This window comes from Phasianus colchicus, chromosome Z (genome assembly GCF_987193195.1).
Source record: "Phasianus colchicus chromosome Z, bPhaCol1.hap1.1, whole genome shotgun sequence".
In the NCBI taxonomy this organism is placed as follows: domain Eukaryota; kingdom Metazoa; phylum Chordata; class Aves; order Galliformes; family Phasianidae; genus Phasianus; species Phasianus colchicus.
Window position 1 is genome coordinate 68,563,597 of NC_143476.1, and position 66,856 is coordinate 68,630,452.

At 39.7% G+C, this 66,856-nt stretch overlaps 1 protein-coding gene and 1 non-coding gene across 3 annotated transcripts; one reads left to right on the plus strand and one right to left on the minus strand.

Annotated features, from left to right (window-relative positions):
- Positions 1-34,779: 34,779 nt before the first annotated feature.
- Positions 34,780-55,255, plus strand: AGGF1 (angiogenic factor with G-patch and FHA domains 1). 2 transcript variants are annotated; one of them, XM_090131352.1, is made up of 14 exons: positions 34,780-34,965; positions 35,441-35,534; positions 35,996-36,201; positions 36,849-36,995; positions 37,571-37,759; positions 41,363-41,432; positions 47,431-47,542; positions 48,714-48,765; positions 50,945-51,046; positions 51,383-51,548; positions 51,797-51,879; positions 52,111-52,238; positions 53,623-53,722; positions 54,325-55,255. In XM_090131352.1, exons 1-14 carry the CDS (start codon positions 34,795-34,797, stop codon positions 54,523-54,525), a joined length of 1,821 nt encoding a protein of 606 aa, XP_089987478.1. In that variant the 5' UTR covers positions 34,780-34,794; the 3' UTR covers positions 54,526-55,255. The 2 variants fall into 2 exon arrangements, with proteins under 2 accessions (XP_089987478.1, XP_031465993.1); XM_031610133.2 differs by lacking the exon at positions 41,363-41,432 and adding an exon at positions 45,561-45,915.
- Positions 55,256-56,327: 1,072 nt separating this feature from the next.
- On the minus strand, positions 56,328-56,456 carry LOC116239906 (small nucleolar RNA SNORA47). Its single transcript, XR_004169178.2, has one exon. It is a non-coding gene; the product is annotated as a small nucleolar RNA SNORA47 (small nucleolar RNA).
- Positions 56,457-66,856: the final 10,400 nt, after the last annotated feature.

The following is a 66,856-nucleotide window of genomic DNA, read 5'->3' on the forward strand; positions in this document are numbered from 1 at the left end:
GAGCTCGTTTAACATTCTGGTTAAACTTCTTAAGTCTTGTACAGTTTTCTGGAAATGATTTTGAGCATATGTAGCTGTAAAACCATGGAGTATTAAAGTGAAATTATGGGCAGAGCTTTGGTTTGACGATTTTCCATACCCATTCAGGTGCAGTAGGTGCCAGCTGTTCACTTACCTGCACCTTCCCTGTCACAACGTTTTTAGTAAGGTGTCCAGCAGACCCATGGAGGCAAGTTATTTTTCCAGTCCTTTGGTGATCTCTAAGAGGAGTATAAGCCTGGTGATCTCTAGGAAGCACAGTGGAGGACCAGGGCTTTGAGCTTGGAATCATTAAGATGGATTTGCATGCTTTTTGGAGGTGCTACCTGGCAAACACTGGGGTCAACAGTTCCTTCCTTGATGTTCAATAACAATAAACACTGATTGATCCAGTTGCATGCCCGAAACCTTCAGAGCTCATCTGTGGCTCTTTGTCATTTGTTCACCAAAAATCAAGTGTCTTAAGTATTCAGCAGCTGTGTAGTTATTTCCCTTGCCCCAACAGATGTGGGCCAAAACCTCAGGATGCTTTAAGCTTTCCCTTGGTAGGGTTTTGTGAACTCAGTTCTGGATATTAGCTGACTTAATAAAAGAGGTTATTAACCATCTTAGTAACAGATGGATATGCCTGGCAGCATGGTCTTGGGTGAGTGTGTCAACACTGCAGGACTGTGCTAATGGAAGAGATTATGTGGCTATTTTACTTTTTTATCCCAAAATCCGACAAAACCTTTTGAAATTTCCAGCAGCTCGGAAACGTTTAGAGAGAAAAGCACTCCTCAGGGAGGGCAGAAAGGGGATCCAGGACCCCAGCAGCACTGAAGCCATACTGCTGCTGGCTACTCCAAGGAAAGGAGTAGCCTTGTTTCTGCCCTGGGACAAGGGCTCTGGGCCACCATGTCATGGCTCCAGCCCCATCTGATCCTCCACAGGTATCCTGAGCCCCCGCTGTGGTGCTAACTGAGGGGAAGGAGAGCAAGGGCTTTAAAGTATTGCTCCTTGGTTTCTGAAAAATACTCAGTGAGGAGGAGATGAAAACACAATGACAGATTTCAGCTCAGTCAGTTCAGGACTTGATCACTGATGGAATAAACTCACAATCTCTTGCTTAGTTCTGCTGAATTGTGGAATTTTCTATCTTTCAGCTTTGTTTGATTTTTTTTCCCCAATTGTAACACAATTTACCTCCAAAACAGAAAATCTTGATAGTAAAAACACTTAATACTTAGAGATTGAAAATTTTTCTTCCCAAGGTGTAGAGCAGTTGTTTCTATTACTAAGAAAACTTACCATTTTAGATAGATAGAGGAGAATGAAAACCAACACTTTGTGGTTGACAATGCAATCTATTGCTATTACTTTGTATGTACTACTCAAGCATGTGGTGCTGCTGAAACAAGCTGTAACTTCACCTGTTCCTTTCAATCCATATAAGTCTGAACACCACCTATCATATCACTCCACTATGTTGTATGTCTTGAATAAAAGATAGACCCCACCTTGCTAGTCGACCTTTGGTCTGTGTTCTAAGCTCTACTTCATGTACAAAATCAGTACTCACTTCAACCTGTGCCCTTGTATTTATGGAAGCCTCTGTCATTTCAGCAGCTGCAGAACTTCAGTCTTCAGAAATCAACTTATAGATGTCAGCTGTCACAAATCCTCCCAGGCTTAGTTCTGGAGAAGTAGGATGCAAGGATCTCTCTTGCATCTCTTCAACAACAAAAAAGGGGGGGGGGGGAGAGGAAGGAGTAAATAAAGAAAAAATAAAATCAATAAAAATAAAAAAAATAAAGAAAAAGCTGCAAGAAAAGGGGAAGAAAAAGAAGAAAAAGATGCTTGAAATTCACAGGATTTAAAAAAAAAAAAAACAGAAAAGGCAGTGTAAGATGCATATGTTTAAATGAATATATGTTGAAAAGGTAAAAAATAAAACATTGGTTAACAAGGTTATAGTCTGTAGGCTTACAAGAGCTGGAATGCCTCCTAATAATAAAATAAAATAAAATAAAATAAAATAAAATAAAATAAAATAAAATAAAATAAAATAAAATAAAATAAAATAAAATAACATAAATCAAGCTCCTAACAATACAAATTGAACAAAAGTCTTTGAAGGGGCATTGTATGCAAATATTGGCTTTGAGAAGTATTTCTATCTGTAGGAATTGGGTATTCTGACATCTCACACTGTAGGCAAAATAATAAAAACTTGCAATTAACATCAAAACATATAAAATTGTTGGGAGATGTAACTGAAACACTTTTCACCATGTTTTTAATTTGACATCACTACTGATGTCCCCCTCGAAGTGGTAGCTTAATATTGCACTATGTAGGAGAGCCTTGCCAGATTTGCATGGAAAATGGCTGAACTTGAGCTGACAGGTTGACAGTGACTGAAAAATTCTTCAGCACCACAGGACCTGCAGAGAAACCTAACCTTTATTATTTATGTTGTAATCGTTATTATTTTGTTATTGTCGGAGAAAGGGAAAAAAATCAACAGTTACTATTGGAATCGCAACCGTAAAAAAAATGATATAAAGGAAATGATTCAACTCTCACATTTCTGTAGCAACATGAAATCCATGGTGGCAACTCAGAAAGAATTGTCCAGATAGTGGCTAAATTTCCCACCTTAAATAAGATTTAATGATTAAAAGTCTTGTATTTAAAGACCACACAATATACCTTCAGCTTCAATGAAATAAATCAGTAACAATTGCAGAGGTGTAAAGAATTGAAGTAATCCTTTTGCTGTTAAAATTACCCAGAAGAAAAGATGGAAATGCCCTGGAGATAGCAGGAAGGCAACCAGAGCACCTGCCCTTACAGCAGTGTGGTCTTACCTTTGTAAGGATCAGTCAGCCAAAACAACTTTTGTTGCAAGGTTTCTGGCAATAGAAAGGGAAACATTATCATGGGACCTGCCAGCAGCAGATAACAGCTTGATATAACTTATTCAAGTATTTTTGGTCTTTAACAGAAAGAAAACTCTTCAGGAACAAAGGTAATTCTTAACAGGTTAAGGTTCAGTATATTTTAAAAATTTATTTAGAATTGCTTCTTTTGGAGGTAAAAGCACCACAGAATTACAGAATTGTAATTTAAGAAGACTGAAAATAGCAAAACTTGTCAATTATTTCCTACCTTATGAGGTGACCTTGTTCGTTTTTTTGCCAACGAGACAGTGAAAAAAACTTAGAAATTCTTTTGCACAAATGTGCAACTCCCTGTAATAATATATTATAACTCTTGTGAGTTAGAATTGTTCTGCTGAACTAATGTTGCTTTTATCTTTTATGGCTGACAGTGAAAATAAATGCTCAAAGACAAGTGCTGTCTTTCTGAATGGCACTTTTTTTTAATGAATTTTAAAATGTCTTCTAACTATGTGCCCTTCTAACATGAGACTGTGTCCTGCCCTCAGCAGAGAGCTGATCCTATGAAGTTTAGATTTGTAAAAAGGAGGTAGAATAGCAAACAATGTAGATTTGCAGAACACATTAGATGCTTGATCATATAACAATCTTCCTACTAAATATCTAATCCTGAAAATTTTAAATACATCTCTACGGCCATCACTCTGCACTGGCTTCATATGCTAACCAGATTGTATGCTACTTAAAGGGTTCATATGATTTTGTGCATATAGGGTGTAGAAGGCTCTGAACTCCAATGTTATGCACTGGAATGTATGTGGCAGCAGTTATGCAACAGCAACCAAATTCATTTTTAAGAAATTTCACTTTTTTCCATGAAATGCATACTTCTTAGGACCTCAAAGCTTTACTTGCTCAGTTCTAAACACAAGCTAAATTATACTTCAAGGAAGTGATTCATTATAGTCATTTTTATTCAGTGCCTCATTACTTTGGGTATCTGAGTAACTTTCTTGTTGATAAATTGACAGAGTTTTCAATTTCTTTCCTCACATTGCTTCTTATCTTTAAAGATCAGCAACAACTAATCATAGCAACTATGGATTCTGTATGCACATCACTTCCTATTAAAGGAAATGCAGTATATTACACGTGAGTCACTACAAAATGAAATTTTCATTATCTGTTCTTTTGAATAAAATTGATATTCATGGTACCGTGCTGCTGTGAATTACCATCAAACCATCAATTACAGTGTTGACTAATAGTTTTTTTTTTAACTTTTCCCCTCAACATGAAAGCAAGCAGTTTTATAACCAGAATTAGCCTTTCCTCTATACTTAGCGCCCCATAGGAGGACTCACACAGCACTTTGAAAGATCCAAGCATGTCCTTAATATCAAGTGCTCAGTGCCCATTTCATGCAGGACATGTTGTCCACAGATGTCCCACCATGGACAGTCCCACCCTGGTGCAGGCATTGGAGGTTTTCCAGAGGCAGCATGGTGCTCTGCAGCATCACCTGGAGCTGGGACACCAGAGCTGAAGGAGTAAGTGCTTCTGGCCTTCAAGCTCACAGGCAAGAGCTCAGATTTCCAGCTCTCCTTCTTCCATGCTCTCATATCCCCAGCTTTTCTTTGCCTGAGAGACCACAGTGCATCACAGACCTGAACACTGCAGCCTCCGACTCTGAATCTGAGCAAACTGTTATCATCAAAGTCAATCTCAGCTCCTGTCCCATGGCAGATGCCATGTCCTGCTGGAGGGAAGCAGGCACTTGGGAAGGGCTCTCCTTTGCTTGTGAGAACAGCAGAAACTGTTCCTGTCATCCTGTCATCCAGTCTGGTCACCGAGGCACAGTGACCATTGTACATAGCTATAGGAAGGCACTGGCATATATTTAAGTAAAATATTATGTAAAGCTCAGTCATTAAAACTATCTGAAGTAGTAGTAAAGGGTATGATTGAGTATTTATCACACAATAAAGATTACAGAATCATCACAACAGCAGGTGATGAAAGATCATAATAATTTGTCTTAAGAACAATTATTCCATCTTTGGAAAACTCAGCTTTAATTACCTGACAGATGCTTCCAAATATCTCCAGCACGGTAGAGCTGACTGAGCTCAGACAGAAGACTTGGTGATGATGACTCTTTCTGACATCTCGTTTAGATGTCAAAGTTTTGATTACGCTGATGGGGAACTTGCTGAGATCCCTGGTGGATCCCACCTTGCTGACTCTGTTCCCAGTATACTTTTCCTGATAGGGAGTAATCACACAAGGTACCCAGCCCAAGAGAAGCTGGGGAACTGCAGCTTCACATTCTGCAGCTGCTACCAGCATGAGGTGTTGTAGCACTGCAAGCCAAATCAGGTGCCTCTGACATCAAAAGTACTTACATGTGGGTTTTGCAGATCTGAAAAAGCTTTAGGGTATGGAGCTGAGGATGCAGGGAAACAATCAAAACCTAACATTACTGAGAGGCTTTCATATGCTTTTGAAATAGGAGGTCTATATTTACAAGGAAAATTGCACTCCACAAAATTGAGTTTTGTGGCTCAAGAATTACATACAGCAGATACTACAAAAAGCAGATATTCTTCTTGTGGCCTTTGTGAGGATATTACAAGATGTGATAAAATGAGCAACATTTTAAGAAACTCCTGGCTTCAATCTCCCTCTACTCAAGGTGTTATAGTAAGCTGAAATTTAAACTGGACATCTCTTAGAGGAAGTCTGAACACAGCCCTGAATTTCTGGCTTCTCTTGGAAATATTTTGGCTTGGATATATATCTCTTCTGCTAAGCAGAGGGGACTGTAAACATGTTTTCAAGCTTTGCTATAATTTGATTGGATTTAAATTAAATCTTCCTTCAGTCCCACTGCTTATGACAATAAATTGGAAGACAAAAGGAAGTGTCGCAGACAAAAAGCCAACCAAATGGGATCTCTGACTGTTTAATCAGTCAGGCTCCAGCCTTACCTTGGGGAAAGTGTAGGCAGTTCCTTAATGAACAAAAGATCCTGAGTCTTCATGCTGAAGGAAGCTCCCGGACTGAGCTGAAGCTTTGAGAAGAAGCAACATTATTGGCATTACAGGTTAAAACAGGCTCCTGTTAAAGTACAGAAGATTTCTTTAAATAAATTAATACAGAGTCACTTTAAGTGAAAATTAGAAAAGACCAGTGTAGGAGTTTAGAGACTAGAAGGGAGGAAATTCTCAAAACAAAAGGCAGTGAAGGATTCAATCTGGGAAGATTCACAGAGCTATCCCCCATGCAATGCAGTCCATTCTTAATGCAGCTGACGCACATATTTAGCATCTCGTTAAATCAAAACATGTAGCTATCTTTGGAGAGAGAGGTTTTTTTGCTGATCCATTTGTCACGATAGTGCCATCAGCCCTACCTGCCCCACTATAGTATTTTTTCTGTTAGAAATAAATTCATCACCAAACATAGGAATTGCTGTATGTTTACTGTCATAATTTTGTTGGTTTAAAACAGATAATGGGAGTTAAAAAAAAAAAAAAAGTGATCACTCTTAGACCATCTGAGCCGTCAATCTCTACATTCAGACAAATGTGCAATTTTCTGGTGAGCTGGGGATGCAGTGGAAATGTCGTTTGGCTCAATCAGTCTAATCTGAAGAACGGGAGAGACTGAATCACTGGGGATTTATCCCATTGTTTTTTGCTTGTTCTTGTCCTAAACCTGCTTAATTCAGGAACGTGATCCATCAGTTTGTTCCCATCTCTCTGCTTGCTTGGAGAATTCTCCTACTTCTTTGGAGGAAAAAGGTGGAGCAGAAGAGGAAAGTTCTGGCAAGTGATTATTTCCATACTTTACAGAGGACACATCAAAGTCAAGTAGACTTCATTGCCTGAATTGTATCAAATGCACAAGGAAAATCAGTGGGCTTGTACATCATCACCCAGGGGTATAATTATAATACTGTACAGATGCATGAGACCCCACTGTCAAAATGCCCCACTCATTTCAATCTACTTAACTCTCAGTAAAAAGATCATTTAAATGGATAGTACACATGCTCCAGTTTCTTGTACAGTTGATTAATTGCTAAGCATAATTAGTTATTGATTACAAGTGGATTAACTACTACATCCTATACAACTTATTGTTACTATTAATTAATGCTGTTTTCTGAATAGGGATATTGTTTCACTGGAGGTTTCTAATACAGAGAGATGTACTATAGTATGCAATAATCTTGCAAAACTCACAAGTGTGGTAAAACTGAAAGCAAGGTAACTTCAACAAAAAAATGAAAGAAGACACCATATCTGAATTAGCATGTATTTGTAACAAAAGCAACAGAAACAAGCAGTCTGGTCAGGCACACAGTGTAAGCTGTGTAGAGATTGCTTATGGGTTTTTAAACTTTAGCAGAACATCAGCAGGGGAGGCTGGTGGGAAGGCTCATAGTGAAGCAGAGAAAGATGGAACCATGACCATGGAGAAATTCTGGTTCTTCAGAAATTGAAATGAGGTTGGGTGTAAATGTCAGCACCTTACTGGGAGCCTTGTAGGAGCACCCATGGATGACAGCTCTACGCACACTGTGGTCTTCAGCCTCACAGGCTTGTCCTTGCTGGAGAGAACCTCAGCAGAACTTCTGGGTGCTAGCTTCAAAGCTGCACAAGATTGTTCCTGTACAGACATGCAGTAATGGTGAGCAGCAGCTTACTCAATCTCAATGTAAATGGAGACAGTCTGCCAGCGACACTGAAGAAGGCATCCTTGACTTCTAGTGCAATCACAGTCACTTCAGTGGCATCTTAACATTCACATTCTAATGTAGGACAGATGCAGACAGGGATGCCATCACAACACACCACATAAGCTGCAGCTTCCATAGTGGGAAGTAGTTTCCTCTCTGTAGTGGCTACTGGAATGATGCTGGGACATGTGTACGTGTTCATGTGATGTTCAGGAGAAGCAGTGGATATGCAAACACAGGGACCCAGGAAGTGTGCATTGAGACAAGACCTTCTCCAGTTCAAACACACTGAATGATCTCCATGACTGGAGCCATCTGTAGTGTCAGGATGTGCTTGCTGTTCAGTGAAGAGAAGCAGTGCCCAGGAACTGTGGATCAGACTTCCCTGGAGCTAACACTCAAAATGGATCAGCTGCCAAAAACTTGCCTGTATGGCTAACCAGATGACCCAGGATCATCACCTGGTTTGCATGTGCTCTGGAGATATTGCTTTGCAAAATCATAGAGATGTTCCAAATCCAGAAGTCATTAAACAACTTGTGCACAGTCTTAACAAATGTTAAGGATTTTTTGTCACTTCAGGTTCACAGTTACTTTCACAGCTTTAAAGAAAATGATGCTGAATTGAGATTTTTGAAATATACAGTCTGGTGCAAACCCTCTAAATGAGTATGAAATATCTGAAAGTGTAAGAAATGCTACACAGCCTGTGAGGGAAGTATTATCTTTAGGAATGGAGGGTTAATACTGTTTTGTGGGAAGAGAAACTTAAAGAAAGGGCATTGCGCATACATGGAACAAGAGAACTTACGTAAATTCAAAGCGATGTTCTATTTTTGCTGCTGTTAATTAAATGTTATCTTGCATGCTTCATGCTTACAAATCACTTCAGCTATTGTCAGATCTCAAGTAGCTTCCCTTCATTTCTTCTTCTTCACAGAAATCAATTCGAAAGTCTCGTTCAGTGATTTGCTTTTAATTGGAAAGCACTCCCAAATGCAAGCCTGAACAATGTGGTCACTGATGTGCTTTGATACTGATTATTTGTCAAGCCAGTATTTAAAAGGAAACATCTGACTGGAATCTGTAGCGTGGTTTATTTTCATCCTTTTGCTTTTTCCCCCAGGTTTGGGTGAGCCTCAGGAGAGGTATGAAGGAAGGCGAGCACTGGGACTCTGCTGGGAAGCTGCAGAGACTTCAGACTATTCAAGGTGATGAGCTGGGAACCTACAGAAACAAGCCAGTTACTGAGGCTGGCGGGTAGGTTTTTCATCTCATCATCACCCCCTCATGATGCTGGGGATGGAGGGAGGGAGATCTTAATAGCTGTTTGTTTCATTCTCCTCTAAAAATAACAGAAGTCAGCAAGTGGGTAGGTTTTGACTTTCAATAAACATGTGGTTCCTCTGCTGAGCAGTCAGAAGATGCTTGTGACTGAGGCTAGAGCCATACTGCTCCCTGCTGAATTCCCTCCCTCTCTGCCTCCTTTTCCTCCTGCCTTCTCCATCTTTTGCTGGACTCTCTTCCCTGTGCTGCTCTCCTGGCTGACTTATAACATCAGTCCTCTGTGGAGCCAGAGAGATGTTCCAGTTCAAGAAGAAACTCACCTGGCAGTGTGGGATGGAGGCAGGTTCAGACACCAACAAAGGGCGAGGAAACATGGAGCAGTTGGAGGCATTCGTGGTTTGTCAGAAGAACTAGTTAGTGATCTGCTAGTGCCTCATAATCATGCCATTAACTTTGCTTTCAGATGATGACCTATGAGACAGATGGTGACAAATGGGATATATTAAAGGAGAGGGCTTCCCTTTGCAAGTCACAGGTTTATGCTATATGTTAGACATCATTTTATTTTCTTTGGTGCTAGTATCTAGGAGAAAAGATTCAATGTCCCTCTCATCATCTGTTTATGTGGTTTTCCCAGAAAAGTGAAGAAACAAAGTTCTTGAGCTGTAAGCTGCAGATTCCTTGAGAATGGCTCCACCAACAAATGGCATGTTAACTTTGTCCTCATATTGCATACCTTTAACAAGAGCTATCAAGCAGTACTAAATTGGTCTCTTATTTAGTTAATGTTTTCTCCTAGCTTAATACCATTCTTGAATAGGTTATCTGCTCTGTGTTTTTAAAATGAATGCATAGCAATTATTGTTGATTTTTGGTTATTTGTTTTTGGTTTTTTGCAGGACTGTCATGAAGTATCTTTAACCCAAATAGTACATTACCCAAGGAAAAAAATCATTAAACAGATAGCTTGGTCAGTTTATATTAGAAAGGCAAGTCATGACTTCTCTAAATTGCCTTTTGTGTGTCCCTGCCTTCCCCATAAGCTCCAGCATGTGAAGGCTTCATGGATCACATAGGTCCTTTGTGCCTGTAGTGACCACTGTCAAGGAGCAGAAAGCTCCTTAGGACGTGCTCTGCACCCAGTGAGACCTCGCTCTGACTCAGCTGCTATTACTCACTCCTCTGTTAAGGGATTAATCCCACCTCTGGTTTACCACAGAGTTTTCCCACTGCTACTTACATAAACCACTTTTTATCCCACTGGTATTTGTATTTTCCACATTGTTTGCTAAATAATGGAAAGCAAATTAGTCCTTAACAGTGACTCTGGCAAAGGTCCAAACTCTCCCACCCTTCTTCCTTCAAGGCTGACTTAAGAGAATGAGCTAAGGGATATAAAGTGAGATCATCTTCTAGCTATAATGGCATTAGTTTTTTCAGTCCATTTATTTTTCCTGACACTTGGAATCAGTACTTAAAGGTATATGTAAGAACTGAAGTCCACTGGTATGTGACTATTTTTAAACAAAGAACAAAAATATTTCAGAAAGATATCACAGAACTAATCCTAGCCAAAACCTGAGCTCATAGTCATCAAATAAGGTAATTGCAAGATGGGAAAATCTATAGGCCGGAACTGTATGCTGAAATACAGTTATTCCTTGGTGAACAAAACACAGAGTCTCCGTTTTTTCTCTCATTATGATACTCACTTGCAGGCACAAGCCAGGAGAGCATGTGAGTGGAATGGCACGGATTTATTATCCTGGATGCTGATTAGGATTCACTGAGAATATTTATCCTACTGAAATAAGAAGTGCAGGGACCCAACCAGGAAACAAAGCCACCTGCCACCCACACAGGGCAAGTGCTGCTTGGCTCAGCTTCAGACCAGATCCCTTCAGTACTAAACTTGGGTATGCTTCAGAGAGTGTTTCTTTTTCAGGGTCCCATCCCTCCAGGCAGTGTGAACCAGCCTACAATGAGACTAACTTACTCTGCTAAAACATCATCTTTCAGCAGGAGCTATATAGTCACAGGATCCTTCAGTACTGCCTTTGTGAGCTTAAAAAGGCCAGAGTAACATGTTCAGTACTAAAGCAAAAAGTGAACATGTGTGACGGCCCTCATCCAGGAGAGGCCAGTGAGAGGTGATGTCTCCACGCTCCCACGTCCATCTCTGCTGTCCCCTTTCTACCAGCCTTGCTGAGGATGATGCTGAGATGAGGTAAATGTGGTAAAGGTGCACCAGTATACTCTGGAGAAGTGACTGGGTAACAGGGACTGAAGACCTCAGAACCCTGCTCCAACATAAGGGCTCCCAGACCAAGGTGGCCTTGGTGAACAAAACACAGAGTCTCCGTTTTTCACAGAAACATAGAATATTAATGTTAGAGAAGACATCCAAGGTCATAAAGTCCAGCCATCAACCTAATCTAAAGAAGGCTTTGGGTAATAAAAAAGTAGTTTTCAGCTCTATTAGTGTGTTTTAGAGTTGAGAAAGAGGGCTTGTGCTCTAGAAAGGATGGTTTGGACCTTGATATGAGGTTTTGAACATTTCACAGTGGGGCTTTGGACTTTGCAGCTCAGGATCCTAAATTGATGCTTTTATCTCTCAAAAAAGGCATTTGATCTCTAAAGGAGACTTAGGGCCCTAAATATCAGGCTTTGGCTCTTGGCAAGCTTGGGGCACTAGAACGGATGTGCGGAGCACTAAAATGAGGCTTTGGGCCCTCACAAATGGGGGACTGGCTATTAATAAATATGTTGGGCCCAAAAATTAAGCCTCAGCCCCTTGAATGAGACTTTCTGCACTAAAAAGGAGGCTTTGTCTTATTAGAGAAGTTCATGAACCCCCAAGAGGAGGCTTTGTGCCCTAAAAATAACATTTGAGACAATAAAATAAGACTCCAGGCCTGAAAACTTAGGTGATGAAATGGTGGCTTTGGATTCCAAGTGAAGGTCCGAATCCTACAAATAAGAATTTGGTGCTTAATGACAAAGCTGTAGCCTGTAAAATCATATAATCATAGAATATCCCAAGTTGAAAGGGACCTCATAAGATCATTGAGTCCAACTTCTGGTTCCCTGTAGCACCAAACAAAAATTAGACCCTACATCTAAGAGCAGTTGTCCAAACACAACCTGAGAAGCCTGTTCCAGTGCCCGATCACCCTCCCAGTGAAATCTCTCTTCTCAGTATCCAACCTGACTCTCTCCTGCCACCACCCCATGCTGTACCCTTGGGTTCCACCCTGCATCAGAGAGAGTAGATCACTGCCTCCCTCCCTGCTCCCTGGCATGAGGAGGCCATAGACTGATGAGGTCTCTCCTCAGAATCCCCTTTCCCAGGCTAAACAAACCAAGGTCTTCAACTCCTCCTCATATGTCTTCCCCTCTAGACTTCCACCATTTTGTAGCTCTCCTTTGGACACCCTTTAAGAGTTTTATGACTTTTTTGTTCTGTGGCATACAGAAGTACAGTGCTCAAAGTGAGGCTGCACAGCACAGAGCAGAGTAGAATAATCCCTTTCTTTGCTCAATTGGCAATGCCATATTTCATGCACCCCAGAACATGATTGGTCTTCTTGGCTGCCTGGACACACTGCTGACTAATGTTCAAGTTGCTGTTAACCAGGACCCCAAAATCTCTTTCAACAGGGCTGCTTGCGGTGTCTCATCCCATATTCTGTATGCATAGCTAGGGTTTCCCTTTACAGATGCAGAATCTGGCACTTGTTCGTGTTAAACTTCATGGAGTTGGGATTGCCTAGCTCTCTAATTTGTATGGATCTCTCTGTAAGGCCTCTCCACCCTCAATGGAGTCAACAGCTCCTCCCAATTTGCTCAGAACGCCTTCTAGTTCTGCATCAAAATAATCTATGAGAACATTAAAGAGAACTGGCCCTAAGATGGAGCTGAGGAAACCCAACTAGTGATTGGCCACCAGACTGATGCAACCTCACTTACTAATAACCCCTTGGGTCTGACCAATCAGCCAGTTGCTCACCCACCCAACATTTGTTCTTTCCCATCTTCATGTTGTCCAGAAGGATACTGCAAGAAACTTGCTGAAATTCAAAAATTGCTGAAATCCAAAAGATACCCTTTGTCAACTAATTGGGTGACTTTGTCACAAAAGGAAATTAAGCAAGTTAAACAAGACCTTCTCATGAGGCTGTGATCAGTGACCATATTGTCATTCAAGTGATTTTCAGTAACTCACAGCATAACTTTCTCCATAATTTTACCAGGCACTGAAGTGAGACTGACAGGCCTGTAATAACCAGGGTCTTTCTTCTTATCCTTCCTGCTTCCTCTGTGCAACCAGTGATGTCAACTCCCTCCAGTTGCAATGCAGACACAGTTGCTCTGGCAGCACAGAATATGCCCTGCAGTGAGGCAGCCCCAGATGTGTGATGGCCTTCAGTCTGGCAGCAGTGCACAAGTTCTCCAAGCTGATGTTGTTGACAAGGGAACGGGCCACAACAGAAGTGGGCTGGCCAGGGATGAGTGGCAGCAGTTGGTGGTATTAGGGCAGGGACAGCCCCATCCTCACTTCTGGTGTAATCACCAACTGGGATGGGCTGGAAGAGCTGGCATCATATCTTCTACCACAAGCCAGCCATGTGCCCCAAGGAGCTGGCTGTGCTGGTCACCACTGTCCCCTTGTCCCCCATCACCAACAGTGAGAAGATGTCCGAGCTGCTCTTTAAGGCTTTTAAGTGTGCCAGCCATACTTGAATGCCTCATTTCATGCTGCTCCTATGGCTGCACCACTGGTATGGGTCTGGGCTCTGGTGTTTGCATGATATATGTGACTTTGCACTATCTCATTCCTCCTTCCATCTGAATATGCCCAGGGAATGCCTCACACTCTACCTCAGCCAGATGCTGGTAGCCTGTGGGGTCCAGCCTCCACCAGAGATGCTCCAGCGCCTGAAGGACACATTCTGCTGCTACCACCTGTCCAGTGCCCACCCCAAGCCTGTGACACTCCTCCTGCAGAGTGAGCACTCCCACTGCCTTGTGGCCCTCTTCACCCTCTAGGTTCTGGGGGGTGTTGGTCCTGGGCCTACTGGAGACGGCACTTCCTGCACCTCATTGGGACCACTCCAACAACCCCCTTCTGCTCCCAGTCAGGAGCACCATGTAGCTGTGAGACACTGCTCAGCACACGGCACAGGGCCTGGGCAGGGGATCCCCTGCTGCAGCCCCCAGCCACCATGTTGCTGCCTGGCTGGGAGGTTCCATTGTCTGCTCCCTCAATGCCTTCCAGGATTCTTGTCTCCCACAGCATGTCTGCATCAAGAACAGGCCTGACACTGTGCAATGCTACTGCTTCTGGCCCCATTAAAGAGCAGCAGGGGATGACATGCAAACCTTTGTCTTTATCACATTTCTGTGTGGTGGTGTTGTTTGTTTGTTTTTTAAATTCTGTGCCTGCCCTAGTCTGTATCTTTTAACAGATACCTTGGAGCCTATGACCCATCAGTCCATAAAATGAGTGGGCTTAAAAGCTTCATGTATGTCTGTGAGATTATAGAAAGTCTAATAGAATTATGTGCTTTACACCTGCATTTTACTTGCAGTGAAGATGAGAGTAAGAAATGATTGTCACCAACAGCATGGCTGCATTTTCTGTCTCTGCTGTTTTTCACTGTTCCACTCCCTGCATGCTTTTCTTGTCTCAGACTTCATAGTCAAAAGGACTATTGCACTGGCAGCAACCCCAAGACTTCCTCCAGAAACACCCAGCATCACCCATGCTGCCACTCCAGGGAGCAGCCAGCAAAGGACCATTCCTTGGTAAACCTATTGACAGCTGAAGTACAAATGCTGTTGCAATAAGAAAAGTCCTGACATTTCAGATGCCTTTTATAGAAAGAGATGATGGGATTAAAAAGTGTTCTGTGTATTTTATAAGAAATCTTTTTAGTAGCAATTTCTTTCAAACTGATGAGCTGTAGAAGTCTCTACTAAAATCTCTAAATCTTCTCTTTCAAACAAGTTGATGGTGTCATATTAACTTATCTTATTGAGATACATGATGACATCTTGTCCAGCACGTGGTGAAGACAAAACGTCAGACATGAGAGCATGGATGGCTTATAGTTTTGCCATCATTTTGAGTGCCAAGATTACTAACCACATTATGGTCAGAGCTATGATCAAAGTTTTGTTTTGTTTTTTAACTAGCTGCAAATATGTTTTTTACTGAAAAAGTAAGAAGACCTCCAGTTTTACCCAAACTAATTATTTGCTTGTGATCATGGAAATAGTTTTCGTTTGTTTTACAGAACTGGTGTGAATGAGATCCAAGCCCACACAATCAGCAGCATAAATGATAAAGAACATTTAAATCTTCTGTTTCTAACCACCTTTCAGTGAATTTCTTAAGAAATATGGGTAAAAGGCACACCTGTGACATTTTGAACTTTAAAGAAAACAAACACATTTTGTGTTTGAGAGAAAGGAGAGGGCTGATAGTGACTGTATCTGAACTGTTATTTCAAAAGGCTGTAAGATATTTGTTGTTCAATTAACTCTAATTTTTTCAACTTAAGATATTTCACTTCTAAATTGCCTGTGCATGACATTTCAGTGCTAATTTATTGTAATACTTCCATCTGAGGAGAACCTAAAAGGCCACCACAGTTCAGATCTGCATTAAAAAATCTCCATATATATTTTAGTATTAGCACTATTGCAATTAAAATCACTTGGTCACTGATCAAGCACCAGAAATCACCAGTATATTAATTCTGGAGTGGACATAGAACAGGATACATATCAACCACACCCTTGGAAAAGGAAATGTTGGTGCTGATGGGAAATAAGCAACTTTAATCCTTCTTCTGACCAACACCCCATCTTCCTGCACTAGCTGTTAGCAAGATGCACTTAGTAGAGGAGAGCAGACAGCTTTTCTGTTTCCTTTAGAGAACCTCCTGAGCAAAACAGCTTTGAGGACCTCCTGCCACTTCAACTTGAAACATATCTTAATATTAGATTATCTTAATATTAACTTTAATTTCGAAAATAGTGAGCTTACTGAGCATAGAGTAAGGCTTAAGGAATCAGGTAAGACACTTGTACATGGATGCTGAGGGCAGTGCCTGCCCCTGCATTCTTCCATATGGCTATGAACGTAAAGACAGATCCTCCCCAAGAGTGCTCATTGGGAATGTATGCATATTCCGGGGCTTTCTGATAATTGGTTTGTCCACAAATCTGAACTCATGCCTTGCTGCATCACAGCAGTAGTGCTTAGAGCAGACTGCCTTGACATCCTCCTTTCTACTGACAGAGGGCACAACAGGTTCATCATCCCTGGTATATACTATAGAATTTCCTGGCTATACTAGAGATATCTCCCAGGCACTTCCTCCTCCCTTTCATCTTTTCGAAGACACAGGTTTCCATGGACTGCACTGTAGATCAGAACAGAAAATTTGGGCAGGATAAAAACAACCATTTTTTTCTTTGTCAGAAAAGACTGGATAGACCCAAAAAAGTGGGTGCACAATGACATGGGAATACAGTCTTGTGTGGAAGGTGGAAAATCTCTTTGTTGGTATTGCAGCACACTGTCACTGGAATCTATGACTGAACAATAAAGTCCTTCCAAAATTCAAATTGATGGCTTCACTGTAGCTATGGCAAAGTCTTCCAGTCCCACCTGATGTCCTTGCATTCTCTGACGTCTAAAGAACTGACATGAATTAAAATCCTGAAAATTTAACATGAGCTCACTTCTCCTGTGTCCTTTCCAGAATGCATTCAAATGCTCACAGCAGACTAATTATTCATGAGTTATTGATGCTGCATTTGTATATCTGAAGTGCTGGGACAAAAAAAAAGAAAAAAAAGGGAAAAAAAAGACCATATATTACACCAATATTTTTAGATAATCAGGCATTCTCAGTCATCAAGGCATACTTGAAATTGGTCTGCTTGGCTTTAGTTCTCAAAACAGTCAAACACAAATGCATGCAGGGAGTATACACAGCAGTGTACTTTACCCCAAGAGAAATAATTGGAAGTGCATTGGATATTTGTGGCCTTCCCTTGAAATCAGCATTCAGAAAGTAAATGTAAACTCCAAATAGACATTATCCTCCTCATAAACACTTTCTGAATCCTTTTATTACCATGTGACACAATAAGAAAAGAAAGAAATATCCTTGCTTCTATGAAAAAAAACCCACACAAACAAAACACCTGAGAAAAAGTCTTGGAAAGTATGATTTTGTCAGGTACTTAGTTATGGCTATAGCTTCACGTAATAGGATGTAACATGTAACTTCTACAGCTGCAGATGTAATTTACTTACCCTTTGCCTTGTGAACTCTAGGGGTTTATCAACTGATGCCTTAAAGGTTGAAATAAATGTCAGATGAAGGATCAGTTAGAAGGAATAGAATTTGATCAGTCAGATTATAGAGAAAAAGGCACAGAACGTAGTAACAAAGGCCTTCACACCCCTTTATTCCAGAAGCTACTGAACTTGTCTTCTACAGAGCAAACTGGAGAACTGCTGCATACTCGCATCTAGTTTGAAACTGAGCCTGTTTTCTTCAGCCTTAGACAAAATCTTACAAAGTAATTTATGATTCCCACATAGAAAAGCATTTAGAAAAATATAATGTATTTCTTGTCATGTAGCTGTGACTTTAATATAAATGTCTCCAAAGAAATGTATTTTTAAACAGCATAATTACATTTTATCACAGTATCTACTTCTCAATTCATTTCATGTATTTGCTGCAGTGCTGCCTCCTCTGCTGGCCCAGGTGATAACTTTGTGATGGCATTGGTGAAGCAGATAAGAGGAGGAAAAGGATTCTCTAAAATTTACAGGTTTTGAAAATGATTAGTTACATTTCTGTTATCATACATATTGTGTACGGGTTTCTTTTGGAAACAATTATCTTAGTCACCAGAATGAGATTTCAGCTTGAATCCTGTGTGATTTACCTTTCTTTTTTACTCACTATATTGAATAACCTAGATTGCTTTCACTTTGAGTTGCGAATAAAATGCTGGTAGAAGCTGGACTTTGTGTAACCTTTTCTATTATGACTCTTAATTCTCCCAGGTACCCAGAAAAATGCATTTTTTGCTTCTCACCAACAAACAAAAACCAACATCAACCTCTTCTTAACATCAATTAGGGAAAAAATTTAGCATTCTGTTCTCATTGTTAAATCAAATGCATCATGCCTCCCCACACCAGCTTGCAACTGCTGTGTGCAAACCATCTGCATAAGTAAGAATGGCAAAGGCAGCTCAGTGCTGTGGTGGTCCAAAACAGCCATGCAGGACCTGTAGGCATTCAGAGGGATGGCTCTATTTAAAGATATTCTTCATGAAAACAAAGAGAGAAAAGAGTGGCTTAATAAAGTTCCTGTGCAAAGGACAACCACATCAATTCTGAATGTTTGTGGTCTGCTGAAGGGTAAATGTTTTATAGAAGGTATCTGTATTTCCTTGCATTAGGTCATTCTATGTGTATTTTGGTCTCGTCCAGATGTTTGATTATGAACAGAGAACTGAGCTTTTCCTCTAAAAAAAAAAAAAAAAGATATACAACTTTGAAAGCTCCCTGACATCTGGTGGAGGGTAATGAGAATCTTGAGACTCATGAGAATCTTGAAATACTTTCTCACATAGGTCTGAGTCATGCCTTTAGTCCAAGAGGAGACTATTCTTGGTATACAGAAGCTGGAAAACAGGCAAAATAAACAATCTGATTGCCTTCTCTTAACACTGGCAGCTTTAAGCACTAGCACTGACCTTTGTACTTGGCCTGCTTTGAGGTAGGAGAGGAGCATGTCACAGAATCACAGAATCACAGAATGGCCAGGGTTGGAAAGGACCTCAAGGATCATGAATCTCCAACCCCCCTGCCACATGCAGGGCCACCAACCTTCCCATCTAATGCTAGACCAGGCTGCCCAGGGCCCCATCCAATCTGGCCTTGAACACTTCCAGGGACGGGGCATCCACAGCCTCTCTGGGCAGCCTGTTCCAGTACCTCACCACTCTCTCTGTAAAGAATTTCCCCCTGACGTCCAACCTAGATCTCCCCTCCCTCAGCTTAAAACCACTTCCCCTCGTCCTGCAGTTATCTACCCTTTCAAAGAGTTGATTCCCCTCCCCTCTGTAGGCTCCGTTTAGGTATTGAAATGCTTCTTTTCTCCAGGTTGAACAAGCCCAGCTCCTTCAGCCTGTCCTCACAGGGGAGGTGCTCCAGTCCCCTGATCATCTTTGTGGCCCTCCTCTGGACCCTCTCCAACAGCTCCCTGTCTTTCTTGTACTGGGGGCTCCAGACTTGGACGCAGTATTCCAGATGGGGCCTCACAAGAGCAGAGTAGAGGGGAACAATCACCTCCCTGTCCCTGCTGGCCACCCCTCTTTTGATGGAGCCCAGGATCCCATTTGTCTTCCGAGCCGCAAGGGCACACTGCTGGCTCATATTAAGCTTTTCATCTATTAAGACCCCCAGGTCCTTCTCCACAGGGCTGCTCTCAAGGATCTCTCCTTCCAGTCTGTAGGGATGCTTGGGATTCCTCCGGCCCAAGTGCAAAACTCTGCACTTTGCCGTGTTGAACCTCACCAGGTTCACCCGGGCCCACCTTTCTAGCCTCTCGAGGTCCCTCTGAATGGCATCCCTTCCTTCAACCGTGTTGACCGCACCGCTCAGCTTGGTGTCGTCAGCAAACTTGCTGAGGGTGCACTCGAGTCCATCATCGATGTCATTGATAAAGATGGTAAAGAGTACCGGTCCATGAGCCTCTGTGCAAAGCACCCGTATCTTAAAAGAATGGAGATACATCTCTGAAGGGCTTATAACTATAAAATCGTCTACTCAAGATTTTCTCAAGAAAGATTAATGATGTGGCAGCCTTGTAATCAGTGGCCAAACTGCACTGTGGTATCCACAACAGATGACTCTGATCACATACAAAATAAACTGGAAGGCTCCATCTGAGGACATAAAATACATGTGAAAGAGCTGTCAAGCCAATTGCTCCAGACCTGCTGTTATTGTGCAGCTTGGAAATTTAATTATTCTTTATTATATATATATATATATTCCTTCTGAGGCATTGATACTAAAGCAACAGTTACATGCTAAGAAATTCACTACATTATTCTAAACACTTTCTTAATGCAGAAATTGAAAGCTATGGTGCAAGATCCTAACTAAATCTGAAGAAAAGTGGTGAGGCAAGCATCAAACCTAAGGGTGAAATGAGCAAACCTAATTAGGTATGAATGAGTACAGAGACATTTTGAACTATGTTATTCAGTATTTTAAATTCAACAAGTCCAAGCAACCTTATGACAATGTACTGTTAAGTGTAACATCTGTAGAGGACCCTCGAATTGGAAAGGAGAGAAGGAGGCAAGGGCAAGAACCAAACTAGTGCTGAGCTGAACAAAACTCTGCTCTTGCAGAAATCAATGGAAGGAAGTGGATAAAATTCTGCATAACCTGGCCTGGCTTCATACCAGCCCTACTCTAAGCATGAGGTTGCGCTAGGAATCTCTAGAAGACCCTTCCAACTTGAATTGTCCAAGACCCTGGGGTCACACACAGAACAGGCAGATATTACTTTGAAAGGTAAAAACCACCAGATTTTTCTGAAATAATTCCCCACACTCTGTAAGCAGTACATTTATACTTGTATTTTCTATATTCATCGTAGTGTGCAGCTACACTCCTCATAACAGTGACAATTCCAGTGATGGCTACCTCAACAGACAGCATCTTGCTTATGTTGGAGCTGGAGACAGATTTGCATTCAAATACCATATAGCCTATCAGTACCTGTCACGGTTTGACAGAAAGAGGCTTTACCACATCATAAGATTTTAGGCATCTGACTCCTTTTTAAGGATTATTTTAAGAAAGGAAGACACCTACATTTGGAACCCTCTTTGTATAATATCTTAATTTAACTTTCAATTAAAGTAGGCAACTGGGAATTTAACTAGAGTCATTATAAGCTCTAGCAGTGACCTACCTGTCATCCACAGCCTCAAATTCACTTGTGATTGGTAGAAAAACTTCCCTGCTGATTTTTGGTACAAATAGACACAGCACAAACCACAGTTTTCTTTGGTCTTCCTCAGAGAAGGCCATTCCCAGCTCTGCAGCTGGTGCTGGCCTGAGGCCAATAAAACGTCTGAATGGATGGATTTAGGGACAGAGTCATAAAATGACTAATCAAAACCACAGCACTTAGCTCTCTCAATAGTCACATGCTGGGCTGACATTTTCAGGCAGGTCAACTGTGGATGGCCCAGTTGCTCCATGGCATTCAAATCAAATCTTACAATGTGGTCCTATTAGGGCCAATCATTAATACCCAATTTTGCCAGTGCTAAAACACTTAGATGAGACGCCAGGTGACTCTGCAAGCTCTTGAGACAACAACCAGTAATGAATGTGTGACCTGCTGAGTAATGAGGCCATTTCTAGGTAAAGATTAATGTTTACTCCAGAGCAATCTTATGGTTCACTTCACCTGAAAAACTTTCTCAGAAAACTGCAGATGCTGCTTTACTAGATTCCAAGGGATAACATCATATAAGGAATTTTCCAAGACTCTCAATTTAAAAATGCTTTCTTCAAAGGATTTCACAAGGGAGTCACAAGGGAAGGAGCTTTGTAAACATTTTCTCGATCAGATTTTTCCAGGATGTCTATGAAGCATTTTATACATAAACTAATAGAAGTCATCTCAGCCACAGGAAAGTGTACATGCTATTAACATGTTCCATTACCATGATGACTGAAAAGATGAGTTAGGAACTGATCACATCTGCATGGAACACTGAACGTTAATGACTTACTGTTTCTCATAGCCAAGCTGGGTTTCCAGTTGCCCTGCATTTGTGTTTTGAAAACAAAACCAAACAAACTGGAGCAGGAATTTTAAACAGTGAAGATAAGTCTTCTCAGTAAGACCTGTAACAAATAGAACTGTTTTCACTGGGTGTATTAGGTATGCAGTGTCTGGTCATTTCCTATCTGCATAGCACATATCTGTCAGACAGAGGCGTTTCATCTCAGCATCAGTGAGCTCTTTCACAGACAGTCTGTATCAGGGTTTTACCAGTCTTAGAGTCATAGAATCACAGAATCCTATGATCACCCTATCCAACCATCATCCCATCACCACCGTGGCCACTGATTTTCTCCTTTGTATCATGCCTGTGCAGCAATGGAAGGTGATGGTAGAGCCTTCTACTAGGATAGAGCACGCTTGCAAAGGTATTTGACAACACACAGTTCAGAAAGCTATACCGAAAAAAAGTGGTTCACCCTCTACAAAGTCTAGTGGAGATTCAAAAAGGGCAAATCTCCAAATAGAGATGCTGCTCTCTGTAGTGGTTGATAACCCTTAAATGAGGGTGAGGATGGGTGGATCCAGGCTTCATCTTTTCTGATCACTCAGATGCATTGCTTGCATCTGAGCTCCCTGGGTTAGCCATACCTTCTCACCTGGTGTTCAACCATTGTTTCAGGCTGTGACATAGCAATTCATGTGCAATGCCTCAGCTTCCTTTTTTCTTTTTCAATTAGTGACTCCCATATTTTCAAGCTATAATTGAAAACAGAAGCGCAAGTATCAAACAACACTCCCGTTTTGATCCCTTTCAAACAGCTGGAGTCCCACTGAGCCTCACAACTCACACCTCAGAGGCTGGAGATCAATTATATGGTCTGAACAACTCAGATCATCTTGGAAAATCATAATGTCTACAGCATATGCTTGTAGTGTAATCTGTCAGCCCGTCAGTGGATAGAAGGCTCTTCCTAAACAGCCCGATATTATCTTATTTTCATCTCAAACATATCTTACGAACTATTATGTACTTACAACTGAAGCACCTTCATTATTACTTCAATGAAGCTTCCGTTATTTACAGAATAACTTTGACTGTCAGTCATTCGTGACCATTACTGCTTTTGCATATAAATTCTGTACATAACTTGCTGAATAAGATTCATACTTTAAACTTTATACTTAATCTTTTGTTTTGAAGATAGTATGAAAAATTTTTCAAAGATTGCTTAAACTGGTAGGTAAAGGCAGAAGATAGACACACAGGCTGTCAAAACATTTTCAGCATTTTAGCAAAGGCTTTCTCATCTGATTAGAGGAGCAACCAAAATGGGATGTTGCCTGTGAGTAATGGGTGTTCTGTAAGATTTGCCTCTGAAGCTTTATCTGCGCTGTGCAATGAGTCCTGCATTAGCAGATTTTATACTGGTTCCAAGCAAGCAGGTTTCTTTTCAAAGTGCTAGTATTGGTGACAGACACTAGCTTGGCTCTTAAAAGTGGCTCATCCTTTTAATGTGATACCTTTCCAAGTTAAGTTATGTTTCTGTGTATGGTCCAGGTCCAAGCAACAGTAATAGCTAGCTGTCTTAAATCTGTCACTATGGGATATGGATTTCAGCTTAATCTTTTTCATCTCTGGATGAAGATCTGAAACAGGTATGTGTGCAAGACTATGTTAATTATTTAAAGCCAGTAAATCACTGTTCATTTCTGTAATGCTTTGGAGTTAAAAATTCTAGCCTCCAAGACAAAAAAAAATTCTAGGGAAAAACAGTTATTCAGTTAAAAGCTGGTGTTGATCAAAGATGAAGCAGGGAGACAGCTACATCCATTCTGTACTCAGATTTTAACAACAGTCAACTTTACAGCAATTGTCCTGCAAGATCTAGCACCATGCTGATAAGATCTCGTGCTTTAAGAAGCAACCTATTCTCTGGGAGAGAGAGCTACAAGGTAGTGCCAAGACTGAGGGCCACGGCTATTCAGAAGGTATTCATTACTGCAGCTGCAGCCCAAGCCTACTGTGCCAGCTGCCCACTGCCACAGGGACAGTCTTTCTCTGCAGGAATTTCCTGGGCAGAGGTACTTGAGGAAGATTTCAGTCTTACAGAGGAGATTTGTGTACTTTGTTATATTGTCTGTGACCAAACCATGAAGCAGCTGACTGCCTATACTAATAAGCATTCCTGCTTTGCTTGCCAGAGTAGCCCCAGGACTACTCTGGCAATCCCCCTTCTCTTCCCCTAAAGAACATTTCTTGCTTTCCATCTGGCTCACTCCTTTTCCCATCAGTTAGCCTCTGACCCAGGTTTCACTCACAAGATCTAGACCTGACGGGCAGATTTCTGAGTGTGACTTTCCAAGAGACAAGTGTTTGGCCCCAGATATCAGCCGTGATGGGTTCAGAGAGGGTCCTTTCCCTCAGTCATCGCTGCCCACAGCAATGGAGAAGACCTTAAAGATCATCAAGTCTAACTGTAAGCTAACCATACTACCCTAACTCTAACAACCCACCACTAAATCATGTCCCTAAGCATCACATCCAAAAGGATTTTAAACACATTCAGGGATGGTGACTCAACCAGTGCTATTCCAGTGCTTAACAACCCTTTCTGTAAAGAAGTGTTTCCTGACAACCAACCTAAACCTCCCTTTGTCCTGTCACCTGTCACCAGTGAGAAGAGACCAACTCCGCCCCTCCTACAATCACCTTTCAGATATTGAAAGAGAGCAATAAGGTCTCTTCTCAGCCTCCTTTTCTCCAGACTAAACAGCCCCAGTTCCTTCAGTTGCTCCTCATGGGACATATTCTCCCAGCCCTTCACAAGCCTTGTTGCCCTTCTTTGGACCTGCTCCAGCACCTCAATCATAGAATCACAGAATTGTAGGGGCTGGAAGGGACCTCCAGAGATCATCAAGTCCAAACCCCCTGCAAAGCAGGCTCCCTACAGGAGGCTACACAGGTAGACATCCAGGCAGGTCTTGAATATCTTCAGAGAAGGAGAATCCACAACATCCCTGGGCAGCCGAACACAGTACCCGAGGTGAGGCCTCACCAGTGCCGAGTACAGGGACAGGATGACTTCCCTAGTCCAGTCCCGCTCACCACACCATTTCTGATACAAGCCAGGATGCCATCGACCTTCCTGATCACATGAGCACACTGCTGACTTATATTCAGCCGTCTGTCCATCAGTACACCAAGGTCCCTTTCCATCAGAAAGTTTTCCAGCCACTCCTCCCTAAGTCTGTAGGGTTGCCTGGGGAGTGTTGTTGTGACCAAAATGCAGGACCTGACCCTTGACTCTATTGAAACTCATACAGTTAACCTTGATCCAGTCTATTCAGGTCCCTCTGTAGTGCCCTTCTCCCCTGAGGCAGATCAACACTCCCTCCCAACTTGGTGTCATCTGCAAACTTACTGAGGGTGCACTCATTCCCCTTATCAAGATCATTAATAAAGATGTTAAATAGAAGCGGCCCCTGTACCAAGGCCTGGGGGACACCACTCGTGACCGGCCACCAACTGGATTTAATTCCACTGACCACAACTCTTTGGGCCCAGCCATCCAGCCAGTGTTTCACCCAGTGGAGCATATGCCTGTCCAAACCGTGGGCAGCCAGCTTCTCCCTGAGGATGTAGGGGGGGACAGTATCAAAGGCTTTACTAAAGTCCAGGTAGACCACATCAGCAGTCTTACCTTCCTCCACTAAGTGGGTCGCCTTGTCATAGAATGAAATCAAGTTTGTCAAGCAAAGTCCACCAGCAGCTCCTCCATAAAGGCCTGGAGGGCACCAGAAGGACTGAAGAGAGATAAAGTATTAGCATAAATAGAAAAAGCTTCACCACCCAGAACTACAGAAGGATCTCAGGGCCTTGATTATGAAGAAGAAAAAGTACATTCTGTGATTTTTCCAAATGTCTCTGGAGGTTCATTAAAAAAGGGCACATGAATCAAAGTCTCAGAACTTTGACACCAGCAGGCTGTTTAGAAGCCATCTGACATCTGAGAGTTTTAATGGCTTGAAAATATATTCCCTTCTCAGAACATCATAGCTGTGGAAATAAGTTCCTAATTCTTACCCAGCTGCATATCCAAAGTTGCCCAAGAAACAATTTTAGGTATTTTAATATCTTTGTCCCTGATGGCTACTGTGGAAAAAGACAAACTTTTATTATTATTATGTACTGAAAAATCAAGCTAGCATAGACAGAGTTTTTCTCCTCACAGATGAAAAGCTGCTAGTGTACTCCCTAGAGAACAGGCAACTATTTTGTATTGACAATATAGTAACAGAATTATCCCCTAATCTCTCTCATTAGGTAAGTAAAATTTCGTTTTCCCCAGGATTATGATGCTGAGACTAGTTAATAACTAAGAAATCATTTAAACAGTGAGTGGCATTATACTTTATGCTACAGCATTCCTGACATGGGTAGCTGGGTTATTAACACATTTACAGACCTGAATAGAAACTTTCAGAAGTGCTTGTGCTCCATCTGCAGTGAAAAAGAGGGCTGCTGAAAGATTCATCCTAGGCAGCTCAAACAGCAGGGATTGGGGCAATCAAGAAAAAGTTAGGAAAAAAAGCTGGTAGCATTATATATAATTTAGGTCTTGAATCAGTTTAGGTATTTTTTCAAAGTTGTTATATCCCTGCTGATTCAGCAGCTCTACCAGCTACTGAACATACCAGTTACACTGACAATCTTGATTTTCTTTCGGTCTCACTTCTAGCTGGTCCATAAGCAAACACACATTCAAAAACTGGGCTTGCATATTAGCACTGTGGGATTGGAAGTAGTCAAAAATGCCTTTCAATGTGGTTGATAACAAGCAGCAGCTCTAGTGTTTTTTAATTTGATAGAGGACTTGACAAAAATTTTGTGGTAGAATTGTGTACATGCACAGATAAAGTACATTGGATAAAGTAGAAAACAATCATTATGGATTATTTATTCAAGATTTTAAGAAAACAGGAATATCTGGTATTTCTGTGTTGGACACAGTGAGAAAATGGCAATGGTCATTCAGGTAACCTTTTAACATTCTCTTACGTATTCCTTTTCATCCCCAGTCTGAGTCACTACATATGCCTGCCTAGGACTCTAGGGGCTAGTAAAACTTCCACAATGAGCTATTGCACTGTATACATTTGCAGGAGAAGTGTAACTGGTTTAAGTTTACATGTAGGAAATGCATTACCTTTTGTAATAAATCTGTACAAAGTTTGCACTTGCGGTGCTTTTCTAACAGACAGCAAGAGGAGAGTGCCTCCTTTGAGGAAAGGGGAAAAACTCTCCCTGGATACTAACAAACTTGCAATGTTTATTTCAGTAGTTTATCAATATTTGTCAACAGTTTATCAATATCAATATCAAGCTAGCTGAGTAAGGTGGTGGAAAAGAAAGCTACCACAAGTTTTACAACACAGAACAATTCCTCCAAAACCATGGTTTCGCTTCCCTCTGCTACATCTCTTTTCCCTTTCAGCAGCATCTTCAGAGGTAAGCCAAACCACATCTGTTCACCTGACAAATATCTTTTTCTAAGTTTATACTGAAAAGTCGCATTTCAGAAGGAAAATTCCAAATAAACTACAATTTTAAGATTTTCTTCCAAAGCACACCAACCCCCAGAAGAGAAACCGCAGGAGAATCATAGGGGCGTAACTAGAAACAAGACAGCATGTTGAACATTGCTTATTTGACACAACTTTTGTTCACTTCCAAAGAGATAAAGGCTGCTCTGGATGTGAGGAATGAATCAGACTCAAGAGGCTGCTGAAAACAATGAAGAGCTAAAAACCTGCAATCCCAAATGTTACTTTACCCCAGAATAGAAAAAGACAGTAATTTTTGCAAGAAAAAAAAAAAAAAAAAAAAAGTACATATTAGATAAAAATCAGCTGTATTGCATATGTTTCAGCCCAGAAAAATGTTGAAATTAAAAATTTGGCTTTGTATTGAAACTGCTGACAGCTTAGCAATTGATTTTCATTTGGAACTCATTTTATTCTCTAATAACTGATAGTAAAAACAGAAAAATCACTGTTCTGTACTTTAACTGGATTAAATCCAGCTTGGCTCTTGTACGGACGGATAATAAATCTGCTGAGACTATTTTAATACAAGAGAATTCAGTGGAAGACCAAGTCCTTCATAGAGCATACTTATTTAAAGATTTTGCACCTAATTTGCTTTTAATTAAAATCTCAGCTTAATGCATTGCAATATGAAAACTTACATACAACATTCCATGGTTACAAATGTCTACAGCATTTTTGATCATTCCTCCTAACCAAGTAACTGATAATAAGCCTACAGAATTTCTCATGGAATATGAGTCAGTCAAACAAAGATGTCAGTTTAATAAAACTTGTGAAGTGGAGTTTTCTGTTGCTTCTGCAAAGCAATTCCTAGGTGCATTTTTTGTTGTTTGTTTTGCCACAGTGACCCAGATAAGAAGGACTGCATTTACAAGAAAAAATATATATATTTGAAGAGACCCTTTTAACTGTCACCAGCTTGTTTACAACTCCATTAAAAGTTTGAACTTGCACACTCTCCAATATTTCTGTGTCTCTTGACTTTTATTTCAACAAGAACTGAAAAACTATGCAACATGTAACATGACATTATGGCAAGGAAATGGGAAGACACAAATAATACTTAAGTGCTGCAGATTAGCTAGGTGTAACACTAGCACACTGCACACTCTTATGATGTGATCTGTGCCTCAGATAGGTGGGCACACTTGTCCACCCAAGCACTGCAAGATAACTCAGCCATAGGTGGGATTCTGGCTTATGAGGCACCCTTCTCTGTGTTGGCCCATGTGACTACTTCTCTTGCCATAACAGTGACAATCATCTTGACTTCTGAGGCATGTTACAGGCAAAGAAGGGTCTTGTACAACGTGTACAGGATTGTGGAGGCTAGAGTAAGAAGCAGGAGGAGCATCATGCATGCATTTAGTTGCATGGTCTTAACCAGAGTGTTGTTATCAATGGCTCCGTGACCAGATGGAGACTGGTCACAAGTGATGTCCCCTAGAGGTTCATCTTAAGACCAGTGCTCTTCAACACCTTTATCAATAACACAGTACCCTCAACAAGTTTGCTGATGACACCAAGCTGGGTGGTACAGTTGACACAATAGAAGCAAGGGATGCCATCCTATCAACGGTTTATGGGCTGGTTCGACCTGGTTCCGTGACTAGAAGGGTAGAGGGATTTTGCAAAATCTGCACCTCCGAAAAAGGGAAACAGAGGACCCCAAAATAATTAAAAACAGCAGCAACAATCTGAGGAGAAACAAATTTACTAAATATGGTATCGGAATGCAAGATAACACACTGTAGTACAATATAATTAGAATTAAAGCTAATAAATTAAATATAGTGAAAGAGAGTGTCTGAAAGGTGGATATGCCACACCATAATACTGAGGTGAGATGCGCAGTCCAGTTGAGCAGCAGAGAGGAGGGCCTGATGAAGAAGGAGAGTGGTCAGATGACCTACTAAGACCTTATATCTGTTCCCCCTGAGCAGAAATGATAACAACACAGTGAACAGTCTTCTGAGGAATGTAGTTTTTCTGGGACAGGTATCCGGAACTGGAGTGTGCATTAACACTTTAACTCTCTTTCTTGTAAATGGGAGTGACGTGACCCTTCCTCCAGTCATCCAGGACCTCACCTGACAGCCACAACTTTTCAAATCTGATGGAGAGCGATTTGGCAACCACCTGAGCCAGCTCCTTCAGAACCCTTGGATGCATGCTATCTGGCTCCATAGACTTGTATACCTTCAATCTTGTGAGGTGGTCTCAGACCTGCTCTGTCCTCACAGCAGGGGGAGATTTACCATCCTCGTCCCCACCCAGAGGTTTAGGAATGCAGGGCTCAGGGACATGAAAAGTACTGGAATCCTCGCCACCAGTGAAGACCAAGGCAAAGAACTCATTCAGTACCTCAGCCTTCCCTTCATCCGTTGAAGCCAGTTCTCCTTTTACATTTACCAAAGGAGGTACACTCGCTTTGGCCTGTCTCTTCTGGCCAATGTACCTGTAGAAAATCTTCCTGTTGTTTTTCACGTCCCTCACCAAGTGCAGTTCCACCTGCGCCTTGGCTTTCCTGATCCCACATATGCAAGTCCGGACGGCATCCCTGTATTCTTCCCAGGTAAATCACTTTGCTCAACTCATTAGATAACTTTGCAGAGGATGGGGAGCACGAGGCCAGCCTCCACAACTCATTCTAGTCAGCTTTACTGTCCTGTTTTTACAGCTCTATGTTGTTAACTTGGCTGTGTGAGAAGAAAAAGAAAATTAGGTTAGAAATCTATCATTCTGCACAGACAGGCAGTTCTCATGTCTGCTTTTACAAGCAGAAGAAAGGAAGAAAGGAATGGAGAAAGAAAGGAAAGGAGAAAGAAAGGAAGGAAGAAAAAGAAAAGGAAAAGGAAAAGGAAAAGGAAAAGGAAAAGGAAAAGGAAAAGGAAAAGGAAAAGGAAAAGGAAAAGGAAAAGGAAAAGGAAAAGGAAAAGGAAAAGGAAAAGGAAAAGGAAAAGGAAAAGGAAAAGGAAAAGGAAAAGGAAAAAGAATCCTTAAATGCCATCTAGTGGAAAAAACCATTTTCACATATTTGTTTTTTGGAGAAAAGGAGAATTGTGCCAAAGCATGGATAGACCTATTTGGATTTTTTTGAGTTTCTGTCACATTCTTAACCTTGAATGTAGTGAACTTCAAAGCACTGTGACTAAAGGAAACGTTAGTCTTAAACTCTTCAATGTCTCACTTGCAAGTGAACAGGATACCAAGTTGCAAATGAGGAGCCTGTCCTTGCAGTAGGACAACAGTTGCAGTAGATCTCTATATGAACCAAGAAGCCCCCGAATGCTAGGCACAGAGCCAGCTACATAACACCAAGAGAAGAAAATTAAAAACAAAACAAAAAACAAACAAACAAAAACACCCACTAATATGCAAAAGAAGCTTTAATGCCAAGATATACATAGTATGTCAAAAATAATTCAAAAGTGATGCAACAAGACCATAGCAAGCAGTACCAAGCAAAATACCAAAATATAGTTTGCTGATTATATTTAAAATCTCTGTGCTGGCTCAAAACAAGCTATCAACATAAACTCAGTCTACACACTGTGAATTAGAAACAAAATTACTGATCTCTCAGTCAGTTAGGCCTCTTGCAGGGCATAGCACCTTGCAGCCTTTTGCACATAATTTCTGGTCCTGCTTTTCAAAAGCCCTGTGCCCAAATGTTCTCCATGTCCATCAGAAGGGGATTCACTGACCAGCTGCCTCCTGTTCAGAGACACTGCTCTGAGATCACACTTCTGCAGAAATACTCCTTGTGTCTCTGGGAGGATGCCATTGGGGCCCCTTGTTAGCCTAAGGCTAGGTCAAAGCTGGCTCAGTGACCTGCCCCTCTAGTACGATGCAGGCATACCGCTCCCCTGAATTTTCTACTCCACCTCACAGTAGAGGAACCTTTATTTCACTTCCAGGCAATTTGTCTCCTCCAAACCAGTGCCATGGGAGGGAGACAATGTTATCTACATGTGCATCCAGTGCAATTATACTCACAGGAATAGGAGAGCGGTGAAAGGAAAAACAAGACAGTCTCTGAATTCATTGCTGAAAAGAACTACAACTTGATCAGTTGCAATTGGTTTCCTCTTTATTTTCCCTGTGACTGAGTTCTCTTCAAGACACGTGCATGGACACTGGTGTTGTTACTCGAATTGGTTGTCAGGGTGCTGAAGTCGGCACACACTATTGCTGAATTAAATGTGATATGCTGATGGTAAGATCAGTAAGTTCCAAAGTGACTTCTGAGGAAAATTCACAGTTCAAGGCACACCATCACCACCTACACATCTCTTTGGAGCATACTCATCTCGTTGCAAGGCAGGAAGAAGTCGTAGCCAAGCTCTGTGAAAAAATATAGATTATGATGTGAACAGGTGACTAGCTGTTTGATCAATAATACAGCTAGTCACATTTTCACATCATAATCTATATTTTATATATATAATGTATGTATTCTATACAGATGTTGTATAGAATACAGAGAAGTTATGCTGGTAAGATCATCATGATGGAAAAGATAATCAGAGATAAATGGAAAGTGCTCACTGGTGTTGTAGGCTCACAAGAAGCTCCACAAGGAGCAATCACCAGAGAGAGATCCTTCCTCAGAGGCAGTCAGCCCTTAAATGGGGTCTAGGAGAGGTGGAGCCAGGCTCCACCCCTTCCAGTCACACTGGTGAATTGCCTTCACCTGTGCTCCTGTGGCTGATTCAGTGCTCGTTTCAGGTGATCGATCAGAAGTTCAGGCCGTGATTTAACAGTTCCCATACACTAGCCTGAGACAAAGGACTCCTGTTATCTTAGGAACACAAGTAAGCTGCTTCTAGTGATGTGTGGAAATCAAACCCTATAACCACAGAGTAGTTATAAAGCAGGTATAAACAGGAGGCAGCTTAATCAGCGTGGCACACATGCCAGATGCAGGGCAGATATTCCCACCTAGCCTATATACTGGGAGGTTGGGCAAGAAAGGCACACACGTAAAGAGCAAGCTGCTTACATATGCATTAGATGTCCAAGAAAAGGATGGGTTATTACAATGAATCCCCAAAATGATTGACATCCCCCTTTGCCCCAAGTCTGAGCTCTCTTACATGTGCATATCTCTTGGTGGTCTTTCCAATGAAGATTATTGTGTTATTTTCTTGAGTTTGAGTTAGGATGGAGGACACTTGGCTGGCTCTGGTTGGTCATATCATCAGCCACAACTGCATTCACCAATCCACTGCTTCTCGTTAATTTGTGGTTTTACTGTCCAAGCCTGCTACCTTGCATTCCAGAAATAGGATAGCTAATTATGTTATTTGAAAAAAAACAGGAGACCCACTGTCTGCACAAATTGTCTAAGTCTATAGAAAAGCATCTGTAATCAGCAGCAGAACCTGGCTTAGCAAAGTCAAATCTGCAGCTGCCAATTCAACATCTCATGAAGGCACATAACTTTTAACCTAATTTACTTTCCTTAATTCACTAGCTTCTGCGTGTAGTTAGAAAAAACTTTTTTTTTTAAGAAACTATAACTGTAACAAAGAATCCTTGCTCTCTTTTATTGACCTTGCTTATGCTTATAGAAGATGCTTTATTCTCTCCTTCTGCTATATATATAGCCACAGTACTAAGGGTCAAAATCACACACACTGAAGCCTTTAACATCTCTAACCTGGACCTTATTCAAAGTTCTGCAAGTGAAAGGTTGTCTTCTTCTCTGGCCTGACTCTGGAAGTATGAACATTCAGCTTAGTCAGCTTTGTGATGTAGTGGTCATGGTTGATGATTAGTCTGTGTTCCAGGAAATCCAGAATCATTTCATTTTTTATCCCAGAAGAAAGTGTACATCATTTTACCTGCTGAGGACTGCATCTTGAACTTTTTTGTTGATGGGGAATTCACATGTGCTGCTGCTTTGACTCTGGTTCATAGTGAGGATACCACACCTCATCACCAGTAATGATGTGGTCCAGAAAACTGTCACCTTCAACCTCATATTGGTTCAATAGGTCCTAACAAACTTGTGTACAGTGTTCTTTCTGTTGCTGTGTGAGCATTCATGGGATCCATGGGCTGCAAACTCTGTGATACACCAACATAGAACTATTATTTCCAACATACTGAAGCCAATATTCATCTCCATGCACTGTTGATAATCCGATGATTTGTACGATTTGTGTGGATGTGCTAATTGTGATGCTCTTCATTTCATGGTGTGATACCTGTGCATGGCCATCCAAAATGTGGCTTGTCTTTCAAGTTGCTGTTGTCACTGCAGCTACAAAACACCCACTGTCTCATTGGGCTAACATCCACTGTTGGGCTCCATTAGATGCTCAGCAAGTGCCAATGATTGTCCTTGGGTCCAGGAATTCAGTTACATACCTTTGCTTCATGCACACTTCTGTGTGTGACACCATTTTGTCAGATTGTCCCACAGCTGCCATCTGTCACACAGCAACCAAATGCAACAGAATATTGGTGGGAAGGTTCAACCTCTACTGTCATACCACCAACATCTGACTATTGTATTAGAATAGTATGTAACATTATATATATTATATATAAACTGCAATTTGCAGATTTCAGGCAGTAGCTTTGAATGCTATTCATGTAGGTACCATTGCATACCTTCAGCCACAGCATTTTCTCAGAAGGATATGAAGTTTACTACATTTAGACTTGAGAAATCTCAGAAGAAAAAAAAAAAAAAGGTGCTAGAGTTGCTATAATGACCTTTGCCCCATCAGGTGTTATAGATGTCACCCTGGGGTACCCTCAGAGCAACAGACCCAACAGCGGACTGATGCAAGGCAGGCAAGACCCTGGGAAGACCCTGGACCCAGGGAAGCCGTTTAAGCCCGTTTATGGATTTTGAGCACATACAGTCTCGACACTGCAGTCTCGGAGGCCGACATCCCGGCTCTTTCCGGCGTTCTCCGGACGCCCCTCGACAACCCGCCGCCTCAGTTTCCCCTTTGGGAGCCGCCGCCGCGAGCAATCCGACCGCTCAGCGCCCTCTGACGGAGTGCAAGGACCCCAGCGCGTCGCCTAGCAACCGCAAGCCGACGCCGGGCGCACGCGCATCCCGCACCGACGCGAGCCTGTGAGGTCACTTCCTGCTTCCCACTTTACTTCCGGGTTGTGCCGCGTTCCCGCCCAGCGGTCTGATTCTCGCGCTTCGCGGGGAAACTTTTCCCGCGGCGCCGCTGTCGGGCGAGGTTCCCGAGTGGCGCGCGACCCCGCCGTTGGTGCTCTCGCGCCCGGCCGGGCGCCATGGCCGGGGCCGGCGGTCGGGGCCGCGGCCGCCGCTTTGTGCCGTGCGCCGGGTGGCGGCGGCCGGCGGGCGGGCGCTGAGGAGCGGGCGGGCATGGCCTCCCCGCCTCACGGCGAGGTGCGGGCCCTGCGGGACCAGGTGGCGGCCCTGGAGGCGGACCTGGCCGCCTGCCGCGGGCAGCTGGAGCGGGCGCAGCGCCGGCTGCGGCGCACCGAGCGCCTCTACCGCGAGGCGCGGGACGGCGGCGAGGCGCTGCGGCGGCAGGTAGGGCCCGGGGCTCTCCTCTGCAGCGTGGGCGGGGGGAGGGTGGTAGAGGCCTCTGAGCCGCGAAGGTGGTTCCGCGGTCTGAGGGGGAAGCGGCGTTAGCGGGAAGAGAGGAGCTTCGTGACGGCGGTGAGGGGAAAGCGGAGCGAAGGTCCCGCTGGTGCTTCTGGAAGTTTGATGAAAGTCACGCTCGTTCAGCACAGCGCGGGGTCTTTGCTTGAAATTCAGCCTGCAGTTCGGTTCCTTAGAAATAAGCCGAGTTGAGTGCTTTCTTCCAGGAGCGTCACTTTCTTGAGCAGAAGCGTTTTTCGTGTTGGCAGCCATCCACGCAGAAAGCTATCTCCTGCTAAGCAGAGACTGACCGGAGTGGCTGGAAGGCAACTATATTTTGACTGAGTTATAGACAATCAGATGGGATGAGTTTTTTTTCCTGGCGTGTATCTTTGTGCTCTGTAGTGTCCTGTTTTTCTTTCAGGTTGAAGAGCTCACTAAGGAAATCCATAGTAGGAAGGAGAAAGACACATCTAGCGTAGAAGTTCAGACCGAGGACTATGCGTGGTCACAAGCAGGTAGGTGGGGTACTGGGTGTCAGTCTAGAGCACTGTTGTGAACTGACATCTTGGTTTTTTTGCTTTGCTTTTGTCTCTTTTGTATACAACACGTTTCAAGTCCCTGTCAGTAGCTGCATTAAGCTTAGTAACCCAGTGTCAGCTTTTAGACTGTTTCCTGTTTATTCAAATGGTATTTCTTAGAACAGGATAAAGTGTAGCATGCGCTGCATGTGAATTTGTGCCACATTACTCTGATATGTAGTAATCTCCAGCATTATACTAGTGTTTGTTGTTGTACCGATTCTTAAAGTATGTTAAAACAAGACACGTTCAGTAAAAGTAGAATAACACGTGCAGGCAGGACTTAGTAATGGATTTTTGTTAGAGTACTTCTGTGCTTAAATTTTCAGTTAATCTGGAACTGTTTTGTGTGAAGTATTGCTTTGCTGATTTGTATCTTCATCTTCTTTTCCCTGCAGATTATTACTACTATGAAAATTATTATGATCACACTGATGCTCAGGACTACACATCTGAGCTACCAGTGCAGCACAATCATAGGACTGAAGGCACTGAACATGATTTCACAGAGGAGTCGCAGATGGATGCTAATATTCCTCTAAGGGTGAATAGCACTGAAGTAGCTGAAAGTGGAGAAGAGGAAAATTTGATCCGAAATTCACAGGTTATAAAACTAAGGGGGTTTTATGAATTTTGAAGTCAGAAATCTATTAATATTTAATTTCATTTAAAAGTTGTTCTTTCAGTCTTTATGTCAGTTTGTGGAATGATCTCTTCTGTGGTGATGATGTAATAATGATAGCAGACTTTCTTATGCTTTGAGTTTTGTGTGGTCAGTGTATTATTAGTCCTAGATTTGCTTGAAAAAGTGTTGACACTCTAAAACAGATGTCCAGTATGGGTTGGAAACACTAAAAATCTGGCATTTTTTAACAGCAGGAAGCATTTAATATAGCCATGGTGAATTTCACCTGGGGTCCCCTTATTTTTTTCTTCCGTAAGAGGAAATAGGCAACATATAGCGAGAAGAAAGTTGGTAGGATATTTTTTCTTTCATGCTTCCCTGAGCCACGTTTGAAGAGAATCAGAGAAAACAGAACATATGGGATGAAAATTTGGTTCCATTATAATCAATAGGAATTTAGCAGTAAATGACAGATTTTTTTTTTTTACTTTCTTGTCTAGTAGTCCTTTAAGCAATCAAGTCAATAGTGTGCTAATTTTTTGTTTAAAATACCACACTGTGAAGTACTGAAGAGCCAAGGAGGTTTTTTTAAGGAGAAAATTCAGTTTGTTACTTTCTGGTTTTAGGAAGCAGAAGATACATCCGTACCAGAGGGTTCTTTGGCAGAGAGCTTGAGAGCTGCTGCAGAAGCTGCTGTTTCACAGACCGGATTTATATATGATGAAAATACGGGGTTGTATTATGACCACAGCACTGGATTCTACTATAATTCAGTAAGTATAGTTTTCAGAATGTGTGGCATTTTTTCTCAATTGCAAATGTTTTTTGCAGAAGTTGGTATAAGAAGAGAGCTAAGATCCAAGCTGGCTTTAATTAATCAAAGTTCTGTGATGTTTATGTTTTTCAACACGTTTTTCATAGGAGAATTGTTCAGAGCTCTCGTTTTGTCCTGTGAGGTGTATGTGTATATACAAGCATATGTAGATGCAAGTATAAAAAGTAACAAATTATACTGGAAAAACTCTGCTGAAAACAGGTTCTGTTTGCACCATTACATGCAACTCATTTTAAAAACAAATGTAATAGTAAACAAAACTAGTCGTTTTAAGTTTTATTCTACTCTTTGTTACTTTTTATTTAAAGCTCAAACTGCAACAGTATCAATGTTATCAGGTGTGGATGTGGTCATGTTATCACATAACCAGAAAGAAAAACACTTCAGTTCTCCAGTAGGTTTGAGTATTTTTGGGGGAGGGGGTGGAAATGACACAAAAGGTGTGTGTGGCACTTTCTTAGTGCCCTCAAAGAAATGCTAATGCTATTCTTTTTTTTTTATATATATATAAAGGAAAATCAACTGTACTATGATCCAGCAACTGGGATTTATTACTATTGTGATGTGGAAAGCGGGCGATACCAGTTTCATTCGCGAGTGGATCTGCAGTCTTATCAGACTTCTGGCTCTCAGCATGCCAAGGACAAGAAAGGGAAAAAGAAGAGAAAAGAACCAGAGTGGTCTACTGCAAATGAGTATAAGGTAACTTCAGAACTTCCAGGGGAAAAAAAATGCAAAACTTGTATTATTTTGGTTTTTTTCATTATGAGACTTAGTGGTCCTGGCATTTGGTGTTTAGCAGATAAATGCTTGTTTTCTGAAAGAGTCAGATGTTTTTGAACCGTGTAAGACAAGTTGCTTAGATGTAGCTAGTGTTAAAATTTTCTCATTGAACTGTTAAAAGACAGAACTTTTAAACTTGGATTCCCTCACTTTTCAGCGTTACTTCATTGAAACACAGCTGCGTAGATCTTTAAAGTTTAGTGTCAGTGAAGCTCTTTAGCAAACACTCTGAGGTGAAGTTAGGCTATTGTGTGGACTGTTTTTGCATCAAATTCAGTGTACCTTCTTAGTGTCTTAATTTTTGGTCTTTACTCTTTTTTAATATTCATGTGATGAATCCAAAAATTAAGGAAGGTTTTGAAAATGTAGAGACCCACCACTTTTTCTCCATGACTGTACTCCAAAGCTGATTGCATTGATGTTTTCACTATATCCTTGCCATCATTTGAAACTGATGAAATGTTTGTGAAGTTCTGATTACTTTCATGTGTTCTTCCATTGATATTTTTTGATTAATACATTTTTGTTGTCCATGGCATATAAATAAACGGAAATCTTAGTAAGTGCTGACTGTAATTAACTTCTATTTTAAGTTACATTTTGTAGCTTCATTTCTGTTCTCTTCTGATTGCTAGGGAAATACCAAATAGTACAGTTAGTAGGTATCTTGGAAAAATGCCTGTTGTCATATGCGTATTAAAACTCATGAAGCCTTCTCTTAAAGAACAACTACTGATGTTGAAACAAATTTATATGTTCCTGTTCTGCAGATTTGTTTTATTAGGATTTAATTCAGTGTGTTATCTTTGGTTTGCAGGGTTTTTAAAGCCACTATTGTAACCATTGCATGTTTTCATTAGGGATTCCAGCACAGCTGATTTGTTGAAATCTGAAAGAATCACATAGTATGCAAGCATAATCATTATGTAACATCAGGACAGACCTTACAATTGTGTTTTCAGAGTTCAGGTTGTCTGAAAGATTGGAAATAGAAACTTACATTGTATGTTAGATGGATAATGGTTGTTGATTGATTACAGAATTTGTGTTTATATTGTGGCTAATGATAACTTCATGTAGACCTTTTCAAAAGATGACGGTAGATACTTAGCAGTGCTGAGTGTAATACTTGTTTAGATATAGGGAGATAATGCAGCTGAAGCTAGTTAGCAGTTTTACCAGTGTCTTAAGTTCTGGACATGCTGTGAGCAAATACAGAATTAGCATTCTGAAACTCTCAAAAGGTATTGTTAATTCAGAACTGCACCATGTGTTCAGAAAAGAAGTTGGAGAAATTGTAGGAATTAGCCTTCATCAAATAGTGCAATTAGTAATTCCCTTAAATTTAGTTTTGTGGTGAAATTTTCCAAATGACCTGAATGTACAAATCTATTCAAAGATTTGTAACATACATAGCTCTAATGTAGAAAATAACATTGGCTACTTTGTGGGATCTCATCACCATCTGCTTATGTAATCCAGCTGTATTGCAAAGAGCTACTTGTCTTTAGCTCACTTAATGTTTAAGATACCTTTTCTGTGAAGTTTGCACACTCACAAGGTAGGAGGTAAACATCCACGTTTGACGATGAGTTTTATTGATAATGAACTTAGCTTTTGTGAAATAATTCATTTTAACCAACAAACTAGCAGGAAAACTGTTTGAAATATGTTCTTTTGCACACAGATTTGTGCATCTCTGAACAAGGAGTTAAAGGTTGTGTCATGGAAACTGGCACTTGCTATTTCATTTATATTTTTTTATGTAAGAATTCAAATTGACATTTACTCTGCTTTAACTTCAGGGGAAAAAAAAGCTTTCCTATTGTTCCACTTTCATGTAAATGCACAATTAGATTTACAAAGCAAAAAGCACTTTATGGTCATATCTAATGCCTTTGAACATTAACTGATATCTCGGACATCTTACTCTTTTTTCTTTTTTCTCACCCCCACAACCATTACGAATAGGAGAATAATTTTTTTTTTTTTTTGCCTGGTTTGTGAAGGGCTATCAGTGATAAAGCAATATCAGAGTCTAATTCGGGGAATGTCAAAATACACCTGGACGTTATTATCATTTCCCAGCTAAGATTAGAATGCTTACAAGAAAATGCATGTGATCTGAAGAAGACAATGAGCAGTGGATAAAAAGCTTGAAGTATGCAATTACTTGTTAAGCTCGCTTGCTTTCTTTTTTCAGTTAGGGGATTAAAAGTAAACAAATACTGACAGATATTCACTACTATAATTTATATACAAGCAGTAAGGATGTTTAGTAGTTGTACATATAGTCACCAAAAATATACATAATATTGGTAGCTATACAGTTTTTACAAAAAATTACTCAAGCCATTTAAATAAGATTTCATTTCCTTTTTAATCTAAAAATGACTAAACATCAAGCAGATAATTCCCTGCTTCTGGTAATTGGAAGGGGTAGGGTTTGGTTTTTTTTCCTGTTTTTTTTTTTAAGTTGCGATTTTGATTGTGGCTACTGTGAGTTATTTGGTGTGCTCACTATCTCACATATGCTGCTTACTTAGAAACAATACATTGGGATGATTAGCACTACAGAAATAAAAATTTTCCTCCACAAATATTGCAGTGTTTGTGAAAAGCAATGTAAATCTAAAGAATAAAATTACTCTAATAGTTAAGTCGATGTTCTTGTGTTTTTAACAAGCCAAATTACCACATAAGAAAATGTTAATGAGCCTCTGTGAAAAATGAATGTATTTGTAATAGCAAAAAAATATAAGGGGAGAGGGAACTCATACAAATTAGTGTTTTCTTAGAAGTGTTCTTAATTTATTATGAACTTAATGCAGAGATTATTTTAGGTCAAACTTCTTTATTATGAATAGTTTTCTTTCAAGCTTGCTGCCCATATGCTTGCTTTTAATAGACAATCAGGTGTTGTGTTTGACAAAACATAGAACTTAAACTATACACAGCTTGCTTCTTGAAATTATAAGGCTTTAGTTCTTTTTTCTTTCTTTAGTGATGGGCCAAGAAAATTGATTGATAATTACCATAATTGCTTTCTGCACAAAAAGTCTTTAAACAAATTCTGATAAATTAAAAAACCACTAAAAAAAATCAACAACGAAAAACCTCACAGGGTAGCATGAATGATATGATCTCTGATTCACTATCTAGATTCACATTTTCATACTAGTTGGAGAATAGGAATTATGCAATGGTCATCATGTAGTTTTGTTTGCTGGATTAGGATTTTGAGTGACGCAGCAAAACTTAGGTGCTGTCAATAGACTCTGTCCTATGACTTTTTTCCGTAAATAATTTTTACAGTTTATTCTTGACTATTGTCTGTTGGATTTTATTTCAGTGTGGTGCTCAAAATTAACTTCCACTGTATTCTTTACTACTATAGATCTGTCCTAATTACTGCAAAAGACAAGGCTTTCATAGTAGTATTTCCCATATGACTCTTGAAACGGTGATTTTTATTTTTATCACATGTAGTTTACTTTTTGCTGATATTCATCCCATCTTTAGGTACGTCAGTTGACAGAAACCATGGCTAGTCTGAAGATTTCTTCTTTTGGATTGGCAGCTTCTGGTAAAGGTAGAGTTGAGAAACCAAACACATTAGTCTGTGGATGTTTACCTTTAACCTTGATTTATATATTAAGAGGAAAAAGTATCTACTAGTTGATGTTTAGATACCTATTTCCCAAAAGAAATTACTCATTTCTTTTTAATTTATTTGATCAACATCAGTTTATCTAAAAAGTAAACAAAAAAAATTGGAACGCCGTATAAGTAAAACATCTGAAGAAAACTTTGATATTATGAATATTTGGGGAAAACAACTGTTTAGTATCATTTAGTATCACATGGGATGTCTTGACTAATTGCACTACACTTTCTTTAGGTAAGGCAGATGTGTACTTTCAGTGTTTCATAGCTTCCCAAAAATGTATAAGATGACTTCATAATATTGGAAGAGCTTTACTCCCTTTATGGTTTTTAGTTGGATTTTTGTGCTGGAACTTCCAGTATTGCGTAGAGTAGAGGATGGTAATTGGCGTACTTGTGAAATGGTATTAGCAAGTGAAAGCTTAGTCATTTGAGTGAAAGAGTTGTTGGGAAATGTTTCTTAGAACTATACCATGTATACACAAAATAATTTTAAGTTCTAATTTGTAGGTATACCGAAGAGTTGCATGAGCATATATGTAGCTCAGGTGTAATATAGAAAAATATGAAGTTATTTGGAAAGAGCAAATTGTCTTTCTTTGTCACAAAAAAAACTATGGTTAAATGTTTTAAATATTTTGAATATGTAATTAAAAACACATTATTATTCATGTATGTAAGATGATACTTTCGATAGTCTTTGTATATGTAGTTTGCGACCTGTTCTTTAGAAAGCAAAACATCAGTTCCTTCCATAGGATACATGAAAACAATTTGCTAATTCTAAACTACTTCACTTGTATTTTTCTCTGTCAGAAATGCAGAAATAAGAACTACTTGAACCCTGAAGTTAAGAAATAGTTTATTATGCATTAGCTTCATCCCACCTCTCGACTACTAGGCTGACAGAGGAAAAGCCAGGCATCATGTAGTGATACTGCTTTTCAAAGGTGAATGGTATAGAGGCAGTCTCTGTCCAACTTGTGATCAGTTTAGTGACTGTTTAGATAAGGCTAAGAGGCGAAGACTGTTTAGGCAAGGCTAAAATTATAAAAAAGAATATGCCTTGGTTCAGGATGTAACTACTGTTAATAATAAGCATATACTTTCATCCTTGTTACGTATCATAAATTTATCAAGATGAGTTAATTATCTTGTTAATGAGAAATGAAGTGCACTGCTGGTATTTCAGTCATTCAAGATGTAGCCTACTGAATATTCTGTTTACTGTTGGTTCTCTTTGGTGTTTTAAAAGCAGTGGCTGTATGGAGACTGTATTAGCTGTTTACAGAGTTGCATGTTCATATATGCCGCATATGTTCCGTTTTATTTCTAGTGGTCATATATCACAAAAGAATTTCTTCAGTAGGAGACACTGCCAAATACTTTCAACAGTCCCAGGCTTAATGTTTAGATATAATAAAAGTGTGAATTTTGATGCATATATGTGAAATCATTAAAAGGTTCAAAATCTGCAGTCTTTGGGAATGCAATTTGAAGATCCTCAAGTTTGTACAAGAATTTCTAACCTACTTTTAGCTAAAATATTTCAGGAGCTCAAATGAAAGTTTAAGACAGATCTTAAAACATGTTGACTGTGTGATAATAGCTTTGTTTTTTAAATGCTTTTCATTACCTCCTGGCACAATCTTCCTTATAATCTTTCCAGAGAAACAGATTTGACTAATATGTCTGTTGTTTTTCTGGGTCCAGGGTCTGTCAGCTGCTATTAAATCCTGCATTAAATGCTTCCACCTTTTGCTTGATGTTACTCATTAGGTAACCATTCACTTCAAGTACCAGTTCAGTGTTTTTCTTTTTTTGTCCTCTTGCTGTTGACATACTTAAAAAAACCTTTTTTTTTTTTTGGCTGTCTGATGCCACAGTGGCCAGTGTTAAGTTTTTGTTTTTGTTGTCGTCTTTTCCCCGTGTGTGAACTACAGCTCTGTATTCTTCCTGTGAAGTCAGATCTTGCTTCCAGAGGTCATGCACTTTAGTTTTTTTTGCCTTAGTTCCAGGAGAAGTTCATTGTTCATCCAACCTGTCTTCTGCCCTGCTTGCTTGACTTGTGGCACAGTAGGATGACCTGCTCCTGGGCTTTTAAAAGGTGGTTCTTGACAAGTGACTAGCTCTTTGTGGACGCTGGATTCTCTGGAGGACACTGCTCACTAGCTCCCTGAAAAATTTAGTCTGCTCTTTCAAAGTCCGGGGTGGCAACTCTGACCGTTTTTCTCCTGATAATAAAAAATTTTGAACTATTTCATTATTGGCTGTAGCCAAGACAGCCACCTGTTGCCACCTGTCCCACAAGGCATTCCCTATTCACAAACAACAGGTCTGGGAAAGCACCTTTCCTAGTTGACTCACTCAGTACTTGTAAGAGGAAGTTATCTTCAACATGCTCTAGGAAATTTCCCAGACATGCTTGTTGTGGCAGTAGGATATTCCCATTTTGTGTCTGAGAAGCTCTGAGAAAGGACCTAAGTTTCCAATTCATCCCATTTTGTTCCTCATACAGCTTGTGTTGGGATGTTTCTTTCTAAACTCCCTGGAGCAGTGTAGATGCTACCATTAGGCTTGTCACCTTCAGATGTACCATTGCTGGGCTTAATTTCAGTGCTCCTAGTAATATTTCCTTCCCCTTCAATGCTAGTATAAAGTCTTCCTGGTCAGTCTCACCAGATTTAGGGATGTTACAGTGAAAGCCCATGGTGTGGATGAACTGTGCAATACTTACTTTCGGCCAGATTACTGTATCACTGAAGATCAACAACACAGGCAGTGGCTTCCTAGTTACAGTTCTTAGGGGTTTCAGGGAGGAGGGTAAATGCAAACTGGCATTCTTTAAGGTAAAATGTGAGGTAATTTAATATTTGTTGCCTTACTGAATGTGTTTCAAAAGCATGTGTTAAAGCCCTAAGCAATACCTTGACTACTGGGCTGAGAAGAATTCATAGTTTTGACTTGTAACTGCATTACTGATAAGTTTTTTATAGTAATAGTCAGTTTCATATTTTATCTCAAAGTGTTTTAATTTCCATGGTATTAATATACACATTACTTCAGTCTTGAAATGTTAAATACTTTATGCAAAAACTTCCTGAAAGCATCAACTTTTTCTTTTTTTATCTTTACCTGTGTTGCCCTGAAGCATACAAAAACTTGCAACTGAATACTTTAATTCTGAATCTAAAAAGGCAAATAATTATGCAACAAAATCTGATATGATTTCTCTCTCCTTTCTTTCTCTCTTGAAGAAAGAAATTACTTTCTTTTTTAAGATGATCGTCTAAATTATCAATTTTAGAATTACATTTTCAAGGCACTCTGGCAAAACTGATGTAAAACTTTGTAGATTTTTCAGTTCAGAAATGTTGTCTTTTTTCCTGCTCATGAAATTAAGTGATGATGGAAAAATCTGTAATAATCTGTCTGCCATACTGTGGAGATATCTGTTGCAGCCAAAAACGGATTTCCAGTAGAACCTGTTCCACATAGCACAAATTAGACTTAGAAGCTCTTCACAGGCTTCTGTTTAATTTACAGTTTTGAAAGGAGAGAGCAGATCATTAGGCAAAAAAGAGTGAGCATTTCTCATTGTGGAACCATTCTGGGGGAAGAGGGGAACAAGAAGAGAAAAAACAGGTGGAAATTACACTGAAGATTAAAGAAGCTTAAAACAAGTTGCAAGAATTGTGTTAGAGAGGGACAGAGAAGTCATAAAAACAGAAATGGAAATTAGTCAATGGTGTTTATAAATCTGAGAGTAAGACCAAGGATTGTGACTTTTTTTTGTAAGAAAAGCCAAAAGAGTTAAGTTGAGATTGGAAAAGGAGCGTAGTCCCAGTAATCAAGTAGAAGATGGTCTTAGTTATATCCAGTTGGACATGAAATGTGAAGAACTTTATTGAAATGTAAGCATTTTTTAATAGCTTTAAAATAATTGCTAATGAAGAATTTAATTCCAGGCTGATAGTGGACTGGTAGTGGACTTAGACTCAATCTGTAAAAAATACAACTTTCCTCAAGTGTGATTTCTGTAACTCTTCTCCAGGATATGGACACAGAAGAGCAGAAATCATCTAACAATTTGAATTGCTTTTCCACTACTGAGCAAGTTAGTTCTACTGAAGAAGAAGAGTCTCCTAATGCAAGAAAGAAGACAAAAATGGACACAAAAATGCGAAACAATCTAAGAGCCAAAGAATCAATTTCTACAGACAGTATGAATTCTCATTCACACAAAAGTACACCAGATACTGCAGCATATACAGATGACAGTAGAACAGTAGACACAGAAAGTGAGCCAGAAGAAGGTGAAATTACAGATTCTGAACGTGAACCTTATAGCAGTACAGATGAAGTAACAAGTGAAGAAACGAATGATTCAGAAGATTCAGAAAATGAAGGTGAATTATTGTACCTTTGTTGTATGATATTTACTCTATTTTTCCAAGTTCCAAGTAAGAAGAAAAAATGTGAAGCAGTTTGGATAATAATAGATAAAAAAAAATCATCAAACTTGAGATACTTTGGGGTAGAAAGCGTTATATGTTACCATTGTTTCTTTATTTTCATTTACGGTATAAGTGGAACTAATTAGTGGTTTTTGTAAAAACTATTAGAGCTGTAACTGCCTGGGTATATGTGAAAACCTCAACAGTAGAATAAACTTGTTTACATTAGAGTAGTGATGAGAATAGAAAGTCTGTTGCTAAAATTAAAGATTCTAGCACAGACCTCACAGTAATTCTGTACTAGTTTTTCAATTAATGTATGGTATTTCATAGAATCATCTAGGTTGGAAAAGTTCAATCATCAGCTTGACCTACCCAGTTTCATCACTAAATCTTGTATTTCTAATGCTGTTCATAGACAATTAAATGTAATTCAGTGGGAGATGACATCCACTGTGGTGAAAGAGTACTCAGTAGTATTTGAAATTTTTTGAGTATATTCTTGTGGCAATATATAGACAGAAAAACATGTATGTTCTTTTGCACTAAATATTGTTAGGGTCTTAGGATCTCAAGAATTGAATGGTGAGAGTGAGGGAAAATGTGGAAAGATTCATACAAAACAACTGGTACATGCAAATGATACTGCAAGTTGTAAGAAGTCTGTATTGTAGCCTGGGCACTGCTCAGAGTTCTAACAGTCAAGTTTGTTTATTCTGCTTTCATTCCTTCATTTACTCAACTACTCCAGTTCTGATTGATTAGTGCCATTCAGAATGTCTGAATGCTGATGCTAGCAAGCGTGCTTTCTCTTACTAATTTTCTAAAAATCCACTGGAGGGCCAAAATACTTAAAAAATGAAGATGATATTTCTTCTCATAACATTTTACCTACTGTCTTTCACTCTTGCCAATGTGTTCCTATCTCAGACCATTTGAAACTCACTGCAAGTATGTGTCCCAGAACAGAATTCACACAGCTGTTGAAATATTAATTAACAGACAATGAGAAAAAGAGAATATGCATCTGTAGGCTCGTGTTAACTGAATTTATGCTTAAAGATACTAAGAGTAAAATCGATAAAAATTTGATAGAAATTATCTAATATAAAGTTTTATTTGCATGAGATTTGTGATGTGGCCTTCTGAAGAGTATTTGGTCAGTCACTCTAGTTTTGACGAATGGGTGATGCTAGTAAATTCTGATTATTTTTTTTTATGTTTATGTAAATAGTTACAGACATGTAAAGGGGAAATATCTTTGGATTGAAAACTTAGTGTGGAGGCACAAAAATTCAAAACAGTAGTCTAATCAAAGTTTTCTCTCAGATGTACTTATACTTTTCTTTTTTCTGAAAGTTCATAGGATTGTGCCAGAAAATTGCACAGTGTATATCAGTTACTGTCAGAAAACTATGGACTACAGGAGTAAAATTGTTGGTAACTTTTTTTTCTTCGTAATTGTAGATGAAGAAAAGATTTGGCCTCCTTGTATCAGAGTCATTGTAATAAGGTCACCAGTTCTACAGACCGGGTCACTTTATATTATCACAGCTGTGAAACCTGCTACAATTGGAAGGTAAAACTGAATGAAATTTGTAACTTATATCTGAAGCTGTACTATCTTTCAGGGCAGCATAAACCACTGGGGATTGTTTGTCCCCACTGTTCCTGCTTGTCCTGCTAGCCTTCAGTAGTTGGAGGTTTACTGTCTTAAGGTTAGCCCACAGTAAGAAACTTCAGCTGTGTCACATAATGTCATTTTTATTATAATAACGTATTTTATGAAGTTCAGAAGTCATGGTAACTTGGTATTTTGACTAAGTCCTAATAGCATCATAGCTAGAAGTTAAGAAAGAAAGTACGCTTTATTTCTGTGCCACTAAGATAACTCCTTCGATAATTCAGACTCATAAGGAAGCATAACTGAGGCTTCTCATTTGAATCCTGGTAGGGTTGATTCTCCAAGTTGAAATAATATGCTGCATTGTTTGCTAACCTGCATGCATTCTTTAAGTTCTGCTATTTAATGCCAAATCAGGTTTCATCATAGTGATGATGAATTTAATGACAAATTAATGCTTTCTTCAGTGCCTACTAAAATCTTCACTCATTTTAAACTGCTTTTACCTGATGCTGATTTTGAATTGGTCCTATATCTGGAGGTTTCTAGGCACATTTATGTGAAATTCAACCATTGAAAATGCTTTGATATCCATGTAGTTCCTTTAGTAGCTGTATTGTTTCTTCATCCTCTATTTTAAGAACTAACATGTAAATCTGTTCATCTTTCTTCCCAGTGTCTTTGAAAGAAAAATCTGTATTTTTAATAATTTGTAATAATTTATATGTATTGCTTTTATAACTTATCTAATTCTATGAAGAAGTCAGCTTCAGTTTAGAAGACTGATGCCAAGATGCACTGCAGAATTCGAGGATGCAGTGTTCAGTCTGGTATCTACCAGGTCTTGAATGAAATGAAAAGTTCATAGAAATGTCAAGTTCATCGATTTAAAAAAATATATATATATATGTCATATATTACTGTGTAGTTTACAGAAGGCTGAAAGCAAATGAAGTAAGGCCATACATTGTGTGTATTGTAAGATAGTACTTCTGCATCTGTAACGCTTACAGATAGTGCAGAAGAAAAGCATGGTATTAAGGTTCAATTGAAATGCACCTTTTGTAAGCTATTGTTTGAGCTATTTCTATCTTGTCACAATTTATGTATTAACTTGATTTTTCAGAGAAAAAGATGTTGGTCACACACTTCAAATTCCTGAAGTTGGAGTCAGTAAGGTAACTCTTGTTTTTCTCTGCTGATAGGTAGATCTACATCTGGATAAAGCTTTATTTCTTGGCTTTTCATTTTGCCAAATCATGAGGGCTTCTTTAGCAATGAAGTTAAGAAAAAAGAAAAGCATACAGTATTTTGCTCTGTAGAAATATAATGTAAACAGCAGTCTGATTTCATATTCTAGAAGAGCAAAGATTTTTTGTTGTTTTGTGTTTTTTTTAATTTAATTGGAGTTTTAGTAATGCACAGTTAATTATGTTCTGAATCCTGAATATATTAGTAATTGAACTTGAGGAAAATGGGTGGTTGTATTAGATATTGATTATATAGTAAAATATTGGTGTCAGCTAGTTGGAACTAGTGTAGAAAAAATCCAATCCTTACAGCTGAGCTTAGAGAAACAGGTTGTGTTTTATTTTTAAGGCAACTGTGTGAATGTGTAAATGATACAGTGTTTGAAAATTTTTTGGAGTGATGTCAGAGAATATTACTTATACTTAAGAAGGATTAAAAATAAATTATTTGCTCGAGTTTGCTAACTACTGCAAAACAGACCATAAATATAGCTCTCTTAAGTTCATAGATCTGTAATCTAAATAAAAAAGTCGGTAAAACACTTGCAAATGCATTTATCTTAAATAAGCTTCACCATGTCTGTTTCAGGTGATAGTTCTAATTAATAAGAAGTGTAACATTTTATACTGAAACTTTCTTACAGATGATCTTTTCCTGCTATTAATGACATTTTCTGGCTTGTATTTGAAACTGGATTATAAAACAGCCAGAATTTTTATATTTTCTCTCTTGCTTCTTAGCATAGCTAACAATATTTACCAATATTTTGTGGATACCAAAGTTGCTCTGAAATACTTTTCATTAAAATAACAGTGTGCAGGAATTACTTCATTTTGCAAGTGAAGGGGCACACACATGAAGATAAAAGACATATATTTCTAGAAACCGTGACATATCTCTAGAAAGTTACTACCAGTTTATCTACTTAACTACTATGTTACTACTTATAGTTGATAGCTGTGGCACTAATTTTTCTTAATTGTGAAGTGAGATTGAAATAAATAACTCCCTGCAGATTTAGCATCTTTAGAAGTACTTTTGGTTCCTGCTACTCAGTAAAACAGAGAGAGAACTAAAAATACTAAGCAGATTATCTGGTGGATCTTTCCACTATTACAGATGTAAACCAAATAGTATAAATTTGCAAAATACTGTTTTAACGTACTGAATACAGCAACTGCTCTGGCAAATAGCACCTGCAATTAAGTAAGAAGGGGTTTGGTTTTAAATGAGCACTTCCTTCAAAGGTTGGTTTATGTTTTTTCACTACTATAGCAAAAGAGATCTTTGTCAAATTTGAAATTCATTTGTATAGATTCCCTGATTTTACTGGGAGTCTTATATTGTGGAAGATATTTCAGTTTGTTTAGTGGCCATTTTTGAGGGTAAGTATTTGTTTGGAAATTGGTTCCTGTGTTTTCAGGAAGACTGAGTTTTGTTTTATGTTTTGTCACATGGGACCAATATCCATACAGAATTGCAATAGATCTTTTTAAAAATTGGTTTGTTAGACTTTGGTAGTCTACCTATGAAATGCCCTAAAACAAACAGGAAATAATGGATAGTGATTCTACCCTGACCATTAAGATGTAAGTGAAAGTGAATTACATGAAATTTATGCAAATGTGGCACTTTCAGCTATTTCAAATGTGAAAGTAGTCTAAGCCCTGTAAACTGAGATCCGATTTTTTTAATTACATTTCTCTAAGTGTTGTCTTGATGTCTTCCAGAAAGACAAAATTGAGAGTGCTAAAACACACCTTACAAGGAAAAAATACCATTTATTCATAGGAACAGATAAAAATTGTTCATTACTGTGTCTTTTAATCCTTTAAGTGAAACATACCTTCTATCTAGAAAGTGCATGCTTTTTCAGTATTGAGACAGTTTGTGGTCCAGACAGATTACTAATAGAATATGTTAGCTTTTGATGTTACCACCCATTAATGTACATTTCAAAATGCTTAGAGTGTTTGGTAACTTTGAGTACCAAACTCATACAGCTAAGAGCTCCCAGATACATTCTGAAATTTTACTTTAAAATAGCATTTAAATTGCCATGTATTTGCTTAATGAGAACATTTCAATTACTCTTCTATTTATCAGTTCCATGCAGAAGTATATTTTGACCATGATTTGCAAAATTATGTTCTTGTGGATCAAGGCAGTCAGAATGGAACAGTTGTTAATGGAAATCAGATTTTACAGGTGAGTATTTGCTTTTACAGTGCTGTGTACATTGCATAAAACTAATTGTGGTTATTTTGAACGTGTCATGGCAAATTGCTAACAATATTGTCATTCCTTGATTTCCTTTAGGTTTTAGGGCCATTCTTTATATTTTGTTTGCTTTGTATTAGGAATTAGAAAAATTCTACTGTTGTTGGAGTTGCTAGAATGAAATACCCACTATATTTTAAACGTTTACCTGCATTTGTTACTTCAGATATTAGCAGTAAATTATGAGCAGTATTCATATAATAACATTGGTGCCCTGCATTAGTAACTAATAACTATGGCTGCCAAAACTTTCTTTTGCTGTAGCCTAAAATGAAATGTGATCCATACATCTTGGAGCATGGCGATGAAGTGAAGATTGGTGAAACTGTGCTTTCTTTTCATATACATCCTGGCAGTGACACTTGTGATGGATGTGAACCAGGTCAAGTCAGAGCACATCTTCGCCTGGATAAGAAAAAAGAATCTTCTGGTTAGTCATGTTATCAGTGAATGTGGTGGTTTTTAAAATATTATTATTGAACCTTAAAATGTAATAATTAAAAAAAATTGCAGAGTTCTGTTATGATTTTCTTCTCAATTGAGAATAGTTCTGCAATACATGATAATGTGTATTCTTTTTGGCATGTCTGTGTAATAATCTTAGAATAAAATTTTGTCTTATGTTAGAAAAGAGTTACAATATTAATTAGAAATTGAATCTTGTGTTCTTCCTTTTAGTTTGCCCAGCACTTAGTAAAGAAGAGAGAGAGTTGGTCAGAAGAAAAGCATTAAAACAAATACGGGTAAAATATGGTTTACAGGTGAGTTTACAGAAAATTAAATGTTTGAGATCTACATCTACTCTGTGATTCCTGTTTTAAGCCATAAATGTCAGTGAATAAAGAAAGCTTTCAGAGTCCTGAGTCTGATGGTTTAACTCAAGCATGTCATTTGTACACTAAATCATTATTTACAGACTTCTGAAGATAGAGCAGTGAGGTCATGAGAAATAAAGAATCTAAATATTCTTTGTCTTTAATCTGTTTGTAAAGAACACAGAGTATGAAGACAACAAAGCAGTGAAGAATCCAAAGTACAAGGATAGAGCAGGAAAACGCAGAGAGACCATTGGAAGTGAAGGAACTTTCCAGAGAGGTGATACTCCAGCTTCTGTACATATGTAAGTTTGTTTGGACGTGAAAAAAAAAAAAAGAATCCTCACAGTCCTCTAATGAGTTGTTCAGAACTACAGCAAGTATCAATTACTTTCTAAGATACAGTTTGTTAGCTTATGAATTACCTGTATACAGAGTATCAGGAGAACTAGAAAATAGCTATTCTCACTTCCCAGTTCATACGCTATTGTTATTAACTTCAGCTTGGCTGTTATGATGGCTAAATCACTGTCTTATCTCAAAAGGTATGGAAATCATGGAAATCAGCCATTGCACTACTGACACCTCTGATGCCTTGAATAGCCTCTGTGTTTTGTCTCGTCCCAGTAATGACACATACGCAAGTTTTTCACCTGCATAATTTCTTTCAACTGTCAATATCCAGCCTTTCATAGTGTATGCATATTTTTACCTCTTAAATGACACTTATTTTAATCTTCCTTTTAAATTATTCCTTTGCTTCTCTGCTTGCTATTTTGTTTTAAAGAAACACAATCTCGTAGGTACTTAGTAAAAGGAAATGTGAGACAGTGAAATGTGTGTTTGAATGATTTGGTGGGAAGTAGTAATCCTGCCTTCTCATTAGTGCAGTTGATTCCCACTCACCTGTGCTGTATCTTGTATGTCCTGAAGTCAGCAATTCTATTTAGAATGTGTTTTAAGAAAGTTGATATTGACCAGTCTTGGAATACCATGGAATAAAGCTTGGAAAGCTTTAATATATTCATGAGAAAAGTAGCATAGAATTATGGAGGTTGGAGAAGACCTTCAAGATGATCAAGTCCAACCCTCAGCCAGGCTTACCAAGTCCCTTAACTAAACCATGTCTGTTAGTGCCACGTCTGCATCTCTCTTAAATGCCTCCGAGAACAAGGACTCCACCACTCAGCTGGGCAGCCTCTTACAGTGTTTAACCACCATCTCTGTGAAGAAATTGTTAGTTTCCAATCTAAACCTCCTGTACTGCAACTTGAGACTATTTCCTTGCTTCCAATCACTTTTCAGCTGAGAAAAGAGAGCAACATCCTCTGCAGTCTTTCAGATATTTGTGGAGAGCAGTTGAGGTCTCCTTCTGCCATCCAGACTGAACAACCTCCTCCTGTTCTCCTCTTAAGTTTTGTTTTCAAGTCCTTCACCATCCCATTGCTCTTTTCTGCAAACTTTTGAGCAACTGGCTATCCTTCTTGTAGAGAGGCACCCAAAATTGAAGGGAGCGTTCAAAAACTTGCGAAGAAGGCAGTAGGGCCTTCTGGGTAGCTCTTGGTAAAAGAGTGGTTGGGTCCCGGTTTCTAGAGTTGCATATATATGAGCATTTCTGTCGTTCCGTATTTGAGTAGGGAGCATATATTTTGACTCTTGCTTATCAGTCGTCTTAAACTTTCTTTAAAGTGAAATCAGCGACAGCAACAAAGGACACAAAATGTTGGAGAAAATGGGATGGAAAAAAGGGGAAGGCTTGGGCAAGGATGGCAGTGGTATGAAGGACCCAGTAAGTGTCTCTGGTTTTTGCTTAGAGTACAAAGAAATAGAAATGCATTTGCAGTAGAAAATGTCTAATTATAAGTCATGATTCACTTTAAACATTTCAGAAGTGTTTGTGGGAGGGAATAATCTCCAGTAGGACTAACCTCAGGTCAATTTTACTTTAATCAGTGAAGTATTCTGAAATTTTTCAATGGTTTCATCACGTCAGTAGAAAATGACAGTAATATTCATTGTTGTTAGGAAACTGAACAGGGGATGAGATATCGGATTAATAATCTCCAATTTGAGTACGAAGTCTGGAGGAAAATTGAAGTTTATATAAATAATGTGAATTCAAGATTGGTAGAATTCTTCGTCTTTGAAAGTTATGTAGCACAAAACTCAAATTAGAGAGTAAGCCAGTGAGAGGAAAAACTGGCTAAAGCCACAAATATTTAGTATATTTAATATGTAGATTAGATTTAACACTTCAGTTTTAGATGTTCGTGTATGATCTAGGTAAATTAGTAACAGAATTGCCTGGAGGGGAAAGTTTTGTATTATGAACTAGGGCTTTAAGTATGTAGAATACCTAACAGTTATGACAATCTTTAATGTATTTGACAGATCCACCTTCAGCTACATAAGATGCATGCAGGTTTGGGTACAAGTAGACCAACCTCAATTGAAGATATTCAGATCGTCCCAAGCAAGAATAAGAAGAACTGGGATAAAGCAAGAGAGAGGTTTGCTGAAAACTTTCAGGAACCTAAATCACAAAAAGATACACCTAAGAGTACACCTTGGGTTAGGGGGACTGCAGAGTAAAGAATCTGGTTCCACACCAGGGTGGGTAATACTTGTGTGTAAATAGTTGGGAGAGAATTTATTTTTATTCTCTTTTTCTTTTGCTAAAGCAGAATTTTGGTGATATGTAAAATACAGTTGTGAAAAAAAATATGCAAGATTAACTTCAGTATGTTAATTGGTTTTCTGTAGTCTTCATGCTTTTATAAAAACACATTTTTAATAAATGAATGAAACAGGGGATATTCAACCTTAAGTACTTGAAGATGAATCTTATCATGAGCAGGAAGTTTCTTCAATTCTGTTTTTACCACAAATGTTCATGGAAGGTCAAAGCATCTGTTAAATTTAAATACAATGCTTTTAACTTTTGAACAGTGTTTTAAAAGAAAGCTGAAACAAACACTCCTTCACCTCACCAAGCACAATGAACAGAATGTTGTATTGCCTCTTCCTCTCTGTATGTTTATTCACGACTGTCATGAAACTGCTCAGCAGGAGGTACATCACTCTTAAATTCATGCAGTCCACTACTAGCTATGTCTCAGCTTACCTTCAGTGGAAAAAAAAATCGTTTTTTAATGATCCATTGGTACTGAAAATAAATTTATTTAGAAATAAATACAGTATTCCATGAAATAAACAACAAACTTTGGTGAAGAATACAATGTTCAGAGGACAGCTTGTAGCAAAAATTTTCTTCTGTGAAGAATTTGCTTGAAACTTGCTTAGTAAATCTGTATCATGCCTTTTAAAACAGGAGGTATGTTTAGAAAACTGCTGTCTGCGTGTATTATTTATTAACTTCTTGTTCTGATGCATCCATTGCTGGCAATGGAGTTTCTGCCAGAAAAGAAAGCAACAACAACCAGTGCATCTTTGGTGGGAAAAGGTTTGCCAAACTGAAGCTAACAGCTTGGTATTTATTCACTGTTCCTAAACATAATAAATTATTATATATTTAAGCAGTGTGCTTCTTGATACTCTCTTGCACATATGCAGGATGTGAGCGCTCTTCTAAAATGAGGAAAACTAATCTATTTTCAGTCATGTTTTAAGTAGCTGTTCTTTCAAGTTTTAGCTACAGCTACAAATTACAACTTCATGTTTTCAGAGGACATCTAGCTGAGGAGAACATAGTTCCATATTATACACTCATACAGTAATTCTTAGTTTACCGAGTGTCTTTTAAAAAAACAAAAAAGTTGATCTCTGCGGTTTTTATGTATATCGAACTAAAAATTTAAATTTGAAGAGAAAAGAAGGTATTCTGTGGGTACCTCAGCTAAACCATACCTTACTCCTCTCCCTGGTGACCCAAGTCACAGCTCTGGGAAAAGTCAGTCACTGTTTTATTGTTGCTGAGCAGAATACAATGCTAAAAGATTTGGATTTGCATTCTGTCTAGTTTTTGAAGTTAATTCCTTCAGAGACATGCTCAGCCTCCCAAGTCCAGCACTTCATAGAGGTCTCCTTTTGGTAGTGCAGAAGCTTCCTTTTTCAACAAATAATTTTGTATAAAAGTTTGAAGCCTAGTCTGGCATGCTGGGATAAACCCCATGACTGGCATGACAAATCCCATTATCTCTTGGTGCTGCCTGGAAAAACAGGAAAAACAGTTCCATTAGTACATAGCGTTGTTCAGCAAAAAAGTGAAAAATAAGGTATGACTAATTCTCATCAAGCAGTTGTGTAGCTTTATTGAGTAGAAAGACACACACTGAGCTAAGTAAGACTCTTATCCCCTACCTTAGTCACCCCTTAGTAAGTTTAAGTAAAAATGAATAGGGTAGGAGCCTTTTGTGGTATGCAAGCCTTATGTGCAAATGCAGTATCGCTTTCCCTCACGTGAGGAGGGAAACATGAGTTGCCATTGCACCGTTATAATTTTGGAGGCCGTAACCAGTAAGATACAGCATCAAGTTAAACTGTCTTACCTTCTCAGTCCTCCAGACATCCTGTCAGCTCTTCCAACTTACCCTACAATCATCACACAGGCAAAACTACTTTTCTGCATGGCCAGAGTCAAAAGTTTTACAGTTTGCTGTGTACATAAAATAATATTGCCAGTGTGTGTAATCTTAAAGCCATTAAGAACAGTAATATTATATATATATATATATTTTATACTTTATTTTAAATATTTTATAATCATATAAACAAAATAGTTTATACAGACCTAACAGGGAATTTTGCCAAGCGCCAGCTTTCCAAACGTACTTTGGAATCTAAAGCAGACTTAAGAGCGATACGTTCCTATTCCCAGTGCCGAACAGCCTAGCAGCCAAGTAAAAACACCGAGCACGTTCGTCGCTGAGTGGAAGCCGCGGGGGCTCCGGGCTGCGTAAGTGAGGAAGGCCTGGGCCCGCCGGGCCGCGGTCGCTCCCGCGCAGCGCCGTGCCCGCCGCTCGGGCAGCCCCTCCCGCCGCAGCCGCCGGCCCCGCCGCGGGCCGCCCTTACCTTCCCGCCCGGCCGCAGCCATCTTGTCCATCCGCCCCGTGCAGGGGAGCCCGGCGCAGGACCGCGGGCCGCGGGCGGGATCCCGTTTGTATGAAGGCCCATAAAGCGGTGGGCTGCGGAGCCTGACCGTGAGGCCTCTGAGGCAGCGGTCGCGAGAAGAGGAAGAGGAAGGGGAAGAGGAAGGAGGAGGAGCCGAAGGCAGAGAGCCGCGCTTTCACTCCGTGCGTGCCGCTCGGGGTGGACTGCGGCCGTGGGAGGGGGAAGACCCAGAGACGCTGTGTTAAAAATATGCAGCTAAGTGAGGTTTTGAGCATTTAGGATCAAATATTATCCTGAGAAGAATGGGTGGAGTCCCAGGAATGATTCTGAGGGAAACGACAGGCAGCAGCCAGCACAGCCAAGCGGGGGGCGGGCGCAGAGGCCGCCTGAGGGATCAGCAGCATCTCTAACAAAAACAAAAAAAAGAAAGAAAAAGAAAACGGCTGATTTAATAAAGCTTTGATGCTTGACTTACTGCCATTGCACTGGTCACTGGTTTAGTTTTTCAGCCTTCCATCTTTTTTGTTCAGTGTATAATACAACAGGACAGAATTAGGCTCTGAGATGTCCAGTAATTTTAAACGGGGCTTATTGTGTATCAGTATAAAAACAGTTCTTTAACTCCAGACCACACCTGGAGTCCAGTGTCCTGTACAAGAAAGACATGGATGTATTAAAACAGTCTAGTAGAGGGGTGAGGAAGGGTCTGAAGCATCTCTTCTGTGAGGAAAGGCTGGGAGAGCTGGAACTGTTCAGACTGCACAAGATGAAGCTTGGAGATCTCTTTGGCAATCCCAGTTACGATTAAAACAGGCTGGGAGAAGAACTCACTGAGAGCAGCCCTGTGGAGAAGGAGCAAGGAGGCCTGACGGACAAAATGCTGGACTTGAGCTAGCAGTGTGTGCAGCCAAGAAGGCCAGCAGTAGCCTGGGCTGCATTAAAACTCAGGGTAGCCAGCAGGGAGAGGGAGGTGATTGTCCCCTTCTACTCTGCCTTTGTAAGGATGCATCTGGAGTACTGCGTCCAGTCCTGGGGCCCCCACTGCAGCAGGCATGCAGAGCTGTTGGAGTGAGTCCAAAGGAGGACCACAGAGATGATCATCAGAGGGATGGAGCAGCTCTCCTAAGAAAGGTTGAGGCAATTGGGCTTGTTTAGCTTGGTGAAAAGAAGGCTCCAGGAAAATCTCACTGCAGCCTTCCAGTATTTGAAGGGAGTTTACCAGCAGGAGGGGGATCAACATTTTACATGGTCTTGTAGTGACAGGACAAGGAGGAGTGGCTTCAAACTACAAGAAGGGAGATTGAGGTTAGATATTAGGGAGAAATATTTTACTCAGAGGGTGGTGAGGTACAGGATCAGGCTGCTCAGAGAAGCTGTGGATACCCCATCTCTGGAGGCATTCAAGGCCGTGTGCGGTGAGGCCCTGGGCAGCCTGGCCTGGTGGGTGGCAGCCCCACCTATGGTAGTGGTTTGGGACTGGGTAAGCCTTAAGGTCCCTTCCAACCCAAGTCATTCTATGATTGTCTTTAAATATCTGAAAGGAGGGTGCAAAGAAAATGGAGATAGTCTCTTCTCAGTGGTGCAGTGTGCCAGGACAAGAGGCAGTAGACATGAATTTGAACACAGAAGGCTTCCTTTGAACACGAGGAGACATTTCTGTGCTGTGCTGTACATGTTGCCCAGAGGCTGTTCCTTGGAACAAAAGTTGCCCGGACATGGGTCTGGGCATCCTACTCTGGGTGTCTCTGCTTGAGCAGGGATTGGATCAGATGGACCAAGAGATCCATGCTAACCTCAACCATTCTGGGACTCTGTGAATTTCCTTTTGACTCTTTGTTTCCTCAGTGGGAAAAATAATACTTCTTTAGTCACAGAATGTGCCACAAAGAGCTGATTTGTGTTTGGATACTGTATGTATGGTGGCCATAGACATATCTGAAGAGGCATAGAGAACTCTTGAACTCAAGATATTGAGAAAAATGAGTATCTTGAATTAGAGAGGTCAATTGAAGACTTAGATAACCTGCCATCCAGCCGACCCTGTACACTTCTGCCAGTTACTGTTGGGGTAAGGATTCAGATGCACAAGAGGATAAGTGTGAAGAGTTTGAATGATAGGTGTTAAACAGGAGTTTGAGAAAGTACAAAAGCAGTTGTTCTTTAGTGTAAAAGCCAGCCTTCAGATTTGAAAGGTCAGAATAGAACTCCCAGCAGACCTTCCCCAAAGCAGTTTGTGCCACCACTATGCTGTGCACAGTACCCTCCTCCGGGTCAGGTGTGTTCCTCTGCACAGAATAACTAAGAAATGATCAATTAAAAGAAAAAAGGAATACAATGCACAATGCACAAGTAAGTTGCGCAGCAGTGGGTAGATCTGACTTTTTAAGATATTGTTACGTACTTTTGTAAGGAGCAATTCTCCATCACCTGATGTTGTGCAAACTCCTGGTGTTATCAGACTTTGCTCCAAGGCAAGTCAGAATGGGATCCTGTACCTATAGGCAATTGCTAATTGTGATGAAGGTACACTGATCCTCCGCAAAGGCAGCGTCAGGGAAAATACCAGTGAAGTATTTCAGAGGCACGTCTTATGTTCAGTGATTTTGAAAAGTCTTCAAAGTCATGCCAACGTAGAGAAATCTTTGTCATGTTTGCTGTGGGAATGCAAATGTTCTGGTTTGGTGGGCTATCTGATCATAAAGAGTTCCTAACCTTTCTGCAGAGGAGGTCTGTGGGATGTGAAAATAATAAACAAGAAACAGTGGAAATTGAGTCCTTATGCTTGATCTGATTGAAGACAGAATGAATCATAGCCCCTGACTGGCTTTTTAGAGCTTATTCAAAGTGTGTGTGGTTGGGATGCTTTGGAGAAATATTATTTCTTTCAGACAGTTGTTCCATTTTTCAGTTTACCATATAGATGGCTCATTTTAGGCATCTTCTGTTTTTATAGAAAAAAGACCTGTCTTGGAAATTGTTCACATCAAGAGGAAAACTGAGTTCTTTAAAATAATTTCGTGCCAGTATATTTTTTTAGTCTCAAATTTTTGAGATATTTTTGAAGAATTTGTCTTATATTTTTGAAGGATAGCTATTTTGATGAATTTGCAATACTTATTTGTTTAAAGTGTTGAGGTATCCAGTGTATGTTTTGACTTGACTAATACATGTAAAAGATGAATGGAATCTTCAGATTTATCTGCTTTCCCAAGTGTGCACCTGCTTGCCATGAAGATGAGCATCAACATCTGCACCTGACTAGTTGTTTCATCTTGAAACTGAGTGAAAACCAGATGTTGTTTTTAACCTGTAATCATTCTCAGATAGGGTAGTCACAGTTTGTTCTTTCTTAGACATTTACAAAAACCAAAGTGAGCCATTTTTCCTGGAGGCCATATACACTGGGTTATTCAAGGGATAGAGGAATACTGCAAAAATATGATGTGAGCATTGCCTGTTTTTTAGCTGTCCTGTGACCTGTATTCAGGGAAGTTTTTGTTTTTCCTTAGACACTGCTAACACCTGGCAATGGTAATGTCACATATCTTAGTATTCAACATTAAAACGAATGAAGTGTTGAATCCTAGATATATCACCTCAGACATTACAAATAAAGATTAAGAAGGCCTAACTGAAGGTAAAGCTGATTTAAAAAAATGCTGGAGTAGATGCACTGTCAGGAGACCTTTAAGTTTCAGATCTCAGTACACTTGAAGAGGCCTCCTGTAACAGCTGGCAGGCTTATTAATGCTGCCACAACTGATTTAGGTAAAGAATTCTTCTGGGATTTTAACTAATGAGTCTTGTCATTTTGCTCACCTCAGTTTTTATTTGTTTTGCTTTGAAAGGAAGAAGCTTTTGTTATGCAGACATGGATAGGGACAGTGTGTCTGGGTTTGGAAGCTGGATAAAACAGTCTACAGAATCTGAACTACAAGGACAGGAGTCTCAACCAGGATGTATCGTTGTCTTCAGAGAACACATGCTAACACTCAGATAATGATTCTGCCTACAATACTCTTAGCCCAGTGATAGTAAATGGATAATGGAGTCAATGGATGTTGGTGCAGAAACCTACACATTCACATGCCCTAACTCTTAAAACCCAAAGAGAAAGAAATCTTTTTTTGTCAGACATCAGAACAAACTCAGATGTGTTCTTTCCCAGCACCACTTCTTGCCCAACTGTCTGTGCAGCATCACAGCAATTAGCGGAGAAAGCTGTTGTCACTCATTTAGGATCCATTGTATGTTTGCTTACCTAAATGAAGTTTACCCCCTGATTGTATTCTGCATTTTGGATGGCAGCTGCACTGATAGTTGGTGTGATTGTAGTGTCAGCCAAATTGCAGCAGTATTATAAATGTCAGAATGCCTGCTTATTTTCAAAGCACTGTACGTTTCATATTGTGCTTTTCTTATTTGAATGATTATATGGTTTAAATTCCTTTACATGCTGTTAGAAATAGCACAGAGCCTTAAAGTCTGTAGCTCTGACAGCTGCAGTCTTGTGATTTTTTACTGGTTTCAGCTAGAGTAACTCTAGTTCACTATTAGCATTGATTTTTAAAAGCATATTTTGGACTCTGTAAGGCTCATTTGGAACAAAAATCATTTTCTGCAAAGTGAGGATAGCACCAGGCTTTCATACTGGTGTTTTTTACCAGCTACTTGCTGCTTTAGACTTCTGTTGGTTACATAAGAATATAACTTGAGTGATGCCTGCATCAATTTTTTTTATAACAATGCCTCACTTAGGTTCAGTACACTTACTTGGAATTTACAGTAGTGTTAATAAGAAAATTATGTCTCAATCTCCAAATACTTGGAACAATCTGATGCTTGCATCACATACAAATCAGTATGATAAGTGCATTGTTGACATTGCACTCAGGCCCTTGGGTGTTACAAAGAACTACAGTTGCCCAAACATTTACCAGGATTCTGGCTACTCAGTGCTTCACTGCATGATGCTAATAGTGTTCTTTCAATGGAGTTTTCTTGCTTTATAATTTAAAGTATAATTGTATTCTTGTGCTCTATGCACTTCCAGGATTCCTGTACAGCTTTCAGAGCACAGGAGTTAACATACTTAGCATGCAAGCAAGTGAATCCAAGATTTTACCATCCCACTTCTCCATTCACAACTCCTCTTCATACTTTCTGACCTGCCTCAAAAATCCCATGGTCTTTCTTTGACCATGTCTTCGTCTCACCATTAAGATTCCCATGTTCTCTGCCCTGCACTGCCTGCACTACGGCAGTACAACTAGTAACTCTGAAGAGTAAATCTGAAAATGTTGCAGCATGTGGTACCAATAACTGAATCTTTTTTTTCTTATTTCAAAGTAAAGGACTGAAGCACCTACTGTTTTCAAGAATTGATGATTCCTTAAGCATCGCTTTTTAACTGCTTTGATGTTAAAAGCAAAGATTCAAAGGCTCTGATCTGCCCATGACCAGTGTCCTACTGTATTGCAGTTACGGAAGTAAAAAGCAAAGATCTTAACCACCTTGGGCTGTTCAAATTTCAAAGAGGGATTTGCAGCCCACATAGAAGTATTTTGACCAAATTCTGACCTTGAAAATCAGTGTGATTTATCCACAGTGTGGCTAAATGGTCCCCTTCTCATGACCGAATCTCCCCTGTATTTCCTATTATTGCGTCTTGTCAAAAGCAGTTGTACATTAGCTGACATATTATTGCTGGATTCCTCCAGGGTGGCAAGATTATTACAGGAGTGCAAAATGCAGAAATTGCTTTATCTGCAGCATAGCCTAGTATATGCAGGTTGTAATTGGTATACCTGCACAGCATCTCCCAGGCATTGACCTGACATGGGCTGTTACAGACAGTTGAGTCAGGACTTGAACAAATTTATCTCCTAATGAAGATGCTAAGATTTGCTAAGACTGTTGCTGGGGTCCTCCATGAACCTAACGTCAGTTTATGGAACACTGGGAGGAGGGGGATTACAAGAAATGGTTTTGCACCTGAGTTAAACTGAAATCCACCACTTCTGAAGGACCTGGAACACATGCTAATCTTGGTTAGCTAGAGCACTCTAAGCTTATATGCAGACCATATTTTGATACGAATGGCATATTTCAGCATAAGTTTATGCTTGCATGACATAAATAAAAATGAACTGGAGCTAAAGAAAGAAAGACTGATTTTCAGTGGCATTTTTTCTGAATCAGCTACATCAAGTTTAAAATCATACTTTGAAAGAAGTCCCCTTGACTCTGCATGCAGACAAGCCTTTGAGCTTCTATTTGTTTGCATAATGTAAAGACTAAAGAATACAAAGGGGATCATTGTTTCCTTCCCAGCTCTGATCCACAACTCCTTATTTCTTCACTTGTTATTTTCTGCTGGATCCATGAGGTCATCACAGTTGGACTACTGTGACTGCAGTAGTGATTTTGTGGAAAAGTCATCTGTGGTGAAAATACCAAGTCTAATTTTGTTAACGACATGGTGAAAGACATGCAGATCTTTACCTGGACAGTGCTTATCTGTTAGAAGTGCTGTTTCCTGACCTGAGACTCATTTCAGTCTCAGGCCTATTTGCCTATGTGACATGCCATCAAAGCTCCCACATACTCTGAGGAAAATTTTACACTTACAGCTGCACACTGATGATTGCCCCTTTCACTTCCTCTCCCGTAGTTCATTAACATGCATGTCTTCTCTTATTAGTGTTCATCATTATGTGAACAGCTGGTAACTGTTCTGTTTTCCTTCTCTTCAAAAAGAGGCCTTCACAGCCATGAGGAAAATTAGTAGTAGGTAAGAGCAATTTTTAATACTGACTCCAGGTTCATTATTTTTTCATTATCATTATCATCATGATTCCAAGGGTGGGAAGGTAGGCTGTGGGCCTGATTCTTCTGGTGCTTGGAGGAGTATAAAGGGAGAGAAAAATCTTCTGAAGGCAGCAGGGATGCAGATGAAAATTCAGGTTAAGTATGAATCAGGGTCTGATCAACATTTTTTCATGGCTGCCTTTAAAATATGAGCATTTTCTCTTTCAAATTCCATTAAATGTAAAGAAGGGGTTTTTTTTGTTTGTTTCTTTGCTTGCATTTTTCAGATACATACTCCATCAAAGTTTTGACTTACCAGTACGCCTCTGTGTCTTACTATCAAGGTAAGAATTATTTCTCTCACTCATTTAAAGAGAAGATGAAGAAGTAAGAGATAATTGGAAACTAGGCATATTTCCTAGTTTCCCAACTTCTATTTTTCCCTCAGAATATGTCTGGTTAATGCATTTTCAGTGGATCATGACTGTATTTAAGACATATTTTAAACTATGAATACTCATGTTGCAAGACACTGCAGAATGTCTGAAACATCTCATAATTTAGATTTCCACCATCCAGGTAGAAGACAGTTTTGGAATAGTATTTCACCTTGCTTTTTTAATCACCTAGGACAGCAATTTTCCAGCATGCCTTTCATCCAAGACATAAAATGTACTCAATTTTCCTTTCTCAAGTAATAACTCAGAGAACTTATTCATTTTCCATAGGAATCAACAGCAACATGCTCACTTATCATTTTATTCTGGTGTGAGAAAATCTATTGCATGAGGTGTTAGACTTGGACTGTGTTTTCCATGCTGTCTGTGGGAGGAGGCAAGAGCCCTGAAACTGTGGACACAACCCACTGAGGGCAAGAGATATCTTCAGCTATGTAATTTAGCTGAGGTGTTATCCATCTACATGTTCTCACACAGCATTGTAGCCCTTGGGTATATAGTGTGACACATCAGCCTTTCACGTTATGAAATTACCAACTTTTTTTTTTATTACTAACCAAATGTGGTCACTTGGCAAGCCAGGTACTAAAGACAGATAGCTTTAGGGAGTTTTATCTGTGCTTCTTGCCTAGTAGAGCCAACGTCCTGCTCTAGGATTGATTTGATGTTTCAATGTGCTAAGCCTTTCCATAGTTATAGATATTCCTCCTTCAAGCTCTTCTCTTTACACAGGCTTGTGCTGCCACAGAGTAGTTTTCCTCAGTCCCTGAGGTAGGAGATCATTTTTTTCCCCCAGAAATGTTTTCATAAAGCTGCGATCAATGGCTGACCAGTCTCTACTCCTTTTCCATATTAAATACAAGGGCAAAATACAGAGTGCTATTTTCTTTAAACCAAAAAAAGTTCTTCAGAATATATCTACAGTTAAGTGAAAAATGTGTTGGCATGACTGGAAATCAATTGGATAGACTTGGAACTATTTCCTTTGCATATTCCTTCCCTATTGTTATACTGTCTTGGTTTTCATTTGACTCTAATCTCCCATTCCAAAGAAAAATAATTTAAAACAAATTGATGGGATATTTCAAAAATAACGGAAGTCTTAAGCAGTTGGATGAATAGAAAATTTAGGAAATCGTGGAGGCACAATGTCAGGAGAAAAATAACTATATATATATATACTTTGAATGTTGAGTTACTTCCCTGTCTTCCAAATAGAAATTTATATACAACAATCAGTTGTATAAAGAAAGTCAGACAGACACTACACCTTCTGCTCATTTATTCCCTGTGGGATCAGATTTTTCTCTTTGGAGATATTTATTGCCTACTGTATGCCACAAGAGGGTGCTCTGATTTAGTATTACCGGGAATTTATAAGAAGTTTCTCTGTTGGAATGTCTTACTTCTTTGCAGTTTACTGCAGCCTTAATTCTTATAGTCCTAATTCTTATACTCCTAATTGTTCTGTCTGGCCTGTTTGTTTGCTTGTTTTCCTTCCCTTTTTTATTTAGAATTTCTGCAAACTGAGAAACTCCTTCTGAATGAGTTAGTAGTTCATCATCGTGATGCTATTTTAATGGCATTTGTCAGCACAGCACAAATACTCTCCCTGCATCTCTCCTCACATCACAGCCAAACATGACCTACCGCACTACTGAAGCCAGCACTAAACAACAGCTTTCAAGTGATTAAAATAGATGTGGTAGAATCCGGGAATCCAGGACTGTAAGCAAACCTTGGCTCACTCCCTCCTCCGTCCTCTCCCGAAACTAAGGATATTTGTGTGCCCCAGGTTTACCAACACCTATTTCCCATGCAAGGAGACACTCCATGTCCTAAAATTACTCACCCTGTCACCCATACTAGAAAGTCTAGGCAAATACACAGCACTTGTATGAGGCATTTGAATGTCACAACTCTTACCGTAAATACAGTTCACTGTGCTGTGTAATATATGTGAAAGCCTTTGTGATGACTCAAAAAAACCTTGCATATACACTATTTATAAGTCCTCCAGGGGCAAGGAGGGGAAAATCTTAATCAGGAAATCACAATATCTAGTAATTAACTCATAACTTGGTTTTAGTACTGCTAATTAATTTGTGGAACTCCAGGCACCTACCTCTACAATATACTACAAAACACCAAGAACATATTTTTCTGTTTCTTCTCCAGCTTTCAAGACAGGTCAAGACATGGAAAAGAGTAATTATTTAATTAAAGGTACATTTGTGCCATTAGAATCATAGAGTGGCTTGGATTGAAAGTTCGCTCACGTCCAATCCCCTGCTGTGGGCAGGGCTGCCACCCAACAAATCAGGTGGCCCAGGTCCAGATACAGCCTGGTCTTGAATTCCTCCAGGGATGGAGCACCCACAGTTTCTCTGGGTAACCTGTTCCAGTACCTCACCATCCTCTGAGAAAAGAATATCCTCCTAATATCTAATCTAAATATATTCTCTTTTAGTTTGAAAACATTCCCTCTTGTACTATCACTATCAGACCATGTAGAAATAAAAGTTGCTGTCTTTTTATATGCTTGCTTTAAGTACTGAAAGGCTGCAATGAGGCCTCCCTGGAGC

Excerpts from the sequence above, each read along its gene's own strand:
- AGGF1 (XM_031610133.2), top strand. The coding sequence starts at position 34,795 with ATGGCCTCCCCGCCTCACGGCGAGGTGCGGGCCCTGCGGGACCAGGTG. Across the intron at positions 36,202-36,848 it reads ATTTGATCCGAAATTCACAG|GAAGCAGAAGATACATCCGT; the intron begins GTTATAAAACTA and ends TTCTGGTTTTAG. Across the intron at positions 45,916-47,430 it reads AGAAGATTCAGAAAATGAAG|ATGAAGAAAAGATTTGGCCT; the intron begins GTGAATTATTGT and ends TCGTAATTGTAG.